Here is a 61,921-nt window from a genome sequence, read left to right as displayed (position 1 = left end):
CCAACACAGAATGAAATGAAAACATCTTTGTTTATAGCTATTACCCATGTCCTCCTATAGATTGCCAAAAACATGTTATGATACGATGATAATACATGGTAGCCATGGAAACCGTTATTGGGTGAGAGAAATAAAGAACTTGTTATCATCTTTCGGCTCCTGCAATGTTTAGATATGAAGATTTTGTAGAATCACTTTCTTATTTTGTCATTTGCCCAGTTATGCAGGGATTTATTGATATACAGTGGAAGCCGTCAAAACCGGCATTTGTCCAGTCCAGGTAGTTGTCAACATCCGCATAAAATTTCAGTACCGTCTGCTACTTGTACATTTATCTTCAGCTCTACAATCCGGCATTTTGTCTAAAGTGGATTATTTCTTCAGTCCTGATGAGGGCCGATTTAGACAGCGTTCACTGCATTCCTTCAAAATTGGTCATCTATCACCATCTGATAAATGTCTACAAAATGATAAAACGTTCTTAATTATATATAACGTTACCTTTTAATTTTGATCATAAGGAATATAAATCTCCACTGGGGAGATTCCACTGCTCTGCACAGGAATTGAAACTGTGTTGAAACTGTGTGGTACCAAGGAATTAAGAAAAAAACAAAACAATGTGCAACATAAACGAGGTCGAGCATGAATTTCAGTGTATGTGTGTTTGCCCAGCGTGTAATTTTATGTGCAATCAACTATTTGATACCTTAATGTTACCCTTAAGATTACTTTAAAATGTTATGATACTGAAACTAAATACATAATCTGAGATGTCCAAGGGATACAACACGAATTGTGGAACACCAGACAGCTTGGTTTCGAGTGCTTTAGTCCCTTTCTCCCAGACAGTGGAGTAGTCAAGTAGTGGTCACTCATCACGTTTAAGACCTGTGATGTGGCAAATCTAAGGGATGCAACACGAATTGTGAAACACCAGACAGCTTGGACTCGTGTGCTTAAGTGCCTTTTTTCCAGTCACGGACAGTGGGGTAGCCAAGTGGGTAAAGCGTTCGCTTATCACGTTTAAGATCTGGGTTGATACCCCGCATGGGTAATATGCGTGAGGCATAGTTTTTGTGTCCTTATTGTGAGAAACCTTAAAAATTGCTACAAACGGCCTAAAGCTATATTCACTCACTATTCAGTAGGCTCAATATGGTGCCATCCTATCGATGTGAAACGTCAAATTTAAACTTATTCATTCCACGATTTCATTACTTTGTGTGATAATTAATTCCACGAAGAAACCCGAGAAGAAATATACATTTTAATAAAGGTCTTAATGAAATGTGTGTTCGATTATGAAAAACAATAAGTGACATGTTTTCCCAATAATTGGCTTTGGAAATCAAAAATAACTTGTGAAAAATGCCACGTGAGCAACACTGATCATGAGAATCTGAATATTGGCTATTCTTTTTTCTAACTGACATTTATCGTAATTAAAAGTCACGGTGTATATATATATATATCCTTGTATCCCATTCTGACAATGCAGTCCACGATGACGCTGCTGAAGGTAAGTTGCTGATGGTGTTCTGGTCAATCAGGAGATGATCATGATGTTTTGTGAACATTGGTCACTCGCAGAGGTTCTGAGTTGTCATAGATTTGTGCCTTTGCTATTCCAGTATCCTCATGAAGATGGGGAGACCAGAACTGGGCTTCACATTGAACCAGTGTAGACAACCGAAGCTGGGTTTTCGATGCAACGAGTGAAAGTTTTAACCTCTAGGAAACCCCACTGACCCTAGCTGTAGACCTTAGGGGTTGTTGGAGGTTAAGGGAGAATAGGTCCCTGGGGGATACGTCAGTAGTTTCCTGACCACTGAGATGGCATAACAAGACCAAGTCGGTCTAGGAATGTTCGTTTATATCTGCCATTTAGCCATGGCCCTTATGGCAAGTGTTGTCTTGAACTGCCAGTTGCTAAAGTTATAGCTTACATTCAGCAGGGAGTTAAACTCCGGGGTAATGTGGTGTACCTAAAGTTGTTGTTGTCTAAAGTTCGGAATTTAATAGAATTTTATGGAACACAGACATGTGTATGTACTGTGTTTAGCTTTATTATCTGTTTATTTGCCTCCAGGAAATCATGTCTCGGATCCTGCTCGGGCTGTTCCTGTTTTCCTTTTGTTCCGGTCAGATGGAGGAAGAAGCCTACTCACCACATGGACAAGGCAATCAGCAACTGAAAAGTAACTGACATTTATTGGCAATAAACTTACTTTTTGTAAATCGTGAAAAATGACCATTGTATCAATCCGACATTTTCACAAATACTTTATTAATTCTATTGATGACACCAGGTGTTCGCTCAAAATATGGAAGTTACGGTAAGGCAGGCAAAAGTGAATTCGCTACTTTAAACGTTCTCACCTCAAATCACCACTTAGTTCCACCAAATGTTTAGTCGTAGGATATATATTATTTTAAGTAATGTCTAGAGTTGTCTATGTAACTGTTTCTAATTCTTTTTCGAAAGTTCTGTGTCACCACTAGTAATAGGAATCAATCACTTCCTTTCTGCTGCTAATATGTTTGTAAATGGTGAGGCTACACTAGACCTAAGACTTACTACATTAAGAGAACCTAGAATCAAATCAATTACTGAATAGTGTAGAATTCACTGAGTTAAGAAACATCGTGATGAAAATGAATAAGAGAACACGTGGGTTCCAAATGCATTCCCGTGCTTCAAATACTCAATAACACCCGGAAATTGGCCAACACATGATGTTTATCTCCTAAAAGGAAACGGGACACTCAAGTGAATATAAATGAACTACATACAATAAAACAAAGCATCGGATTTACGTACATACCTACTTGAGTTGTCAGTCGACATTTACAGAGGTCATTACGAGACGATGCCGCACACGATATACTCTGTGTGGGTGGTGAATTCATTGTGGTCAAAACATCTGGTTGATGACTAATGTTGATAACAAATAATCTATATTTTAGTACCTTCAAACAGGGTTGATGCGACATCAATTAATTGTTCCCTGAGATTGTATGTGCGTCCCATCGCTATTTTAATAGTAGAATATGTGTTTCTGATAATGCATGGCTAATTTACCCCAACAATGTCCAACAACTGAAGGACTGATACAAATCTAGCTAGGGTCCATTGTAGCATAGGTACTGAAATGCACAATGTACACGAGTGTGGTTGTCAGCCTTCAGTTGCTGTCGATCTTTTGTCAGTTGTTACATTGTATTGATTTGAAAAACGTTCTCATTTAAGTTACAGGTTAGTTTCCAATATTTAGTCGTGATGTCATACTTTATTTACTCACATTTCACGACATATCTAGCAATATAATATTATCTATTATCAACGTTTGACTTGTTTTAGACACCATATAAACCTCACTTCTCTCTATATTGACGGTATCGAACAGTATATTGTCTTTTTCTCTTTTCTCAAAAGTTTCAGATCCTTGCAGCATAGAATATACGATGTCTTTTACTGATATTGTACATCGATGGCCATACTATATAAGAAATAGGACAATTATTGACGATTCAACGAATGAAGATGCACTTTACGTGGATATCCTCAACGGTAAACTGCTCGACTACCCTCCTGGAGTTGGACGTTGTGGTGGAAAGTATTCCATCTGGCAGAAAGGTATCTTGAAACATAATTTGTTCTTCACTTACACACAGACATGTTTGATTTTTATTTATATTTCAATCACACGAACCGGTAAATGACAGCACCAAATCCAAACCGGACAATTTCTAGCAATGGAACGTTATTGTTTGGAAGTTACCTGAAATGGCACTCTTACGAAGTTTGAAAAACTGGTTTATTTGGACCTTCTCTCCCATATGCGGTTCGATTCAATTTTACATTGCTTTTCGGTGATTCTCCTTGATTCATGTCCGTTCATAAGAAGTGTTAATGAGCCTTTAGATCGCTTTGTGCTAATGGGTCTTTGAATGAGGTGTCGTTCTTGGAAGTACCTTATAACACCTTTTGAACACGTTCATTACAGAACTGAAAGAAAGCAGTTCAGTTGTCTGCGCCCAGGACGAGAGTGGCATAAGTTTCAAGTAGTTTTAGGTCCCGCAAAAATATTGCGGCTATAACTGCGTACATAAACTGAGAACTGACTCTTATTGTTGTGTTAGATAGATTGGGAAATGTTATGAATAAATTGGGAAATGTTATGAATAGATCTATTACTTTCATTGCCATGCATTTTGACGTTGCAAATTGATCCTTCAGTTTTACTCTAAAATATAACATCTCCTTTCTTTTGAGTAGTAAACATATCGCCGATTGTTGTGATGCTTTTATGCTCCACAGTTTGCGGTATTCTTGTACATAGGAAACAATAGTGGATAGACAGTGCGTGGGTTAGGAAGATTTACAGATGGTTCCCGCCAGTCATGGATATTTTACAATATACCTGGAACTTCATCTTTACAGAACTGAGAGAAGGCAGTGCAGTTGTGTGCGTCCAGAACGAGGTTGACACATGTTTCAAGGAGTTTGAGGTCAAGTACAGAGATTGTCGCGATACCTTCAAATATGGACTGGGAACTGAAGTGAAGGACAGTGTCTTCTGTTTACGTGAGTATTTTAAGTTTAAACAATTTACGTGTTATAAAATATTTTAAAACTTTTTTGCTGCTGCCCATCATGACCTCTGTCCAATCTGACCAAACCAGTTTGTCACTCCATCTCCATATCAGGCTTCGAACCCATGCTTGTTTATCCATGTGAAGATCTGGTTAGATTCAGTCTTGTGCAACCCATGCTTGTCTCAAAATGTGAATATTGTGTTAGATTTGGTCGTCATCAACACGTGATTGTCTCTCCCATTAAAGATGGGGTTTGATTTGTACTTCAATAACACATAATTGTCTCTCCATGTGAAGATCGGGTTTGATTTGATCTTCATCAACACATGCCTTCCTCTGATTGGGAAGATCCAGTTAAATTTGGTGTCCATCAACCCATGCTTGTCTCTTCCTGTAAAGATCGGGTTTCAGTTGGTTTTCATCTACACATGGCTGTCTCTCCCTGTGAAGATCGGAATATATTTGGTCTTCAGAAACACACCATTATCTCTTCATATGAAGATCGGGTTAGATTTAGCTTACAGCAATCCATGCTTGTCTCTGCATGTGAAAATCCGGTTAGATTTGGTCTTTAGCAACCCTTCATTGTCTCTCCACTTGAAGACCGGAATAAATTTGGTCTTAACAAATTCAGGCTTACCGTGTCTCCATAACGAAACCACGCTTACAATGTCTCTGTAACAAATCCACGCTTACAGTGTCTCCGTAACAAAACCATGCTTACAGTGTCTCCGTAAAAAAACAACAACACACTTATAGTGTCTCCGTGACAAACCCACGCTTACAGTGTCTCCGTGACAAACCCACGCTTACAGTGTCTCCGTGACAAACCCACGCTTACAGTGTCTCCGTGACAAACCCACGCTTACAGTGTCTCCGTGACAAATCCACGCTTACAGTGTCTCCGTGACAAACCCACGCTTACAGTGTCTCCGTGACAAACCCACGCTTACAGTGTCTCCGTGACAAAACCACGTTTACAGTGTCTCCGTGACAAACCCACGCTTACAGTGTCTCCGTGACAAAACCACGCTTACAGTGTCTCCGTTTAAAGATCCAGATTAGGATTGGTTATTAACAAAACACTGTCGTTATTTGAGGTGACCAGAGAATTGGGTGGCCAGGTCACGCCTAGCACTATTTAACAGGAATGTTGAAATACGTTTCATACTTGTGTGGCATGTGCTTTTCAGTCACATTTTGCAATATATCAATCACATTTACTTGTGATATATTGGCTGATATATTGTACCTTGTTTGTTAGGCATGGGTTGTTTTACAGAGTTGTTGTGTATCCTTGTTTGTCATGCTGAACAATGCAACAGAGTAAGTAAACAAACAACAGCAGCAGCAACAACAACAATACATCTCAAAATACTATATCTCAAAATATTTATGAAGAAAACGCAGAATAACCAACTCAAAACCTCGACTATGCAACACAGTCCCAAGTGAATGTCTATCGCCAAATACTTAGGACTAACACCTTGCCTCCTTCATAATCTACAACTTTCAGGGGCCAGAAGTCATTCTCCAATCAATCGTCACAGTTATACTGCATGCAGTAATCACTCTGGCAATATCATCACATATCTTCATATCATGTTATCATTTTTCCAGAGCCCACATTTTGTCACGCGTTTGATTATCTCTGCGAGAATGGAGGTACATGTATAGAGGAACGAGATGGCTTTTCTTGCCAATGTCCTGACGGCTACTCTGGACCAACATGTGAAGGAGGTAGGTCACCTTGACCCACATGGCCATGACCACCTTCTGGTGGGGCAATATCCAAACTGCTTTGAAATATTTTAGAGAGTGAGTGCTGCTTTTAGCAATATCCCCCAGCGCTATCACTTTCGAAAATGTCCCTAGCATGGTGATCTACCCTCGCTTGTTGGCGATCTATAGCCCGTGTTTTATAATGTGTTGTCTTCTTTAAATACAATGTTTTAGTTTTTCATGCTAGTTTTATATTTATATCTGTGATTTTCTAGTAATTTTATTGTCCATCGTTGACAGGTTTTTATAGTGTACGTATATTCCATTTCAGTGTTAAATGTTCTCGTCACGATATGGCTGAAATATTGCCGATGTGACGTTAAATATGAACTCACTCACTCACTTTCGAAAGTCTGTTCAAAACCTTGTCAGTAAAGCCACCAATGCTCTATCCTCAGTCAAACGTTTTGTTTATAAACTCAGAAATATGTCTCCAGTGGTTCTCTTTAAAGTTTTTGATGTTCAGATAAAGCCGATAATATTACATGCATCGGAAATATGAGTTGTTTTTAAAAAGTGGTCCTCAGTTAAACAATTCCATGTAGGGTTTGCAAATTTGTATTGGGTCTGAGTTATAAAAGTACTAATGTTGCTGTTTTAGAAGAATGTGGTAGATAGTATATCCATATTGATTCGATGTTGAGAGTGATTAAACATTGGTTTAAACTGCTTGAATTGCCCGTGGATAGGTACCCAAAACAGAGCTACCTTATGTTTAGATAAAGTAGGCCGTAGAATGTAGATATATCATGTTAGAACTATTTTATTTACTTACGACTTCTGTTTTGTTTGGGAGAACCAAAATGTTTGATTCAAGGAGTTATTTCTACTCAATTTTGAAACAAGGACAAATAATTACAACGTTCAATCTATAATGGCTGATATTAATGAATATTCAACATTATATGGTTTGTGGACATATTTTCAAATACTGACCGTGTTAACCGTAATTATTTGTAAAACGTACGTCGGTCGGTTGCCACAATAGAATGTTTTTTAAAGTGATATTTTCATTGTTCGCAAGCATACATCATTGAGACACCAGTTCACATTTTACAATTTGGCAGGTTTTAACATTAAGTTTCACATAAGAAATTGAGCGAATATAGAAACAAATTTCGTTGTTAAGTTGGGAATATAGATCTCCACTTTCTGTAATGACTTTGGAGACTATTATGTTTTATTGCAATGAACGTTTCTACATTAAAAACTTCTCTCAAAACAAACTTTTGAAGTTTTGGAGGGTATTGATTAATCCAACATGAATGAATACTTTTTGGCCGAAAGAATAATATTATTTAATAGTCTGTCTGTGTATAATGACCCAAACCAATAATATTTTGTTATTTTAAGTGTATTCTCAATATGATCATTCATCCAGGCTTCAGGTTCATTCCAGAATGTTTGTGTTACTCTACATTCCCAATAAACATGACAATTATTCTCATTCAGCTCATTACAAACACAGCAAACAGTATTGTCAACAAGTTTCATTTTAAATAGTTCATTTATTAGAATAGATAATACCGTGTGAAAACTTGTATTGAAACTCAAGTAGTTTAACATCTTTCAAACCATTTCTATAAGTGATAAAAATTCGATTCCAATCAAAAGTAATATTACCAAAGGATTTTTGACAGTTAAGACAGATTTTAGGTAAATCTTGATCCGAAATCAAGGTGTCATAATTTTTTTAGATCCTTTGCTTGATTTCAATAGCTATGATTAGATAAAACAACTGGGATATTTCTGGCGTTTCTAATAGTATATTTCCAAGAATCAGGAAGTATGTTGAAGACGTGCAAATAGACCAGGTATGTGCATTTAATGTTATACATTTCCTTCAGCCTGTCAAATGACAAAAAACTGGTATTGTCACATAGGTCCTTAACTGAAAGAATGCCGTTACTTGCCCAGTGTTTATTGTAGTGTGTTGGGTTTTTGAAATTATGGTTAAACCACAGTGGTTGGGCTAGGATTTCGTAAATATTACCCGAACTCACATGATTCTTTTTACAATACTTGTTTCAAAACATCCCTCCAATAAGGGTTATTGATGTGTGTTATTTGGTCCACATTTGCACCAGATTACAAAATGACATCGAAAGGAATATTACAGGGATTTTGAACTGCTGTTATTTTTACAGTAAGATCTCAAGTTAGCTGGTTTCAAAGCATCACAAAAAGTTACAGTGTCAACAATCCTTAAACCACCACTTTTGTGTACTTTTCAAATAGGTCCTTTTGATTTTATCAGGTTTGTCATTCCATATAAATTTAAAAAAGATGTTGTTCAGTGAAGTAGTGAAATCTTTAGGAGGGTTAGGCAAAGTACTGAACATATGGACACGTTTTGGCAAAGCCAAAGTTTTTATGACAGTAATTTTACCAGCCACAATAGAATCTTGATACAGCTGTGTTAGATCTCTACAGAATAGTGTCACCGTATAGACGAGTGGCTTAACGTTGTTTTCGCACAATCTGATCTTCAAACACTCACAGCTGTTTTTGTTGACCTTCCTATTGAAGATCCATGCAGTATCAGCAGACCCTTACCTCGACTGGATCTACGTCTGCCTACTAACCACGTGGCTGTGCCAAGCAAGGAGTTGTATTTCTCGGATGGGTGGAAGAGTGCACCTAAAGGAATGAAAATTCTAAATCGTTGGCCAGGCAGCACTTCATGTGGAAGCACCACGCCATCGTGGAGTCTATGTGGGTGACCAAACTATACGCATATCTCTCTGAAATATGTAGAGCGCAGGTTGCCAATGTAAACGTAGTTGTGCTGACTGTAATGTGTCAAAAGAAGGTTGGTATAAGTTCGACTATTATGTGTCAAAAAGACGTTAGTAACATGAAGGGTGAATATAATTTGTCGACAACAGGTTGGTAACATAAGGTCGACCATCATGTATCGAGAACAGTTTGGTGGAACATGAAGGTTGAATATAATTTGTAGAGAACAGTTGGTAACATGAAGGTCAACTATCATGTGTCTATTTCTAGTCACCAAGTCTCATTCAGCAAAATGTCGCCATGTCTAGAGGTTGGATATTGCAGACTTCAATCAGTCACTCATTGTATCTTGCAGTAAGATGGGGCAACAATGAATTGATGTGTCAAGTGTATGCTGATCGTCCTTGCTACATACAATACGTGATCATGACAAGAAATTGTGCAAACACGAGAGTAATGAAACTATCGTCCTATGAGGATATTTGTGTCGGTAATGCTTCCTTAAATATCACTTACATTATAACATAAGAAGAAGAGCATGTTCAAGGGTCGCAATGCACAGTTCTTTGCGTTACCCCCCAATCATACTTAATTCATGAGATGTGGTGTACGACCAACGTAACAATGATGTACAATACATGTAAAAATGATGTACAATGCATGTACCACTGGTGTACAATGCATGTAACAATGATGTACAATGCATGTAACAATGATATACAATACATGTAACACTGGTGTACAATGCATGTCACAATGGTGTACAACCAACGTAACAATGATGTACAATGCATGTAACAATGATGCACAATGCATGTAACAATGATGTACAATACATGTAACACTGGTGTATAATGCATGTAACAATGGTGTACAATGAATGTAACACTGGTGTACAGTGCATATAACGATGGCGTCAGTCCATGTAACAGAAATGTACCGTTCATGGTGCATTGGCGTATGTCCACTATAACAGTGGTGTACGGTCCATGGTAAGATGCAGAATGCCCAATATAAAAATGGTGTACGGTCCATGGTAAGATGCAGAATGCCCAATATAAGAATGGTGTACGGTCCATCGTATGGTGTGTATGCCCAGTATATCAGTGGTGTGCAGTCCTGGGTATGCCTCATGTAACAATGCCGGTGTATGCCCCATATTGGAATGATGTACTATCCAATGGTTTTGTTTCATGTAACAGTGGCCTCCTATCCATGTAACAATGGTGTATGATCCATGTAACAATGGTGTATGCTCCATCAGGGAGATGTTACAGTTATATACGCTTCAGATAAACCTTCCTGCTTGCAGAATGTCGCCCTGGTCCCCTGGATATCTTGATCATAGAGGACGTGTCTTCGTCCGTCATTAACAGCGATTACAGGAAGATGAAGGATTTCATCCTCAACATTGTCAGGCACCTCAATATCAGTCGAACGGAAACCAGTGTCGCTTTTCTGTCCTTTGCCAACACGGCCAAAGTTGGTTTTCATTTGGATACCTATAACAACACCATGGATGTCGTCGAAACCATAGCATCTGCCCATGGGGAAGGTGGAGGAACTCTCGTCTCCAGTGCTTTAGAACTCTCAGCGTCTGATGTCTTTACTTACCACAACGGTGACAGGGCTGATGCAGACAACATCGTTTTGCTCTTCACTGATGGTATCTTCAAGGACCAAACTAGCCTGAAACAAGACGTTGAAGCCTTGAAAGCAAAGGCCGAGATATATGTGGTCACAGTCGGTCCAGTTGTGAGCAACACTACAGTGGCTGAAGTGGCAACCTCGCCAGATCACATTCTGAAACTCGGTGATCATTCAACAGCGACTGTGATCACTTCTGCCCTCAATCCTGATCCTACATGCGGTGCTGAGCAGGAAACTGTGTATGAGGGACGTTGAGCAGCTAGATGACGAAAAACCCGAAAATAAAATAACAAGTTGCATTTTTCAATTTGTCTTCATCTCTTATGTTATGAGCTTTGCAGACATTGTTATCAACTACATGGAGACACTGACTTCCAGACACTGATCAGACACATGCCATTCTTGTCGACATAAGACACTGGCTGATTTACCCTGATCAAATTATACATCCTTATGAGGGACTCTGCGGTCTTGTTGACAAGCGACACTGGATCATATGCTCCAACCAGACAGAGCTACTGCCCAAAGCTAAATCGTCTCAACCCTTGTCATCAGATCAGACACAATGTGTTTTTGTAGACCATGTGTACTCATCCAACACAGGGTAATCTTGTCGACATGGATACTATACCTCATGTACACTGATCAGACTGATGATGACATATCGACACAGATACTATATCTCATATCCACTGATCAGACTGATGATGACATATCGACACAGATACTATATCTCATATCCACTGATCAGACTGATGATGACATATCGACACAGATACTATACCTCATGTACACTGATCAGACTGATGATGACATATCGACACAGATACTATACCTCATATCCACTGATCAGACTGATGATGACATATCGACACAGATACTATATCTCATGTACACTGATCAGACTGATGATGACATATCGACACAGATACTATATCTCATGTACACTGATCAGACTGATGATGACATATCGACACAGATACTATATCTCATATCCACTGATCAGACTGATGATGACATATCGACACAGATACTATATCTCATATCCACTGATCAGACTGATGATGACATATCGACACAGATACTATATCTCATATCCACTGATCAGACTGATGATGACATATCGACACAGATACTATATCTCATATCCACTGATCAGACTGATGATGACATATCGACACAGATACTATATCTCATATCCACTGATCAGACTGATGATGACATATCGACACAGATACTATATCTCATATCCACTGATCAGACTGATGATGACATATCGACACAGATACTATATCTCATATCCACTGATCAGACTGATGATGACACATCGACACAGATACTATACCTCATGTACACTGATCAGACTGATGATGACATATCGACACAGATACTATACCTCATGTACACTGATCAGACTGATGATGACATATCGACACAGATACTATACCTCATATCCACTGATCAGACTGATGATGACATATCGACACAGATACTATATCTCATATCCACTGATCAGACTGATGATGACATATCGACACAGATACTATACCTCATGTACACTGATGATGACATATCGACACAGATACTATACCTCATATCCACTGATCAGACTGATGATGACATATCGACACAGATACTATATCTCATATCCACTGATCAGACTGATGATGACATATCGACACAGATACTATATCTCATATCCACTGATCAGACTGATGATGACATATCGACACAGATACTATATCTCATATCCACTGATCAGACTGATGATGACATATCGACACAGATACTATATCTCATATCCACTGATCAGACTGATGATGACATATCGACACAGATACTATATCTCATATCCACTGATCAGACTGATGATGACATATCGACACAGATACTATATCTCATATCCACTGATCAGACTGATGATGACATATCGACACAGATACTATATCTCATATCCACTGATCAGACTGATGATGACATATCGACACAGATACTATATCTCATATCCACTGATCAGACTGATGATGACATATCGACACAGATACTATATCTCATATCCACTGATCAGACTGATGATGACATATCGACACAGATACTATATCTCATATCCACTGATCAGACTGATGATGACATATCGACACAGATACTATATCTCATATCCACTGATCAGACTGATGATGACATATCGACACAGATACTATATCTCATATCCACTGATCAGACTGATGATGACATATCGACACAGATACTATATCTCATATCCACTGATCAGACTGATGATGACACATCGACACAGATACTATATCTCATATCCACTGATCAGACTGATGATGACATATCGAAGATACTATATCTCATATCCACTGATCAGACTGATGATGACATATCGACACAGATACTATATCTCATATCCACTGATCAGACTGATGATGACATATCGACACAGATACTATATCTCATATCCACTGATCAGACTGATGATGACATATCGACACAGATACTATATCTCATATCCACTGATCAGACTGATGATGACATATCGACACAGATACTATATCTCATATCCACTGATCAGACTGATGATGACATATCGACACAGATACTATATCTCATATCCACTGATCAGACTGATGATGACATATCGACACAGATACTATATCTCATATCCACTGATCAGACTGATGATGACATATCGACACAGATACTATATCTCATATCCACTGATCAGACTGATGATGACATATCGACACAGATACTATATCTCATATCCACTGATCAGACTGATGATGACATATCGACACAGATACTATACCTCATATCCACTGATCAGACTGATGATGACATATCGACACAGATACTATATCTCATATCCACTGATCAGACTGATGATGACATATCGACACAGATACTATACCTCATATCCACTGATCAGACTGATGATGACATATCGACACAGATACTATATCTCATATCCACTGATCAGACTGATGATGACATATCGACACAGATACTATACCTCATATCCACTGATCAGACTGATGATGACATATCGACACAGATACTATATCTCATATCCACTGATCAGACTGATGATGACATATCGACACAGATACTATATCTCATATCCACTGATCAGACTGATGATGACATATCGACACAGATACTATACCTCATATCCACTGATCAGACTGATGATGACATATCGACACAGATACTATATCTCATATCCACTGATCAGACTGATGATGACATATCGACACAGATACTATACCTCATATCCACTGATCAGACTGATGATGACATATCGACACAGATACTATATCTCATATCCACTGATCAGACTGATGATGACATATCGACACAGATACTATACCTCATATCCACTGATCAGACTGATGATGACATATCGACACAGATACTATATCTCATATCCACTGATCAGACTGATGATGACATATCGACACAGATACTATACCTCATATCCACTGATCAGACTGATGATGACATATCGACACAGATACTATACCTCATATCCACTGATCAGACTGATGATGACATATCGACACAGATACTATACCTCATATCCACTGATCAGACTGATGATGACATATCGACACAGATACTATATCTCATATCCACTGATCAGACTGATGATGACATATCGACACAGATACTATACCTCATATCCACTGATCAGACTGATGATGACATATCGACACAGATACTATATCTCATATCCACTGATCAGACTGATGATGACATATCGACACAGATACTATACCTCATATCCACTGATCAGACTGATGATGACATATCGACACAGATACTATATCTCATATCCACTGATCAGACTGATGATGACATATCGACACAGATACTATACCTCATATCCACTGATCAGACTGATGATGACATATCGACACAGATACTATATCTCATATCCACTGATCAGACTGATGATGACATATCGACACAGATACTATACCTCATATCCACTGATCAGACTGATGATGACATATCGACACAGATACTATATCTCATATCCACTGATCAGACTGATGATGACATATCGACACAGATACTATACCTCATATCCACTGATCAGACTGATGATGACATATCGACACAGATACTATATCTCATATCCACTGATCAGACTGATGATGACATATCGACACAGATACTATACCTCATATCCACTGATCAGACTGATGATGACATATCGACACAGATACTATATCTCATATCCACTGATCAGACTGATGATGACATATCGACACAGATACTATATCTCATATCCACTGATCAGACTGATGATGACATATCGACACAGATACTATATCTCATATCCACTGATCAGACTGATGATGACATATCGACACAGATACTATACCTCATATCCACTGATCAGACTGATGATGACATATCGACACAGATACTATACCTCATATCCACTGATCAGACTGATGATGACATATCGACACAGATACTATACCTCATATCCACTGATCAGACTGATGATGACATATCGACACAGATACTATACCTCATATCCACTGATCAGACTGATGATGACATATCGACACAGATACTATATCTCATATCCACTGATCAGACTGATGATGACATATCGACACAGATACTATACCTCATATCCACTGATCAGACTGATGATGACATATCGACACAGATACTATACCTCATATCCACTGATCAGACTGATGATGACATATCGACACAGATACTATACCTCATATCCACTGATCAGACTGATGATGACATATCGACACAGATACTATACCTCATATCCACTGATCAGACTGATGATGACATATCGACACAGATACTATATCTCATATCCACTGATCAGACTGATGATGACATATCGACACAGATACTATATCTCATATCCACTGATCAGACTGATGATGACACATCGACACAGATACTATATCTCATATCCACTGATCAGACTGATGATGACATATCGACACAGATACTATATCTCATATCCACTGATCAGACTGATGATGACATATCGACACAGATACTATATCTCATATCCACTGATCAGACTGATGATGACATATCGACACAGATACTATATCTCATATCCACTGATCAGACTGATGATGACATATCGACACAGATACTATATCTCATATCCACTGATCAGACTGATGATGACATATCGACACAGATACTATATCTCATATCCACTGATCAGACTGATGATGACATATCGACACAGATACTATATCTCATATCCACTGATCAGACTGATGATGACATATCGACACAGATACTATATCTCATATCCACTGATCAGACTGATGATGACATATCGACACAGATACTATATCTCATATCCACTGATCAGACTGATGATGACATATCGACACAGATACTATATCTCATATCCACTGATCAGACTGATGATGACATATCGACACAGATACTATATCTCATATCCACTGATCAGACTGATGATGACATATCGACACAGATACTATATCTCATATCCACTGATCAGACTGATGATGACATATCGACACAGATACTATATCTCATATCCACTGATCAGACTGATGATGACATATCGACACAGATACTATACCTCATATCCACTGATCAGACTGATGATGACATATCGACACAGATACTATATCTCATATCCACTGATCAGACTGATGATGACATATCGACACAGATACTATATCTCATATCCACTGATCAGACTGATGATGACATATCGACACAGATACTATATCTCATATCCACTGATCAGACTGATGATGACATATCGACACAGATACTATATCTCATATCCACTGATCAGACTGATGATGACATATCGACACAGATACTATATCTCATATCCACTGATCAGACTGATGATGACATATCGACACAGATACTATATCTCATATCCACTGATCAGACTGATGATGACATATCGACACAGATACTATATCTCATATCCACTGATCAGACTGATGATGACATATCGACACAGATACTATATCTCATATCCACTGATCAGACTGATGATGACATATCGACACAGATACTATATCTCATATCCACTGATCAGACTGATGATGACATATCGACACAGATACTATATCTCATATCCACTGATCAGACTGATGATGACATATCGACACAGATACTATATCTCATATCCACTGATCAGACTGATGATGACATATCGACACAGATACTATATCTCATATCCACTGATCAGACTGATGATGACATATCGACACAGATACTATATCTCATATCCACTGATCAGACTGATGATGACATATCGACACAGATACTATATCTCATATCCACTGATCAGACTGATGATGACATATCGACACAGATACTATATCTCATATCCACTGATCAGACTGATGATGACATATCGACACAGATACTATATCTCATATCCACTGATCAGACTGATGATGACATATCGACACAGATACTATATCTCATATCCACTGATCAGACTGATGATGACATATCGACACAGATACTATATCTCATATCCACTGATCAGACTGATGATGACATATCGACACAGATACTATATCTCATATCCACTGATCAGACTGATGATGACATATCGACACAGATACTATATCTCATATCCACTGATCAGACTGATGATGACATATCGACACAGATACTATATCTCATATCCACTGATCAGACTGATGATGACATATCGACACAGATACTATATCTCATATCCACTGATCAGACTGATGATGACATATCGACACAGATACTATATCTCATATCCACTGATCAGACTGATGATGACATATCGACACAGATACTATATCTCATATCCACTGATCAGACTGATGATGACATATGGACACAGATACTATATCTCATATCCACTGATCAGACTGATGATGACATATGGACACAGATACTATATCTCATATCCACTGATCAAACTGATGATGACATATCGACACAGATACTATATCTCATATCCACTGATCAGACTGATGATGACATATCGACACAGATACTATATCTCATATCCACTGATCAGACTGATGATGACATATGGACACAGATACTATATCTCATATCCACTGATCAGACTGATGATGACATATGGACACAGATACTATACCTCATGTACACTGATCAGACTGATGATGACATATGGACACAGATACTATATCTCATATCCACTGATCAAACTGATGATGACATATCGACACAGATACTATATCTCATATCCACTGATCAGACTGATGATGACATATGGACACAGATACTATATCTCATATCCACTGATCAGACTGATGATGACATATCGACACAGATACTATATCTCATATCCACTGATCAAACTGATGATGACATATCGACACAGATACTATATCTCATATCCACTGATCAGACTGATGATGACATATGGACACAGATACTATATCTCATATCCACTGATCAGACTGATGATGACATATGGACACAGATACTATATCTCATATCCACTGATCAGACTGATGATGACATATGGACACAGATACTATATCTCATATCCACTGATCAGACTGATGATGACATATGGACACAGATACTATATCTCATATCCACTGATCAGACTGATGATGACATATGGACACAGATACTATATCTCATATCCACTGATCAGACTGATGATGACATATGGACACAGATACTATACCTCATATCCACTGATCAGACTGATGATGACATATGGACACAGATACTATATCTCATATCCACTGATCAAACTGATGATGACATATGGACACAGATACTATATCTCATATCCACTGATCAAACTGATGATGACATATCGACACAGATACTATATCTCATATCCACTGATCAGACTGATGATGACATATCGACACAGATACTATATCTCATATCCACTGATCAGACTGATGATGACATATGGACACAGATACTATATCTCATATCCACTGATCAGACTGATGATGACATATGGACACAGATACTATATCTCATATCCACTGATCAGACTGATGATGACATATGGACACAGATACTATATCTCATATCCACTGATCAGACTGATGATGACATATGGACACAGATACTATATCTCATATCCACTGATCAGACTGATGATGACATATGGACACAGATACTATATCTCATATCCACTGATCAGACTGATGATGACATATGGACACAGATACTATATCTCATATCCACTGATCAGACTGATGATGACATATGGACACAGATACTATATCTCATATCCACTGATCAGACTGATGATGACATATCGACACAGATACTATATCTCATATCCACTGATCAGACTGATGATGACATATGGACACAGATACTATATCTCATATCCACTGATCAGACTGATGATGACATATGGACACAGATACTATATCTCATATCCACTGATCAGACTGATGATGACATATGGACACAGATACTATATCTCATATCCACTGATCAGACTGATGATGACATATGGACACAGATACTATATCTCATATCCACTGATCAGACTGATGATGACATATGGACACAGATACTATATCTCATATCCACTGATCAGACTGATGATGACATATGGACACAGATACTATATCTCATATCCACTGATCAGACTGATGATGACATATGGACACAGATACTATATCTCATATCCACTGATCAGACTGATGATGACATATGGACACAGATACTATATCTCATATCCACTGATCAGACTGATGATGACATATGGACACAGATACTATATCTCATATCCACTGATCAGACTGATGATGACATATGGACACAGATACTATATCTCATATCCACTGATCAGACTGATGATGACATATCGACACAGATACTATATCTCATATCCGCTGATCAAACTGATGATGACATATCGACACAGATACTATACCTCATATCCACTGATCAAACACATGCTGTTCTTGTCTGTTGAGGACACTTGATCATGTGCACTGATCAAACACACTGAGTTCTCGTCGACAATACCTCATTGTATTGAGCAGAAACAGTGTTCTTGTCCATAACTTGGACACACTGTCTCATAAGACACACACATGCGCGCGCGAGCACGCACACACACACACACACACACACACACAATCACCTCACACAAAAATCGTGTCTTGTATGCAGCTGACATCAATTATCACTTTTCACAAATGTTACCATGAAGACTTTGAGCTTTCAAAAGTGAAAGTAATTTTCTTCAATTTCAGCAATCTCTGAAAAACCTCTGATGTGAAACGAATGATTGAATGTTACGTCCCGTCGTCAATGTCAGAGACATCCACAGACGCGGCCAAGCCTGCACACATACAAATTTCATTCACAAAGTTGAAATGAGTTTCTTGAAAATATATATTTATTCATGGCATTATTTACAGCAAAAAAATACAATAAAATAGAATAAAAAATAAGAAAGTGAAAATATGAAAAGGTTGAGTATTTTTTTTTTGTGATACACTTTGGAAACATAATCAAGGAGCGTCTTGAACAAAGTGTATGTGACATTATGATTACTTGCTATCTCGGTGCTGGCACCCATGGTGAACCACCTCCCCGTGGTGGGTACTGGGTAACGTTGAGAGCTTGTCAAATCCCCGTTGTGGACCCTGGGACATATTTGGTCCACCAACCCGTTTGCCGTGGCCCTGTGTCGGTGGAGGAAGGGATCCTGGTGGTTAAGGGCAGTAGGAGCCTGCAGCCGTGTTCCTGTTGCTCAATACTTTGGCCCTGACTTCACATAGACGGGTGCTTGAATGAGCCCGGTTCAGATATTGATTTGCCTACAGCACTATGTCAGAAAGCGGTGGCTCATGAGCCAATCTGGCATTACTGACCTCCAGGTTCTTATTGTCTTCGGAAACTGTCATGGATGGAATCAACCTGACTTTTATTCTGTTTAAGAATATTGGCTACCTGTGTCTGTATTACTCGAGTATAACATCCTTGGAACCCTGGTGTTTCATCATTGATTTCAACTTCGATGCCGTCCTTGTTGACATTCCATGGTCGGTGGGGACCAGGGATTTCGAATCTACATCCATTCATTATAGCTTCCCAACAACTCTCTGGATCTAATACCTAATACCTTGGATTATAACAAGGGTACACTGAATAACATAACAAAAGTGTTGTTTTGTGATTGGCTGAGCGCTTTTTCTATTATTTTCAGTGTGCAACCCTTACGAGCGAGTAACGTTTCTATGTACTCCGCTAATGCATTATAACAAGAGAATAATATCTTCCCTCAAACGAAAAGTGTTGTTTTCTGATTGGCCGGTTATTATTTTCAGTGTGCACCCCTTACAAGCAAGTAGCTATGTACCCCGCTGGTAATGCCGGACTCATTTGGTACTTCGTGGTAGTAATTATCCATTTCAAATAACGTTGAATCACGTACGATGCACGGAAATTATCGATGTTTTGCGAAATGCAAATCGATGGAAGGGTGATAACTCTAATTCTAAGATGCTTCGGTAAAAGATCAAAGGCGCCGACAATACTTTATCAGACGACAATCTGCACTTTTTTGCATTACGTCACAATGTGTTGACGTCACTGGCCATTCCAGTCTACCCCTCGTAATCGAACTTTTTTGCATTACGTCAAAATGTAACCGACGTCACGGTGGATGTCAGTTGCCATCGCCTCGTACAGCCTCCCACAGTAAACTGCTTCGTCGCATCCCGTTTCTAGGTTTGCAGTTGCACCACACAGCCAACATCACTGTGGAAACATTACGTTTATGTTTTCCGACGGATAGAAGGTCTCATAGTTCGACTCAAAATCTTACAGAGACACTGTAATGTCGGCAATGTTTACATTCCCACAATGCCATCGTGGAATGTCTCTTGACTTGTCAACTTCCTCTGAATGTACTGATCTAAACTTTCGTTGGTAGTAGAAATGAGACGGTCATATTGCCTTGTATGGTTTTAGAGAAACACAGTTGTAATTAAAATGATGTAGAGAAGATATTTAACCGAACATAAACCGTCACCAAACTGTTCATCATTTGTTTTTCTAGTAACGTTTGTCTTAACATAGGGGGCTGACAAGTCAAAAGAACAGCGCGTCAGTTAGCCCTGTGCGAGGATTCTTAATTTAGGTCACAGACACCGTCGTTTGTTTCCTGCCATAGATCAATCGAAATTAGGCTTAGGAATTATTAAATACGGCATCTTAGAAAAGAAATACAATTCACTCTACCACCATGTAGGGCGAAAGTGTGATTTATTACACTATACATGGTGACAGAACGAACTGTATTTCTTAAATATGTTTTCCGTGTCGTCTGCAAAATCTCATTTTTGTACCCGTGTCTCAAACAACTCAGAATTAACATTGAGCTGTTCGGTAACATAAATACGTTCATCGGCCACTCGGCGCCATTGGATTGATGTACCAGTGATGTTTGATTATGTTCCCTGAACCTGAATTTTGCTTTTTGGAGGATGGTTTACGGCCGTTGACTTGGAGGATGGTCCTGGGGGGAAGGGAGCCAGTGAAGATGGCGTCGATGCCTGCTTGTTGCTTCAGTAGTCTACTGCTTGGATAGGTCTTGCCGATGTAGGGTTAGATTCACGTTTGGTCAGACTGGGTTTGTTATGGAGAGTGGTTGATCCTCTTGACTAAGTTGGTTGGATACTCGTTGATGCTCTTGATAGGGGTCTGGGGAATAGTTGGTTGTATTTGATAGGGATTTGGAGAATAGTTGGTTGTATTTGATAGGGATTTGGGGAATATTTGGTTGTATTTGATAGGGATTCCTCAATACCTGCTTAAGAAATGGAGAATATATGTGTTTATGGGAATGAATCTGCCACAAACACAGTAGCGTGTGTCACGGTATTCACGTTTAAAAAAGGTTTAAGAGATAGCAATATGTCATCGTTACAAAATGGGTAAAACAGGTATGTGAAATGTGTATTTTGAGAAATATGATTCTAATTAAAGAACCAGGGTGTTAAATAGTGAGAAAATCCAGTTTTGTTTATTTTTGTGGATTTATCTCCACTATGTCATAACAGCTTGTTTGGGAAGGCTGAGTCGATTTCACTCCGGCCACAGATATTTACTTTGCCATCCATTGGCAGTGTGATGTTTTTATCTACTCAGCCCTTGACTCAAACATAACCCTATAAGTTCTGATGTTACGTTAGACGACACAATTGATGCCACCTTTCTCTAATGCATGTTTCAACATTTATTTGCATTACTAAAGTTTGTGCCGCAACTGTGTTTGTCCCGGACCTGCTGACCACTTCTTTAGCAAAACATAAAAGCTGAACTTTCAGTCCCCTGCATCCACGACGTTGAGCGCTCCTGAGTTGAAGTCAACTGTCAGGCAAGTCAAGTTCCTGTCTGCTCTGTTCTGTTTTGTGGCCACCTCATATGCAGGTAACTAGTAACTGTTAACCATGTAAATCTCATTAACTATAATGTGTCCTGGACACGTCTGTATATATTACCAACCAATATACATACCTCTCGTCTCTTAGTTTGGTGAGGTTGCTGCTTCTACAGACAGTCATTTTTATTGCATCTTTTGCTTGTCCTCAATCATACACATCAGATGAAGGTAGAGGCTGAACATCATTCATCTTTCTATGATCCAATGAGTATATCAAACTCCCTGGGAGGGTCTAGTTACAGCAAAACGTTTGACTCATAAGCGGAGAACCAACCAGATGTTTTGTTTCCCAGGATAACTCTTCATGGCTGTTCCCCAGGATAACTATTCATGGCGCGACGAAATGGCATAAACGAAGTGGTATGATCGTTTTGCACATTGAACCTTTCTACTAAAAACTCATTGCTCTCTAACCGCCTTCGTGGTGTAGTGGTTAGAACGAATGCCCGGAGAGCGGAAGGTCGCGGGTTCGATCCCCGGCCGCGCCCAACAAGGCACGACGACATGGTACGAGTTGGTCTCTGCCTGGTGTTCGGCATTTATGGGTACAACCACGACAGGTCGGACTCACCTCACCTCACCTCACCTCACCTCACCTCACCTCACCTCACCTCACCTCACCTCACCTCACCTCACCTCGAGTTCACCTCGAGTTCACCTCACCTCACCTCACCTCGAGTTCACCTCACCTCACCTCATTGCTTTCTTTGGAAGAGGAAGAGTAGAAGGTCTCATTTAATTAATGATCGACTTCTCGTCTCGTTAGACTGGCCCATGAATAAGTAAGTCCCGAAACATTCAAAGTAAATTTATACTTACCAGGCTTTTCAAACGTAGCATTCCTGTTGTTTTAATACTGGCTGACATTTCCCACAATCGCAAGCAGCTGAAGGGATGGTGTAAATCCAGCTAGCTACCATGCAGGTAGCAAAGGTACTGTAAGTCCCCATGGTCCCTAGTATGGTGATCTACCTTCTGGTGTTGGCGATCCATAGCCGGGTTTTATATTGTGTTGTCCAAATAGAGATATCAGTTTTAACTTTCCTTGCTAGTTGTAATTCTAATCGTGATATTCTAGTTGTTTTACTGTCCTTTGTCGACAGGTTTTTGTAATGCACATACTTTCCTCTTCAGTGTTAAATCTTCTCGTCATGATATGGCTGAAATATTGCCGATGTGACGTTTAATATTAACTTACTCACTCATTCCTAGCCATGAAGTGCAAGAGTGTTACCTTCTACAGAAGGGGTCATCCACATAGTACATACTTCACCATTAAAAATAATGACATACAAACACGCACTCACGAACTCACGTACGCATACGCACACACATACACACGAGGGGTGAAAAGACGTGACGAAGACCTTTGGTATGCAATGCCACATACTGGAGAGGAGTACCGTATTTGCGGTGCAAGTACCGATCTCTTATAGAAGCAGTCAGTAATAGTCTGGTGTATAGTCATCTGGGTGCTCTTGAAATCAGTGTCACTCCTCAGTTCATCTCACGTTCTTCGCACAAAATTTCTTAATGAACTCCGATGCCTCCAAAATTGCCCTTTAAAAAGGCATTCCCTGTGAGAGTGTCCAAAAGTAGGTTTCTGTTTGAGTTAGGTGCTGTGAGGCCAGAAATATACAAAATGCATTGATAAATTTTCCTTCCACGAAAAGGGATAGGATAAATGCAGTTTGTGAGAACTTCTCTTTTCTGTCATTCTAAATAATATGGTATGATTAACTGTAAGTATAAACACACATCGTCATATAATCGGCGATTGATGATTCTTCAGGTTTTCATAGACTCTGTTGTTGTGTTTTCATATGCCACTAAATAGAGTAGAAGATATTGAATTTACAAGATAAAATGCAAATGATGAAGTCAAGGACAAAGATGATGAAGAGAAATTAAGATAATATGTGGCAATGTATTTCATTCCTTTGGAAATATTTCATATGTATGTTTTTAAACTCTTTAAAAAAGTGGAGAATCTTCATTTTTTAAATTTACGATTAAAAATATTTACGAGATTTATCGGAGTCAATCAATAATGATATGATAATACTGAATGTTTTGAGAGTGCATCACCATTTGCACTTCCTTACAACCATAGTTATCTGAATGTAGTCGCTTCTGAGAGATGATTAGTGTATGGCATGTAATGTGCATGCATGCGATTGTAACACAACACGCTTCGTTAATCCAGGCTACTTTTATTTTAAGGAGAAAGTACAGGTTAAACTGGCTCTGTTTCTGACTCTGGCTCTGACCCTCAGTCTCGCTCGGTTGTGCCGAATCTGCTTTTTTTCATATTCGGGATTGGAATCCCGAATGTTAATTTTTGTTCACATTCGGGACTTAAATCCTGAATATGTCTGAATCCTGTATGTATGTATGTATGTATGTGTGTGTGTGTGTGTGTGTGTGTGTCCGTCCGTGTATCTATGTATGTATCTATGTATCTATTTATATATGTATCTATGTATGTATCCATGTATCTATGTGTCTATATATCTATGTACGTACGTATCTATGTATGTATCTATGCATGTATCTATGTATGTATCTGTGTATTTTATTTCTTTTATTTTTATTTATTTTTCCATATTTCAGATTCCACTTTGATTTTTCTTCATATTCGGGTTTCGGCATTTGAATCCCGAATCTGAATATTTTTTCGGATTCGGGATTCCGAATATTTTGTTCAGATTCGGAGTTATGAACAACAGTGTCAATATACATTATCTCACCCCTTCTAAGGCAGAAGAGGCCGTTAGTAAACCTGGGTGTCTTAAAATCTAACTAAACTGCAATGCGTGCGTGCGTGTGTGCGTGTGTGCGTGTGTGTGTATGTATGTATGTAGGTGTGTACAAAATTTAAACATTTAGCTTCAGAGAGATTGTAGCAGTTACAGTATGACGTCATTACACATACATTATGACGTCACAGTAGGGACAAAGTTCTAGAGTTCAAGCTTACAATGGTTTAACTTTTGTTTGGACTTATCTTTGAAGGAGTGTAATTTTAAAGCTCGTTTAAAGTTGTCTGAAATTTGAACTTGATAAAAAAGGAAATGTTATGAATTTAATATAAATTCCTTTGGCACAGACATCTAGATGCTCACTCAATGGGATACATCGAGTTTCAGGTCACTTAACTTTTTGTCTGTGGGCACGAACCCGGGCTCTCAGATCTTCTGAATGAGCATTACACCGTTCATTACAGCCTGTGCATATTGTTATATATATACTCTCCCAAAAAGAAACGCATAATGAAAATTGCAATGTCATGTAGCAATGAATGAAACGTGATTCATTTTACGAAAGCGTTTGCCCTGTTTGTGCCCTATGGTGTTTATGTCTTGAAATATCCCAACAAAACGCACCATCCGTAAAATACCCGACGGCGTATTTAACAGCATGATTTTCAATATCGGGGTGTATTTTCACAGAATACACAGTTAATATGCAATGCACATGAACGTTGGGGATCAAATAGTCTCAAAGATGGGTGTAAAAGGTCTGTCGATTATTCACTGTATTTGGAGTATTGTTGACGAACGCAACATGCCACGTCTACGTGATGCGAACCGTTATATCGCCATTGTTCTCCTTGAGGCTAACCAGTTTCAACGTGCAGTTGCCCGATGCATGAATGTTCACCAAAGCACCGTTTCACAGCTCTGGGAGAAATATCGCCGGCAAGATTCGGTTGCAGACGCCCCTCGTATTGGGCGACTTCGAGCGACCACTGTGTACATCCGGGTACATTACCTGCGTCATCGAACAGCTACGGATTGAATACCCGGATTGAGGAGACTTTCTGCACCGACCGCCAGAAACAGGTTGAGAGAGGATGGTTTACGTGCCACGTCGACATCGAGTTCAATGGTGCACCAACGTTTAGGCCTAGAACCTGTCGAACTGGCGTAGAATCTGGTTCAGAGATGAATCACGATTTCTATTGGAACGACGCGATGGCAGAATGCGGTGGTACAGACACCAACGCTTGCGTTCCCCAGGTGGGCAGATTTGTCCGGGGCAGTGTTAAGTATATCATATTTTTGGAAGAACAGTCAGAGCTCTGTTTTACATAGAAATTTCCGTGTCGCGTCAAAGTTACAGAGTGTCCTTCAACAATATGTTGATATGTTCCACAGTTATTTCTGTTACATTTAGACAGAATTCAATGGAAATTTCTTAAATGTAAATTTTGTTTTGGTTAGGATCTTTTTAAGATTCTGATTTCTCTGTTGCTACTTATTATTTTTCTTTGTCACATATTTCTAGATTTCCAAATCAATGTTGAAATATAGAAATGTACATTACACAACACCATTTTAGAAAGTGGCCAAATGTAACATGTGCTATATTTGGGGTTAAGCGGCTGACCTTGTGCAGCTATCGTGTTACCAGAAATACCTGCATGGCTGAGTAAACAACAAAAGACGATTGGCTAGTAGCAAGATCATTATATATTTCTGTAATTTCTATTAAAAGTGGATGTTTGCATGATAAGTTTATTTGTAAAAGGAACTTTTGAAATGTTTGCTTTCCACAAGGCATACACCTGATTGCACGTAATAGTCAGTGAAGCCGGATTTCGGTCCCTGTACCACTGCATTATAATTAATTAATTAATTCCGATTATTAACTGGCAAAGGGAGTGTTTCAGCCTGACAACACTACTTCACGTACAGCAAGCGTAACGGTCGATAATGCCATGTCCTTTCCGATCTATAGGTGACAACACCCATGGGATGAACTCAGTCACCATGAACGTCAATGTCAAAAACACGTCTCAGACACTTCCCGAACTGATCATCGCATTGCTGGAAGAATAGGGAAGAATTCTGCAAGATCGACTTCATCCACTTATCCTGTCTGTGCTGAGGACTTTCACACCATCTTGTGGAGTCACGTAAACAGAAACACAAAAGTATAGTTTGTTGTTTTGTTGGCGAACTCTTGTTGTATAGACGTGGGGATTTTAACATTATTTAACCAGTTTCTAAATGGCAAGGTGTATTTGTGTGAACAAGATCACTGCATTTCATTGGTGGATGTGCGTATATTCAGTGCTCAAAGTTAAATTAAATCTTATTGTTTGATTGTGTGTGGATTGTAGCATGCTTACTTTACTCCGATAATATAGCATATTGTATTTGACAACATTCTAAGGATTCAGTGGTGCGATAGCATACAGTTAATAGCTGTTGTTCAGGTTTCACTTGATACTGCGTCGGTGTCAACCAAATATCCAAACTTTATCATGTTACATCGATCCAACAACATATGTTCACACTGACATTGAAGCTCCTCACACGGAAACATAAAATGGATCATCTGTGTCGTTGGTGAAAGCTGAAATTGTACACCTAAGTGAGTCCAGTATAAATAGAGATGTGATTGTCACATCATATGTGTGGCTTAATGCAAGAATGTAAAGAGCGATATGAATGTGATGTGGCGTAAGGATGTCATTTAGTGAGAATGTAAGGAGGAATGTGGATGTCATTTAGTGAGAATGTAAGGCGAGATATAAGTGTTTAGTGGCGAGAATATAGAGTGATGTGAATGTCTTGTGGCAGGAATGTGAGGAAGAATGTCAGCGTCTTATGATGAGAATGTAAGGAGAGATGACAGTGTCTTAATACGAGAATGTAAGGATGTCAATGTCTTGTGACAAGAATGAAAGGAGGGGTGTCAAAGTCTTGTGACAGGAAGGACGTTAGTGTCTTGTGTCGAGAATGTAAGAAGGGATGTCAATGTCTTGTGGTTAGGAGGGACTTCAGTGTCTTATAATGAAAATAAAATGTAAGGAGGGATGGCAGTGTCTTGTGACGATAATGTAAGGAAGGATGTCAATGTTTTATGACGAGAATGTAAGGAGGGATGTCAATGTCATGTTGTGAGAATGCAAAGAGGGATTTCAGTGTCTTGTGAAGAGAATGTATGTAGGGATGTCAGTGCCTTGTGACGAGAATGTAAGGAAGTATATCAGTGTCTTGTAAAGAAAATGTAAGGAGGGATGGCAGTGTCTTGTGACGATTATGTAAGGACGGATGGCAGTATCTTGTGATGAGAATGTGAGGATGCCAATGTCCTGTGACGTTATGGTAAGGAGAAATGTCAATGTCTTGTGACCAGAATGTAAGGAGGGCTAGCAGTGTCTTGTGACGAGAATGTGAGGATGCCAATGTCTTGTGACGAGATTGTAAGGAAGGATGTCAATGTTTTATGACGAGAATGTAAGGAGGGATGGCAGTGTCTTGTGGCGAGAATGTGAGGATCCCAATGTTTTGTAAAGAGAATGTAAGGAGGGTTGGCAGTGTCTTGTGAAGAGAATGTGAGGATGCCAATGTATTGTGACGAGATTTAAGGAGGGATGTCAATGTCTTGTTGCGAGAATGCAAAGAGTGATTTCAGTGTCTTGTGAAGAGAATGTATGCAAGGATGTCAGTGCCCTGTGACGAGAATGTAAGGACGGATAGCAGTGTCTTATTACGAGAATGTGAGGATGCCAATGTCTTATGACAAGATTGTAAGGAAGGATGTCAATGTTTTATGACGAGAATGTAAGGAGGGATGTCAATGTCTTGTCAAAAGAATATAAGGCGTGATGTCAATGTGGAGAGAATGCAAAGACTGATTTCAGTGTTACGACGAGAATGTATGCAGGGATGTCAATGCCCTGTGACGAGAATGTAAGGAGGGATGTCAGTGTCATGCCGCGAGAATGTAAGAAAGATATAAATTTCTTTGGGTGAGAATGTAAGGAAGGAGGTCAAAGTCTCGTGGCGAGAATGTAAGGATGGATATCTAGTCTCTTGCGACGAGAATGTTAAGGAAGGATGTCACTGTGTCATGACGAGATTGTAAGGAGGGATGGCAGTGTCTTGTGGCGAGAATGTAAGGAGGGATGTCAATGTCTTGTGGCGAGAATGTAAGGAGGGATGTCAATGTCTTGTGGCGAGAATGTAAGGAGGGATGCCAATGTCTTGTGACGAGAATGTAAGGTGGGACGTCAACGTCTTGTGGCTAGAATGTAAGAAAGGATGTCAATGTCTTGTGGAAAGGATGTAAGGAAGGATGTCAGTGTCTTGTGATAGGAATGACGTCAGTGTCATGTGACGAAAATGTAAGGATGTCAATGTTTTGTGGCGAGAATGAAAGGAGGGATATCAGTGTCTTGTGACGAGAATATAAGAAGGGATGTAAGTGTCTTGTGTCGGGTAGGACGTCATTGTCATGTGACGAGAATGTAAGAAGGGATGTCAATGTCCTGTGGCGAGAATGTAAGGAGGGATGTCAGTGTCTTATGATAGGAATGACGTCGTTGTCTTGTGGAGAGAATGTAAGGATGCCAATGTCTTGTGAAGAGAACGTAAGAAGGGATGTGAATGTCTGGTAGCAGGAATGTAATGAGAGATGTCAATGCCTTGGGGCAAGAATGTAAGGAAGGATGTAAGTTTGTTGTGATAGGAATGGCGTCAGTGTCTTGTGACGAGAATGTAAGGCTGTCAATCTTTTGAGGCGAGAATGTAAGAAATGATGTCGGTGTCTAATGGCAAGAATGTAAGGAGGGATGTCAGTGTCTTGATTCCTAGAATTTAAGAAAGGATGTCAGTGTCTTGTGGCGAGAATGTAAGGAGGGATGTAAGTGTCTTGTGGCGAGAATGTATGAATGAATGTCAGTGTCTTGTGGCTAGAATGTAAGGAGGGATGTCAGTGTCATGCCGCGAGAATGTAAGAAAGGATATAAATTTCTTTGGGTGAGAATGTAAGGAAGGAGGTCAAAGTCTCGTGGCGAGAATGTAAGGATGGATATCTAGTCTCTTGCGACGAGAATTGTAAGGAAGGATGTCATTGTGTCATGACGAGATTGTAAGGAGGGATGGCAGTGTCTTGTGGCGAGAATGTAAGGAGGGATGTCAACGTCTTGTGGCGAGAATGTAAGGAGGGATGTCAGTGTCTTATGATAGGAATGACGTCGTTGTCTTGTGGAGAGAATGTAGGATGCCAATGTCTTATGAAGAGAATTTAAGAAGGGATGTGAATGTCTGGTAGCAGGAATGTAATGAGAGATGTCAATGCCTTGGGGCAAGAATGTAAGGAAGGATGTAAGTTTGTTGTGATAGGAATGGCGTCAGTGTCTTGTGACGAGAATGTAAGGCTGTCAATCTTTTGAGGCGAGAATGTAAGAAATGATGTCGGTGTCTTATGGCAAGAATGTAAGGAGGGATGTCAGTGTCTTGATTCCTAGAATTTAAGAAAGGATGTCAGTGTCTTGTGGCGAGAATGTAAGGAGGGATGTAAGTGTCTTGTGGCGAGAATGTATGAATGAATGTCAGTGTCTTGTGGCTAGAATGTAAGGAGGGATGTCAGTGTCATGCCGCGAGAATGTAAGAAAGGATATAAACATGAATTTCACCAATTATGAAATCTGCATTTGGTTAGAGAAACTGGGGTCCATGCAGGTAGCAAAGGTACTGTAAGTCCCCATGAACCCTAGCATGGTGATCTATTTTCGGTTGTTTGCGATCTATAGTCGGTTTTTTGTATAGTATTGCTCTCTTAAATTGCAATGCTTTAGCTTTCAATGCTAGTTTTATGTTCATATCTCTGATAGTCTAGTTTTTTACTGCCATTCGATGACAGGTTTTTACGTTTTCAATTTATTGATTTTAATATTGGTATGAATTAAATTGTTCTCGTCACGATATGGCAATATTGCCGATGTGACGATAAATATGAACTCAATCACTCACTGAATGAAACGTGGAGGTATTATGTGAGGCTAACAGAAGCCATGCTTGGTCAATAAACAAAGCTCCAGAAAATATTCTGAGTAACTGAATATTAAAAGTGATGCTATTTCTGTAATCCGTCACATTTTGTAATGGTACTTTTTCAGTAATCAAAACATCTTTGAATGGTAGAGTGAGTGAGTGAGTGAATGAGCCAGTAAAAGTTAGTTTTACAACACTCTTAGCAATATTCCAGTTATATGACAACAGTCTGTATATTATCTGGCAGAGAGGTAGTTGAGTTTAAAGACTGCTTGATTTACCATGTCGGTTTTGGTGAGACCATCAACATAAATTTGCCAAACACCAGCATGGTGATGTGATAAGAATCTACACACTCAGTTCTTTCCTGACGCTATCACACTGGTGGAGCACTCAGTGAGAACGCCTTTCGTTACGCATCATGAAGTCTGTTGTCCAGCTAGAAAACGGATTACATGTGTTGCGATTGTTGACACCTTCCTACAATGGATATTTCAAATGTCGTGTTAGATCCATGCATGTTTCTGTAACAGCTGACTTTGTCCCGGATCTACCAATCTCTGCACCCAGGCATAAAATCCGCGTTGTTCCTTCCCCTGTACACGGCGTTGTATGCAGCTGAGATGAAGTCAACTGTCATGCAGCTCAAACTCCTGACTGTCCTGCTGTGCTTTGTGGCCACCACGTTCGCAGGTAACTATTTTCTTGCAATTTCCGTATAAGTCTTAACCACATAAATTCTCGGTAACCAGGACATCCACGTTTAGTATATTACAATCAGTGTCAGACTATTTAGGCACCCGTAGTGAGCCACCTCCTCGTGGTGGGTGCTGCGTTACACTAAGAGCTCGCCAACACCCGCGCTGTGGACCCGGGGGAATATTTGGTCTACCAACCCGTTTGTCGTGGGTTACGGCCCTGTGTCGGCGGAGAAGGGGATCCTGGTGGTTGAACACGGTTCGAGGCCCCTGTTGCCCAATACACCACTTTGTCCGTGACTTCACTTGGACGGGTGGTAGAACTGGCCCGGTTCTATCAATCGGCTGGTCATGCCATGCCCTGTGCATTGAATATATTCTTGCACATTTAACTTATCGGGTATTGGTCCTTTTGATTTGAAATGTAAAATTCATCCATATATTAAATTACCAGAAGGAGGTAGCTCATGGGGCAATTCGGTGATGACGACCTCTAAATTCTGTATGACTCCAAGTTTTTGTTAAAGCCGTACCAGCATACCATTATATTTGGTAGACAAATATAGGTACTTCTGTCGCATTTATCGGAGTGTAACACCTCTGTATCCCTAGTGTTTGCATGCCGGATATCCGCTGCAATAAAACATTGTCCTTGTTGACACTCGGTGGCGGGTGGGGAGCAGTGGTGTTGAACTTTACTATATCCGTCATGTCTCTCACGAATTCTGGTTCAAGTAGAAATGACAAAAAGAGACGTCTAGAGGCTGATCATCTTTCAAGTCATGAAGGTGTTCCAGTTTCATAGCAAAAAGAAACTTGGTCTAAGTTTATCGTCATTGCATCTACAAATGGAGAACCACTTAAACTCAATCCGTCTGTGATATCAAAAACAATTCAGTCTATATGTGGAGACGTAAAAATGTTTCACGTCTCCGTAGGGGTTTGCTTCTTGTGGAGTGTTTGAGTCGGCAACAGTCAATTAATTTACTATAACAACACAAGTTTGCAAATATTAATGTTGTCGTCTCGCCACACAAAACGCTGAATTCTAGCAGAGGCATTGTGAGAGACAGAGCTCGGTGCTTAGCGGACATGTCTGAAGAGGAATTAGTTTATGAACTGAAACGTCAAAATGTTATTTCAGTGAAGCCCTTTTCTGTCAAGAAACAGAATGGTACTACCGAACAAAGCAGCCCCTACCTGTTTACATGTGCGTTAAGTACTGTGCCTAAATCCACAAAAGCTGTTTATTTCAATATCGGAGTGGAGGTATATATCCCGAATCCATTCCGGTGTTGTAACTGTCAAAAGTTTGGACACAGTTCTACATCCTGTCGTAATGCTCAACGTTGTCAACGGTGCTGTGAAGATCACCATGATCCTGCCTGCAATAAAGATCCTAAATGTGCAAATTGCAGTGATAACCATGTAACGTCGTCAAAATCTTGCACTGAGTGGCAGATACAACAAAAATCATCAAATTGAAACATCAGAATAATATCGTGACGAGAACGTTTAATACTGAAATGAAATATATGGATGCTATAAAAACCTGTCAACGAGGGACAGTAAAACAACTAGAATATCACAAATGGGATTAACACTAGTGTGGAAAGTTAAAAGTAATATCACTATTCGGACAATACAACATAAAACCAGGCTATAGATTGCCAACAACTGAAGGTAGAAAACCAACCTAGGGACCATGGGGACTTACAGTACCTTTGCTAACTGCATGGACCCTAGCTGGATTTACATCATCCCCTAAATTCACGCACCCCAATGTTTAAGGTGTGGAACATGATTCCAAGGCTCTAAGACGTCTGCTCATCATCTGAAACAACAAGAGAAGAATAGACTAAATTTTAACTCAGACAGCGGTGAAGACTATAATGAAGTATTTTCACTACAGCAATGGGGGCTGACGATATCTCCTATCAGCTCCTGAAACATTTGCCCAGATCATGTCTGGAAACGTGGCTAAATATTTTTCATTCAATATGGACTTCTGGGAATTTCCCACCTCCCTGGCGTAATGCCATTGTAGTCACCATTCCAAAACCTGGAAGAGATCATACTGATCCTTCGAATTGCAAAGAATCGTAAATAATATATTAACATCATATCTTGAAACCAATAACGTTTTAACAAATATTCAGTTTGGTTTCAGGAAAAATCGTAGTACCAATAATCATTTGGAACCATAAGAATCATTTGTTAAACATGCAACAGTGAATAAACAACATGCGGCATCGATATTCTTTGATCTTGAGAACGCGTATGACACCACCTTGAAGCATGGCATTTTAAAGGATTTACATGATTTTGGTTTGAGGGGTCGTTTACCTCTTTCTATATCACAATTTTTTGTCTGTCACACTTTTCAGTACCAAGATAAATAGTTTATCGAAAGTATTAAACGATTCAATTGATGGATCGTTATTTGTGGATGATTTTGATATTTTTTGTCGTGGTAAAATATGCATACTATTGAACGGCAGCCGCAGTTGTATTTAAACAAAATCAATAAAAAGTGTTTTGAAAACGGCTTTAAATGTTCTAAATCAAAAACTAATTCTAAATGGGGAGGTGATCAAGCTTCCCTTCTCCATCTATATCGAGCACTCCGTTCTAAACTTGATTATGGCTCCATCGTCTATGGTGGATCCTGTAAGAGCAACCTAAAACTATTAGATTCTGTCCACCACCAAGGTCTAAAACTTTGCCTAGAATCCTTTAGAAACTCTCCTTTACGTCGAGCCAGATGAAGCATCTCTTACACAACGCCGTATAAAATTATCTTTACAACATATCACAAAACTATACTCTAATGAATCTAACCCGCATATAACTGTGTCTTCAATCCTGTCTATGAGGATTTGTATGACAAAAAGTCTTCTCTTGTTCCGCCTCTTGGGCTCAGAATTAAGCCTTTCATTGCTGCTGCATTGACCTCGAATATAGAGCCCCTTCCAGATTTTTTCCTTATCCTCCTTGGCAGTTGGTTAGGCCACAGGCCGACCTAACATTAACTACATTTAACAAATCAGAAACTAATGAATTGCAATATGAACAAAAAAATAATCAATTATAATCTAAATATAGCAATCAGAAATCCTTATTTCCAGATGGGTCCAAGGACGGTGGTGCAGTATCTTGTGGCACTGTCATTGGATCCAGGACAATATCTACTAGAATACCAGATGTATTTTTACTGCAGAAGCAAACGTCATATCAATGGCTCTCAAATATATTCAAAGACATCCTAAACATAAACAATATATAAGATACTGAGTCAAATAGGAAATAGATAGATAGATTTCTGCCGGCTACACGAACCAGTGCTGAGATGTTTAGAGGTCGACTGTCCTCACAGACCATTGACAGATTTCTGCCGGCTACACGAACCAGGGCTGAAATGTTTAGAGGTCGACTGTCTTCACACACCATTCGAAATCGGTTGCGGGCTGTCAATCTCCATTCTCGACAGGCCATTATTGACGCCGTTTCATCAACGTCGACGTCTGCTGTGGGACCAACGTAACCTCCGATGGACTTAGAAGAGACTGGAATCTTTAGCACGAATCCAGGTTTACCCTCAGATTCGCGGACGGGAGGCATACAGTCTGAAGAGGACGTCGTGACAGTCCGCCCAATGTTGTGTACAGGAAGGTGACAGATTCGGGAGCGGAAGTTGCATGGTGTGGGGTGTTTTCTGTGGGAACAACCGTTCCCGACTTCTGGTCATCCGTGGAAACCTCACAGCTGCTGCTTACCGCGACCAGGTGCTCGCTCACCCCTGAACTCGTTCCTGTCATGGCTCAGGTCTACATGTAGTTCCAGCATAATAATGCTCGGCCGCATGTTGACACGACATTTCCTTCAAAACGCTGGAATCAACGTCATGGACTGGCCATTGAGGTCCCCTGACCTCAATCCAATAGAACACGTTTGGGATGCACTTTGGAGAGGCCTTCGTGGTCTTAAGAACCAACATCAGAATTTGCAGGAATTTGGCGCTGCCTTGCAAGAGCAATGGCGCAGAATCCCCAACCACGTGTTCACAAACATCAGGCAGTCGATGAGGAGACGGTGTTTGGAAGTGGTGATTGCGCGGCTATCCACAATACTGAACTGAGAAATTTCGAAATTGACTGGACATTCTGTATTCCCATGTTTTGGAACGGCGGAGTAGCCTCATGGTAGTGATTGTGGCACTGTCCATGTGACGAGTACATCACACAGATTACAATGTAATAATAACAATGTAACCATATTACCATCTCTTGTTCTTTTATGGCGCCCTGAAGAAAGGATGTGTAGTTCCTTTTTTTGACTCACTATATTTTCAGATTCTCCTTCTTGCCTATTAAAAATCTTTCTTGTAAACATCCACTTTTAATAGACATTGTTCAATTATATAATGATCTTGCTACTGACCAATGCGACATCGTCTTCTGTTAGTTAACCAGCCATGTAACACACTGGCTGACCTCCCAGCACTCAACAAATCCGTGACACCACTTCTTATTCCTTACACTGAATATAAAGCTACCATTAGATTTTATATCCGTGATCTGATGCAGAAGAAGTGGGACACTCAAGTAGGTATAAATATATTACTTGTGATTATAGGTACTTGGGTTGTCAGTCCAGATTTGAAGAGGTCCTCCTGCGACGATGTCGCATTGGCCACACATGATACACGCACGAATATATACTAAAAGGTGTGGATACGTCATATACTCATGTGCACATGTTAAAAGGTGAGGATCCTCCGTTTTGTATCCCTTGTGATGAAAGAATCACAGTCAAGCATATCTTGTATTTTTGTCATTTTAATTCTCTGCATAAAGCTACTTGCTGAAGGGATGGTGTAAATCCAGCTAGTGTCCATGCAGGTAGCAAAAGTATTGTAAGTCCCCATGGCCCCTTGTGTGGTGATCTATCTTCAGTTGTTGCCGATCTACAGCCCCTTTGTATGCCCACTGTATTGTTCTCGATAGTTAAACTGTCTTAGATCCAATCACTAGTTTTACATTTTTCTCTGTGGTATTCTAGTTAGTTTTACTGTACTTCGGTCACAGGTTTTTACTATATGCCATTAATTATCATGTACGTCACGATATGGCTGAAATACTGCTGATGTGACGATAAATTTTAACTCACTCACTCACTCAGACTATTAATTGTGTAACACTGTTTGCCGTGCGTTGAGACCCTGAGTCGGTGGAAGAATGGATTGTTGGTTGTTGACAACACACCAGTTTGACCCTGACTTCACCAAGACGGGTGCTGAAATGGGCCCAGTTCTATCAATCGGCTGGTCACGCCATTACCTGAGCACCGTTCAGTATAAAGGTATACTAGGTGGTTAACATGGAAATCAACGCATATTGATCATATGACAACTTTCTTTAGAGTCCTATGTGAGAAGGCAGTAGTTCATGGACCAAGCCTGCATCAGATACTAATGTATACTAATGGTTCTTGGCCACAATATGCAGTGAGTGAGTGAATGTGCTTAGTTTTACGCCAGTTATTCCAGCTATATGTCGGCGGTCTGTAAATAATCGAGTCTGGACCAGCTAATCGAGTGATCAACAGCATGAACATAGAAATCAAATCTCAATCAGTTAACTACAGGGCAAACGAAACTATCCATTTAAAGTAATTGTATCAAAATAACATAACCAAACACGTTGGTACGGGTTTAAACTCACGCAGAAACCATTCGCGTACATGGTAAAAAACGTAACATAATCCCAAAAGCAGGGATTGCAGAATCGTGGATTTTGTCAAAATGTGAAAGACGTTGCATGACTGTGTCAAAAGTACTGCAGGTATGCAGTAACCGTTAAACCACCATAAATATGCCAAGATTTAAGCAGGTGCAACGAGACAGGGCGATCAGTATGGTCAATATGTGGCCTTCACAACGTCAGCTGGTATGAGCCTGGAGCCACGCCAGCACCAAGAAGTTGATAAATCGTACATTAGCAAACGTGAAGTTAGCAAACATGCACTTGTCATCGTGACCCATTGTAGGACATGGGATGTCTTCTCCAAACGCCTCTGATCCCATCCCAAAACATAGCTGAGCATAGAGATTCAGCTTCGCTTGAATCCTTGTCTATATCATTGATATGTGCAGTCAAGACAATTTCACGGTTCATTGGAGAAAATTGATGAAACCCCAGTCTTAATTTGTGAAGCTGATACTGTTTTCAACCACATCAAACCAGTGCATGCAGAGAGCAGCTTTATGGAGACGGCTATGCCCTGGAAGAGTTGAAACATTCCTTGCATTGACGTTCTGCGACCTCTTGTGGTACATGAAGCTATGTTCTTCCGACCCCATCGAAACCGTGAAATTTGTCAGCTTCGGTTTGTCCTCTGGTCATTCAGGAAATGTGGTTAGTCCAGTCTTAATCTCTCAAAATGATGTTATCTTAAACCACATTCAAACAAAGGCATGCCACTTGCTGACCAGCATGTTGTGTGTGTATTGTGGCAACCTGGAAAATGTGAAGCTCTCTTGCATACACAAACTTGTCTTCCCATCCTGAAGTTGAACAATAGCTCACCCACGTCATTCCTTGCTGCCTTCTGGGCATTCGTCAGATCTAAAAATGGACCTTGGCCATTAATGAAGCTAACCAGATGAAAGAAACAGTGTGGAAAATATGTAAACCAAACCTCAACTGGACATTTTGCCATTATCAAGACGTGAACATCATTGATTTTTCTCCTGCAAAATATTGAAATGTGTAATACAAATAGGTTAACATGCTCAGAATTTCTTATTCAGCGCCTTCCTAAATATGATTCGGCAGCCATCTGGAAGATACGTTGAAGCTGGACTGATCCAGGACAAACAGTGTGTCCTATAAATTCCCCATGTGAAATGAACATACAAAAGGCGTTCAAAACGTAGTCGGGCTAACTATAATCTCGAAGTCCAATGTTAGAAAAGCTTCCATTTGAATCTGAAGGAATTATTAGCAAAGCCATGTCCAAACTTTCACACATGCGGGTAATGGGGGTAACGGGATATTGTTTAAGGCATTACAAATCACGGGGTATGATATTTCTTTTAAAAACTGCAGAAAGCGAAAAACGATCAGTCATTGTACCTCTTGGATAATGGTATACACTCAGACAATATCATATAAAATATGTCCAGTACACTGTTCCCATCATGGTCCACGTTGAAAAGAGTTTGACTGCTTGGTATATGTTTTGACAGGCCTGATTTTAAAGGTCACGTTCATCTTTTATAAAATATAATGTGTCCAGATATTTAACCTGGCAATGTTTACAATATGTCTACGTTTGATTCTGTAGAACTTCCGCCCATCTCAACACACACAATGCTTCTTTCATATTTTGTTTGCGATGCATTTATTGCAGGTTTCGCGTTTTGGGGGGTACCAAGGTAAAACGTCAAATAGAACGGGCGTCGTGAGACTAGAACGCGACAAAAATCAATTTGCTTTAGGCTGACAGATAATATGCAGAAAAATAAAACGTAGGAAAAGTTGCAATTGCATGATCGTCTAGCCGACTACTTTTGAGACGAGCCTCATATATTCCTCGATGTTTTACAAGTTAAGACTGGACATGATTTTGCCTGTATTTTTAACAAACCACCGTCTAAACAAGATCCCCATCACATGAAAAAAAGGTGATTTAAAAAAATTTACAGTTTGGAAATATCATATTTTCAAAAAATTCCAAACTTGGAAATATCGTATTTCCAAACATTTCCCAACTTGGAAAGATGATATTATCATGGCTTGGAAATTTAGGAAGGATTTTACGGCTGTTTACCCAAAGATACCCATAAGCGTATAGACTAGAGTACTAGTATTCAATTCGTCTTTTGTTCAGTTAGAGTTCTCACAGGCTAACGTGCATAGGTGATCATGCATTTGACATATATATTCATGAGAACTTCAGGAATAAGCCGTATTTTGACAATATGCATCTGTGACGCAGATTAATGTCCTTACATCCGCTGGTACAGAGACATACTCCCATAAACGTCACTTACCACACAAGGAAAGAGGTTTTCTGGTATATTGTTACATCAATCTGAAGTCGTGTTTCGTCTATCTCTAAAATACTTCATACTTAAAATCGGGGGAAGTAGCCGGCGATCTCCACATCTTAACACAGCCATGATTCCAGGGTTAGACTGTTTTTATTCATACCGTGTATTTGTTCAATTCAATGCACAGAGAAATCAGTATATCATCGATTGACTTGAGTTGAGTAAAATATTTTAGAAACATAGCACACCATTGTCAGCTACAGTAAACACATAGTACACCATTGTCAGCTACAGTAAACACATAGTACACCATTGTCAGCTACAGTAAACACATAGTACACCATTGTCAGTTACAGTAAACACATAGTACACCATTGTCAGTTACAGTAAACACATAGTACACCATTGTCAGTTACAGTAAACACATAGTACACCATTGTCAGCTACAGTAAACACATAGCACACCATTGTCAGTTACAGTAAACACATAGTACACCATTGTCAGTTACAGTAAACACATAGTACACCATTGTCAGTTACAGTATAAACATAGCACACCATTGTCAGTTACAGTATAAACATAGTACACCATTGTCAGTTACAGTAAACACATAGCACACCATTGTCAGTTACAGTATAAACATAGCACACCATTGTCAGTTACAGTATAAACATAGCACACCATTGTCAGTTACAGTATAAACATATAACCAATACTACATAGGTCACCGTTATCAATTACAGTCAAAACTGAATGCTTGCTAACAAGTTTCTTTACCATTACAAGGGTGGAAGAGGGTTGGGGTGGTGGGGGACGATTGTTTATTGATGTGTTATACAAGCATCCATAATTTTTGTACAGGTAACCCACCCATAGTATAACATACGGCCAACGTTAAGCTATGGGCCCTGTAAAATCCATAACACATACCCATTGTATCAGTATAAGTACACACATGGCAAGCATGAATCGCGAAATGGCAGTTCGAAGCGAGGCGGTGGAATCAGCTTATCGTTTTCTGGTCATGTTTTGTTGACGTTTTGCAGTCGGTTATTTAAGTCTGGCATTAGATGTCTCAGTACCACACATTTAAAACTGCGCAGCAGTGTATTTTCAGTGTATATGTACTTAAATCATTTTAGTATTACGGCCGAAATGACTGCATTCATGCAATCTACAACGGCGGGGAGCTGATGCGGTTCGCGAAATGTGAAACACTGAAAGTCTTTTCATGTAAATTTTATCGGGTCGTTCATGGTGGGATTAGGATTTTGGACAACACAGATATTCAGGTACAGAGGAAAGTGAGAAACAATGGTCAAGTAATCGTAAAATAACAGTAGCGGACGAATTATGTCAATCATCGCCTACATGTAGCCAACTTTGAAATGCGATAAACATGGGCATAACTAAACTCTACTTTTTATGTCTGTCACGGTTTTTGATGCATGAAATATAAATTCACTGCATAGGCAAATAATACATAAAGATATTGCAAATTTCTACAATGATTGCATTTTAATTATCATGAATTAAGGGTATAAACATGTTTTGATTTCTTAAGTTTTAATAAAGGAAATAATATTAAAATATTAATTTATAAAATATACAATTTTAGACACAGAAGAAGCAAAACTACCACTAGGTTAAGTGCATATTCAAGGGCACTTTCCAAAATCTATTGTCATTACACAACTAAACAATACATACATTCATATTGATAATAATGTTCAATATCTAACATAATACTGGTACTGGTAAGTGTTGTCAGCATCAAATGGTTTACATTTTCCCGTAGTGTCAACATAAATCTTGTCTTCACAATGATCAGATTATTATAATAGTCATGGAAAAGCTCATATTTTATTTTTAGAGCTCGCTCTTATGTTTTGTTGCATTAATTTGATTTTTCAAGTTCTAACACAAATATATAAATAAAGCCAATATTCTTTCCCACTTTACATTGTATCTGCACTGTACAATGTTGTAATTCCATCTGATTCTTTGTATGTTGGTGTGTGTGTACTTTTATATTACATTACACGTGCATGACTTTATTCAGTCATTGTCATTGTACTGTTAAATCTGTAATAATATATATAAATGCATAAACATATCTTCATCTAATAATTGTGGTGTTACGTTCGATGAGATATCATCTAAAAAATATATTTGATAATAAACACATTTTCTGTGTTAATCCCTAAGAAACAGGCAGAGCCTAAAATTTTCTTTAAGAACTGTTGAATGAAGTCTTTGAAGGGCATTTAGAAGTGAAATGCATAAGAATGAAGATTTTATGGATATCAACTTCTTATATGAGAACACAACGTTTCGGAGTTAATGCTTACTCCTTCATTGAGAATGGGGTACAGAGCTATATTTATATGTACAGGTAAAACAATAACAAAGTAACAAGTGCAATGAATTAACGAAAGCTGGAAGCCAGTATAAACAAGCGCTGATTGGAACCCGACAGTTATGATAACAATGATAGAAGCCAATGGTAATACATTACAGATGATGGGATGTGTTTACATAACACAGGTAGGGGGTAAGGACGATGTACATGATTGGGGATAAGGATGGAAGCCAATGGTGGATGATGTTTACATAACACATGATTGGGGATTAAGGATGATGTACATGACTACATGAGGGTTGATGGGCATGTTTACATGGGGGTTGAAGATGTACAAACACAAGTAGATAAGGATGTACACGGGTAGATTGGCTATACATGAATTACATAGATAGAATGTACACAGATAGATGAGACTAATTTATCAATAAGTCCCAGGCACTTGGTAGGTACACTCCTTGGTCACGGTTGATTGCTGGTTTCTGTCTCCGGATCTCGCTGGCTTCTTGCCATATCCATAAAATCGTCATTCTGTTGAATGAAAATCGGAAAGTTAGATAGTTAAAGTTAGATTGTAAATTGTCTGTCATGGGAAATATTTTGTCCACTTAATGTTACCAAAACAAGAAACATATGAAATATATTTCTATCATACACATCTGCTTGGGCAGTCAGAATTATATGTTGTTCGTTGAGAGAATTCTCTGTAAATGACTATATTAAGAGCTTTAGGTGGTGTTAAACTTTTGTAAGAAATGAACCAATAAATTCACACATATAACATGACACACAATACTGACTGGTGGACATATTTTTCAAGGAGGAAATATTTTATTTCAAGCTATGATGACTGGTGTTTCTGATGCAATCGACTAATTGCTTGAATAATAGTTGTATGGCACTTGTATATGTAAACATAAGAATATATGGTAGTGTCAGAATTTAAAAACAAAATGGATTCAGATGACTGAGGAACTGCTGCTTGAAACGTAATATATATGTTTTCAAGTAACTGTTATATTGTATACAGCATTTTGTCAATTGTCAGGGATGTGTAATAATCATAAATTCTCAATAAAGAACTTCCAGGGGATGCTCGTTCACTGGAGGTGTAGCTCCGTTTTGTTTTACATTGAGTCGGTGGTTGTATAGGAACTCTTTGTAAGATTTTAATGTCGCAATAGTTAAAGAATCACCGTTGGGAACAACATATGGGCTGATAACATATAAAAAGAATTTTCATTACTTCACCGATGCTACGACACCCGAGACTTGCTCTGTCTCGTGTTCTGTCGTAGGAAATGACGTGACAATATACCGACTTTTCATGGCGTTTTCCCTGTTATCTCTATCGTGTCAATTCGTACTGCATTTGGAAATTAAACAACGGAAGCCTTTCTGAACTAAAAATCAAAGCAAAACATGCGTCAGTTAATGGCTTTTCGTCGTAAACGATATTTTTTTCAGTTAATGTGAACACGGCAACACGCAAGCTGGGTTCTGTCTTTACATGTAGCAAGTTGTCGCTGCGCACATTGACTCGGGAACCAGACCTGAAGCGAGAAGTTGGACCGTCGCTTATATCATTTTAAAAGGAGAGTTATCGCCCCTCGCAACAAAAAGATCGACCAGTGCATATTTTGAGGAGTAACTAGCATTTTGTGTACTCCGACTAGGTTAAAGAATTGAGTACTTTTACCGAGTTTCTTATCCTTTTTTGGGTAATTAACACTATTAAATACATAAATACAAATGCTTCTCAATAGGTCTATGTTATTAGAAATTCTTGTATTGCCAAATAGTTGAAGGCCATTTTCAAACACTCAACGTGGAAGTCACTACAGTAAACTCAGAGAGTGACAATAATAGTATATGTATATATAATCATCACTTAACATTTGCTAACGTTGTTACAGATTTTGGCCGCCAGAACAAGTTATCATACGGAAGCCTGTTTAGTAACTGAGTAAACTACGCAAGGTAGTATAGAGCTATTGGGTTTTAGGTGATTCTTATGAGATTTTTGTACTCGCGTATTTGTAATTAATTGTGTAAATGTGATTTTCCTTGAGTAAACCCAATACTCAATTGCGCACTTTATCTTGAGCTCTTCATGCCACCATATATGGCCATATACACACATACACCATCAAATATATCATTAGAAATACCTACAGAAATGCACGTGCACAAGCAACCACAGGAATGTCAGCGTGTACACGCATGGATATTTGACCATTAGTTTGTGGCCAGCTTCCTGTTACACGGGTGTACTACCTCCCTCCCAGGTGATTCTATTCATACTTGACATTGTTTGTTCTCAGGGTGCCCGCTAGGATTTCATCAACACCGAAGGTCCTGCTACTGGTTCTCCACCTTCAAAGGTTCGTTTGCGGAGGCGGCTGTAAGTGTATATGCGCATTCTTCTCTCAGTATCATGAAAACTGTATCCCACTGGGCTTAAAATTATCAAACCAGCTAAGACAAGCGGTATGAATTAAGGTGAATATTCTGGCCACTTGTGAGCGAGTTCAGAATTGTAAAAATTACTGGAGTTTCTGGAATTTCTGGAGTTTACAAAATTCAGTCATTCGTATTTATGCAAAAAAAAAAAAAAAAAAAAAAAAAAAAAATATGTGCATGTAGCTGGCTCCAAAGTGTCAAACCACCTGAAGTAATTGGTTTGGAAAAATGCAAGGTGCAATGCACTGGACTGTCACGTGAAACGTGGAATGTTAAACACTTCATTTACTGACGTCATTCTTTTGATATATTTGGAAAAAATACCCCAAACAATTAAACCTACATATTCTTTTCCACGTACAGTGTCACACAAACTCCAAAATCAGAGGAACTTGATAAGGACAACCGGGTAGAGCTGTAGGTTATAAAATCCTGGGATCTGGCACACTTTCTTAAAGAAATCCCAAGGAACTCACTGCTCTCTCCTTTCTTGTGTCAAGGTTCGCTCCAAATATCTAATTCCCCAAATCTACCCTAGTAAAGTTAAAGGTTGCCCTAACCAGCACAAGCCAGCTGTCTTAACTGGTGGAGACGTTCGATCCTCGATGTCTGGAGCCAGCCCTGAAAACTACAAGAGGTGACTGCGAGGATACCATACACCAGAGTCCCCTCTCACAACATCACCACCATGGTTTGACACAACACTACGTTGACAACACCGTCACCACCTTTATCCTCATACGAGACGAGGTCAGACATCACATCACAGTGCTTTGCCAGATCGTCTGAGAACCCCCAGCAGCACTCAACAGCGATGGCTTAAGTACACCTCCCCAAGTACAATGGACAGCAGGATGCTGAAAACTGGTGGGCAGATTTTGCCAACTTCAACGTCCTCCATGGGCACTCTGACTACAGATCCTGTAGCATTCTGCCCTTCTACCTGGACGGGACTGCAAAGGCGTGGTTTCATGACCTACCTGAAACCACACAACTGGATATGCAGTTGTTGAAGGCAGAATCCGGGTAGCGGCTAAGAATTAATCTAGATCCAGCACTTGAACTGAAAAGTGCTTCAATATCGTAGGAATGCTTCAACCTAAACTCTAACACTTTTAGACGATAATTACCAAGAAATAGCAACTTTAACATAAACAAGAATAAAGTTTAAATGTTTCATTCTTCAAACAAGCTGTTCACTGGACAGACATTCGGATGCAACATTTCATTTGGGTATTAAATCTGAAAGACGTTTGTGAAAAGGATAGCTTTGCAAAGTATTCGATAGCTGTTGACATAAGAAGTTACAAATAAAGATGCATATGGATAGCTCCTTTAAAGGACGAATAGGGGAAGTACTTTGATGGCGCTATGTCACGCCACATTTCTCTAAAAATAAATTAGTACCCATACCTAAACCTGGACGTGATCATACGGATCCGTCCAATTATCGACCCATTCACTAACTAGCTGTATTTGCAAAACTACGGAACACAAGATAACTTGTTTGGTGCTTGGAAACAAATAACCTTATAACAGATATCCAATGTGGTTTCCGTTAAAACAGAAGTACTGTCTATCACTTAGTGTGTTTGGAATCATTAATAAAAAAACGCGCTAGTTAATAAATAACACACTGCGTATATTTTTTTCGATCTTGAAAAAGCATATGATACGAACCAGGGAACATGGAAATATGGCATATTAAGAGATTTACATAACTTCGGACTGCGAGGCCATTTGCCCTAATTTATAGCTAACTTGTAAAATGACAGACAATTTCAAGTCCGCGTGGGTTCTACCCTGTCTGATTATTACAGTCAGGATCAGGGTGTTCCACAGGGCAGTATTTTGTCTGTCACCTTCTTTTGTATCAAGATCAACAGTTTATCCAAGGATTTAAATGATTCAATCGAAGATTCATATTTCTTGTCGCGGTAAGAATATGCATACTATTGAACGGCAGCTGCAGTTGTGTTAAATAAAATAAATAAATGGTGTCTTGAAAACGGCTTTAAATTTTCTAAATAAAAAAATAATTGCATACATTTCTGTCGTAGGACCCAGAACTGTTTTTAAATGGCACTACCATCAAAGTTGTCAAGGAGGCCAAGTTCTTAGGTCGGATTGTCCACATGCATTTAACGTTTCTTCCGCATATCAAATCCCTATAAACTAAATGTCTGAAGGCACTTGCGGACACGGTGGGCGAGCTAGCTAAAGCGCCAGGCTAGTGATCCAGCAAGGCTGAGGTTTCGGGATCGAGCCCACCTGTAACAGGGTGTAAAAACCTTGGAGTCAGTTTTGTGTGCAGACTCTTTCAGTGTTGTCACAACCCCTAGTGTACAGTACACAACCCTGTGCACTTAAAAGAACCCACGAATCCGTTGGTATATGACCTGATGGTGGCCACATGAACACGTGCATACACCTAGCTGCGGGTACAGTAACGTGCAGTAAACTTGGACAAAGTGCTGTGACTATGTGTCCCTGTAAATCCGTGGACACGGAGCTCTCAAAAACACGACCGACCACGATGGCAGCGGGTACAAGACAGTTTATTACATGATCGGATAACAACAGGAAACTTACACAAGGAAGGTAACTCGGACTGGCTATAATTTGATTACCGCTAAAGCCCATAACTCTTACAATTATACAATCATAACAGTCCCATTCCACCCAGCTGTCAAATGGGTACCTCGTTAGGATGAGAGAGCCACAAATAAACTCGGTGCGCCTAGTGGCAGCAACGGTTGTATACTCCTCAGGGAGTTGAGATTGAACTGCGATGTGCTGTTGAGGTTGACATCCAGTGATCGAGGGAAAAATACCAGCGCCTTGAGCATGCACTAGTGCGTGGATATGTGCGCTATATAATTATCCTGTATCTATATATTGAAAGTAGTGTCTAATTCAAAGTATGGAGGTGATCAAGCTACCCTTCTACACCTGTACAGATAACTTGTCGAAGCTTGACTGGCTCATTTGTATATGGTGGTTCCTGCAAAAGCAACCTAATTATTGAATTGTATAATGATCTTGCTTCTGGCCAATACGACATCGCCTTTTGCTGGTTACCCATTCACGTAGGCATTTCTGGTAACACAATGGCCGATCTTGCAGCCAGGGCAGCACTCAACAAATCTGTGACGCCACTTCTTATTCCATACTCTGATTACAAAACTAGCATTAGATCTTATATCCGTGATCTGATGTAGAAGATGTGGGACATTCAAGTAGGTATTAATAAATGACATGCAATAAAACCTTATGTTGACTATACCCACTTGGGTTGTCAGTCCAGGCTGGAAAGGGTGGTCATGCGACGATGTCGCATTGGCCATACAAGATATACACATGAGTATTTGCTTAAAGGTGAAGTTCCTCCGTTTTGTATCCCTTCACGGTGAAGCATGTCTTCACATCTTTCTAATCACGAACAATGAAGGATCTTTCTAACAATATACTAAGTAAGTTCTCATTTAATCATTGCATCCTTAAAAGAAGTAGTTTTGTCAAATGACTTGTAAATTAACAAATGTTATATTATTGGAAGTTTATATTCATTACTGTGCTTGTTAGCGGCTGTACCCTCAAAGGGGGTTAAAGTACGGTAAAATTATTGTCCTCCTGAGAGGGTGCGTAAGTCGTCCGCAAAAATTCAAAGTAAAATTTAACTTTCGACATTTTTAATTGTAGAATTAATGTATGGATAGATTTCCTAAATTACCAACGGCTGAAGGGATGATCTTACTGCTAAATCCACCTACGGTCCATGCAAGTAGCAAATGTGCTGTAAATCCCCATATGCATGGTCCCCAGTATATGGTGATCTACCTTTAGATGTTGGTGGTATATAGCCCGTATTTTATATTGTCTTGTCCAAATAGTGATATTAGTTTTAACTTTCCACACTAGTTTTAAATTGTAACTGTGATATTCTAGTTGGTTTACTGTCATTTGACGACGGATTTTATGATGTACATAGGTTCCATTTCAATGTTAAATGTTCTCGTCACGATATGGCTGAAATATTGCCGATGGGACGTTAAATATTACCTCACTCACTAACTCTAAAAATAAATAAATAAATAAAACATTTCTCTCAGTAATAACAGCTCTCAGCCATTAGGGAACGTACAATACACTTTGTTCAAAAGAAGATTACGTATTTTGATTACAACAAAAATGGAAGAATTAATGCAAGGGCGCTCTCTTCTGGCAAACCCCATAATGCTTTAGCTCTTTTCGAATATCCCGCGACTCACCCACTCACTTATTCACTTTGGAGTCAGAGCTCAGTTCTAGACAAACTTAAGCTTGTGATTGAAATCTGTTCGGTAAACACCGACAACGGAGCAATGTGTGTAGCAAATGTTTACATTCCACACAAGGTAATCGATCTGTTTTGAACTTTTTCCCCTCGAAGTTTCAGTTATCTGTATTGGGCAAGTCGTAATTGATAATAGTGATTAAGTAGGTGACTTTCCACTCAGGAACACCGTCACGGTACACGTGGTCACACGCAGGAATACCTGCAACACATACACCAAGTGTGAACCTGCGGTTTTGTTTGCTATATTTTACGCCGCACTCAGCAATATTCCAGCTAGTATATGACGGTTGTCTGTAAATATTCCAGTTTGGACCAGACAATCCAGTGATCAACAGCATGAACATCGAAACGCGCAACTGGGAACCGGTTATACATGTCACCCGATTCCTTTAGTAGCATCTTACGACAAGCCTAGTCGCCTTTTATGGCAAGTATGGGTTGCTGAAAGCCTATTCAAACCCGGACCTTCACGGGTTCATAAAGGATAAGTGTTTTAATGAATCACTGGAGTCCTAGTGTTCAAAACCTACACGGCAACACTTATTTTGATAGTTGTGGTCGAGGCTACATTGTTGTCAGAATGGGTGTCTACCCGGTGAGCTCATCAGTAAAAGTTTTCATCGCAAGAGCATATCCATTGGGCATGACGTTTTAAATGTCAAACCCGGATGATGATATTGAGGATACTGCAGCAAAGTAGTATTTCAACTGCCGTGTACAAATCACTGATAAAGATATGTGCAATTTCGAGACTTGAGAGAATTGTATCGTTCACATATAATTAAGGATAAGGATGTAATAAGGATACTGAATGAACTTCCTCATCCGTTTTCTGTTTGGATAGAGTGTCCTTTTCAGGGCTACTGTCGTTACTTGGAAAGCCACCTTGCCACAATATCAAACAGATATGAGAATGCCTTTATCAAGGGATACGCTATGCGTCATGGTAAAGGTAAGATTCTTTTGTGACATTTTGCTTCAAATGCACTTTGACCTTCAAAGAACTTGTGTTGCAACATTTTAGTAATCCGTCACATGATTTCATATTGGACTCACCGTGTAATTATCAGAGCTCCAGATAATACAAAATCACATTTACTCAATTATTTACAAATACAGGAGTACCAAAAACTCATAAGAATCACCTAAAACCCAATAGCTCTATAATACCATACGTACTTTACTCAGTTAACTAAACAGGTTTGCGTAAACTCTATAACAACGTCAGCAAAGTGATGATTATATATACATATACTGTTGATAACAAAAAAAGTATTCTTATTCTTGATCATTAGATTGACTATAGCAAAACAAAAAGAATAAAGTCACAGAGCTACAACATCTTGACATCATATCACATACCCTAAAGTCACAGAGCTACAACATCTTGACATCATATCACATACCCTAAAGTCACAGAGCTACAACATCTTGACATCATATCACATACCCTAAAGTCACAGAGCTACAACATCTTGACATCATATCACATACCTAGGACAATGTAGATTACAGCACAAAATGTTGAACACTTTCATAAATAAATGTGCGATACCAGTAACTTAATTACATTGCATAAATGCAAGCTTAATATTTCAAACATCTTTAACGCCAACTTTAGGCCAAAAGAACACTTGTGAACAAATTCTGAAGTCAAAGCCAATTTCAATAAGTCAAGTCCAAAACAGCAATAAAACCTAAATTAAGTTAAGGTGATGCCTTTACAGACACATTTCCCCAATGAACATGTCTAATAAGTGAATAACATGTGGCTTACCACTACCTTAGACCTCACATGCGACATGTCTGGGTCCACATGTGCTTGCAGCACAAAACCACATGGTCTTTCTGCCAACCCTGTATGAAATTATCTCCCTTCCCATTTAGGTTTGACATGAAATGACCAGCACATCAACAATGAAATACAGCATTTCAGAATATGAAATGGAAATAAACTTTTAACCATTACTACTTATTAATATGATAGTAAAATGGTGCATTTGAAACAGTGAAATTGTGGAAATATTAACTAAATTCTTACTATGTTAATCAGTTCAGCTATTTAAAGTGAAATAAGTGAAAATCAATATTTTGGCCTTTACTATACTATTATGGCCGTTGTCACTCTCCAGAGTTTACTGTAGTAGTCACGTGACTTCCATGCTGAGTGTTTGAAAATGTCCTCCAACTATTTGGCAATACAAGAATTTCTAAAAACATAGACCTAAATAACATAGACCCAATAAGGATTAGAAACACTGTGTAAATGTACTCAATTCTTTAAATTAGTGGCAGTACACAAAATGCTAGTTACTCCTCAACATATGCAATTACTCATGCAAAAACAGACATGAGAGTAAATACTCAGTTGCATGAAAAATTATCTGGAGCTCTGTAATTAGTGTCTGAAGGCCTTTGTGATGACGTATATTTTATGTAATCAATTAACGACTCATAAACACAAACACTTCACTGCAGGGCTTACCTTTACCGTACACTTTGGGTAATTCTGATGGTTCTAGTACCAGTGTAATCCTGATGCATCGCCTGTATTAATTACACGTGATGGTCACGGGGTAGAATACGCCTTCAGCAAGCCATGCTTGCCATAAAAGGCGACTATGTTTGTCGAAAGAGGCGACTAACAGGATCGGGTGGTCAGGGTCGCTGACTTGGTTGACACATGTCATCAGTTCCCAATTGCGTAGATCAATGCTCATATAGTTGATCACTGGATTGTCTGGTCCCGACTCGATTATTTACAGACCGCCTCCATATAACTGGAATATTGCTGAATGCGGCGTAAAACTAAACTCATTCACTCTTCGATATTAGACAGCTGAAACAGGTGACATCATGTTTGATTTATGCTGCTTCCAGATCACTTCACCCATTTCTTGGTGTCCATGAACTGATTTCTCACCACTGTCCTGTTTCCAGCTGTCAATTACTGGCTTGGTGCATCTGACCTGAACGTAGAGGGTAAATGGCGATGGGAAGGACAACGTCGCATGACGTTCACAGCCTGGGCTCCTGGACAACCTGATAATGCCGGAAGTAATGAACACTGTCTGGAGATAAGACGGGATTTTGGAAATTATCTCTGGAATGACTTTGTCTGTCAAAGTCCATCAAACTTTATTTGTGAAAAGGAACTTTAAGATGTTTGTTTTCCACAAATCACCCCCAAGAGATTGTATGTAATCCTGGAACAGAAGATGAAGTAAAGCGTTCATTATGTTAGTCTTGTGTTGTTTTTTTCTTAGTCTTGTTCCGTCTATATTGAGGCGCTTGTGTATCTAAATGATATCTGATGAGTGACTGGGTATGATTCACACCGCATATGGAATTACCATATAAGTAGTATAATAAGCGCATATTCTGAACCATGTTCCCTCAAAGGTTCACTTTTTGAAAATAAGTCTTGCTGCAGGATGAACCTCCCAGGTAGCATGGCAGCATTGGGCCAGCATTGGGCCACTGCTGTAAAAAAAATTGGGCCAATGCTGATTATCAACGTTGGCCCAGCATTGGCCCAATGATGGCGTGCCAGTCTGTAGCCAATACTGTGTCTTCCTTTTGCCAACCATATCATCCTGGCTTTTTAATCTACATACTAGTATATGATTCTTCATTGATTAAGGCCAAGAAATCGTATCTTGGTTTTCTCTACCATCCATCATTTGTGATTGTGACAATAGGCATTTGTAAAGATGCTGTAAAACACTTTAAAACGCTGTTACCAACTGTAAGTTAAATTCAAATGTTTCTGAACAAGATTGTTTAAAAAAATAAACGTTTATGAAACGGAACATGTGTTCACATATCATTATATATCTTACAAAAAATAGAACTTTAACAAATATCTACGAATTGTCTTAAGATATGCAATTCTATAGTACTAAAATGTGTGTATGTCATAAATAGTTGAATCTATGCGGTTGAAAACAGAAAACAAAATAAATAAATGTATCTTCTTAACTTTAATTCTCTCTTTTGTAATAATATGTAATGAAATGAGATTCTATGCATCATCAAAAATCATGCTTCATTAGTTTTCAATGAAAATGTACAACTCTCAAAACTGTATTACCATTAGACTTGCAGTGCAAAGATGCCATAGCATTGTGACGTCATCAAGTTCATTGACAGGGCACTGTACAAAGTCTACTGTCAAAACGATATCTCCCAGGAGCTGACACACGATCTCATACAAGCGATATCTCCTGTGGAACACAGTTTTTGATGATGGAGTTGTTTATTGTACGTTTGTCGCAGTTTTATTAGTCTTTCCAGTTCTTTCCTTCGTGCACGCTGGGTTCTTCCGTGCTGCTTCTGAAATGGAAATTGAAATTGGACGTAAAAGTACATAAAGCTGCTGTTTCAATAATTCTCTAATTTCATTAAACATTCCAATGTATATTATTGTGCATTGTCATATATAAAGTCACAAGTTTGACAATTCTAGATCGTCTTACTTCTGAAGCTCCTTTCAATTTTGATTAATATTTAACTATATCAAGTTTGTATGTTTCAAATGCTTTCTTTTCATAATATAATTTGAAATTTTAACAATCCCAATCAGTCAAGTATGCAATTGTTACCAAATGTGGTATTGATCGAAAAGCATATGTATTTCTGATTACAGAAAACAGTGACAAGTAAAGTAGTGAAATGAAATGCTGCTGTAAATCGTGATGATGGCCACGTTTAACTCAGTGGCACTTACGTATCAAATTACAACCATTTCCAAATAACCCATTTATCCTTTAGTAACATGTTTGCATTATATTTATATAACTGTGAAAATATGGTAGACTATACCTTTCTTTAATGATCCTGGTATATAACGTGGAAAAGGGACTTGAAATCTGTAAATCCTCGGACAAGTGCAAGAGTGAACACTGGTGTAAGATACCGCTCTAAGGAGAAATTCTTCAGTTGACAGTCTGCAGCAAATGCCTGTTTCAAATGTTTCCATTGTTTGTAGTTTCTATTAAATTATAATTAGACTATAAACTTTTATCAGTTGCAAAAACACTTGTGCACTGATTGTGTGAAACTGGACAAGGGCTTTTTAGATATATTTGTAAGTTAATCTTCAAGTTTCACAACTAAAAGTAGCTCCGGGCAGATGAACTGATAAAGAGGTTAAATTTAGAACACATCCCAGGTAGCATGGCAGCATTGGGCCAACATTGGGCCACTGCTGTAAAAAAATTGGGCCAATGCTGGCATTCAGCATTGGGCCAATGCTGATTGTCAACGTTGGCCCAGCATTGGCCCAATGATGGCGTGCCAGCCTGTAGCCAATACTGTGCCCTCCTTTTGCCAGTCATATCATCCTGGCTTTTTAATCTACATATATGATTCTTCATTGACTAATGCCAAGAAATCGTATCTTGGTTTTCTCTGCCATCCATCCCTTGTGATTGTGACAATCAGCATTTGTAAAGATACTGTAAAACACTTTAAGACACTGTATTTACCAACTGTAAGTTAAATTCTAAGGTTTCTTAACAAGAATGTTTAAGAAAACATGTTTAATTAAAACGTTATGAAACGGAACATGTGTTCACATATCATTATATATCTTACAAAAAATAGAACTTTAACAAATATCTACGAATTGTCTTAAGATATGCAATTCAATAGTACTAAAATGTGTGTATGTCATAAATAGTTGAATCTATGCGGTTGAAAACAGAAAACAAAATAAATAAATGATTCTTATTAACTTTAATTCTCTCTTTTGTAATAATATGTAATGAAATGAGATTCTATGCATCATCAAAAATCATGCTTCATTAGTTTTCAGTGAAAATGTACAACTCTCAAAACTGTATTACCATTAGACTTGCAGTGCAGTGATGCCACAGCATTGTGACGTCATAAAGTTCATTGACAGGGCACTGTACAAAGTCTACTGTCAAAACGATATCTCCCAGGAGCTGACACACGATCTCATACAAGCGATATCTCCTGTGGAACACAGTTTTTGATGATGGAGTTGTTTATTGTACGTTTGTTGCAGTTTTATGAGGCTTTCCAGTTCGCAATCAGACGCCATTGTGCACACTGGGTTCTTCCGTGCTGCTTCTGAAATGGAAATTGAAATTGGACGTAAAAGTACATAAAACTGCTGTATCAATAATTCTCTAATTTCATTAAACATTTCAGTGTATATTATTGTGCATTGTCATATATAAAGCCACAAGTTTGACAATTCTAGATTGCCTTACCTCTGAAGCTCCTTTCAATTTTGATTAATATTTAACTACATCAAGTTTGTATGTTTCAAACACTTTCCTTTCATAATATAATTTGAAATTTTAACAATCCCAGTCAGTCAAGTATGCAATTGTTACCAAATGTGGTATTGATCGAAAAGCATATGTATTTCTGATTACAGAAAACAGTGACAAGTAAAGTAGTGAAATGAAATGCTGCTGTAAATCGTGATGATGGCCACGTTTAACTCAGTGGCACTTACGTATCAAATTACAACCATTTCCAAATAACCCATTTATCCTTTAGTAACATGTTTGCATTATATTTATATAACTGTGAAAATATGGTAGACTATACCTTTCTTTAATGATCCTGGTATATAACGTGGAAAAGGGACTTGAAATCTGTAAATCCTCGGACAAGTGCAAGAGTGAACACTGGTGTAAGATACCGCTCTAAGGAGAAATTCTTCAGTTGACAGTCTGCAGCAAATGCCTGTATCAAATGTTTCCATTGTTTGTAGTTTCTATTAAATTATAATTAGACTATAAACTTTTATCTTTCGCAAAAACACTTGTGCACTGATTGTGTGAAACTGGACAAGGGCTTTTTAGATATATTTGTAAGTTAATCTTCAAGTTTCACAACTAAAAGTAGCTCCGGGCAGATGAACTGATAAAGAGGTTAAATTTAGAACACATGGGTCAGTGCTGGGAATCTGCTGGTAGCAGCTGGTGGCTGAGAGACAGTGGCTCCCCGGCGGTGGCCCAGTGCTGTGCCAATGCCGTGAGCCCCGTTGCCGGCACAAGCGTAACTCGTGGCAGTAATACAGCATTGGGCCAATGCTGTCATGCTACCTGGGATGGGTCAGTGCTGGGAATCTGCTGGTACCAGCTGGTGGCTGAGAGACAGTGGCTCCCCGGCGGTGGCCCAGTGCTGTGCCAATGCCGAGAGCCCCGTTGCCGGCACAAGCGTAACTCGCAGCAGTAATACAACATTGGGCCAATGCTGTCATGCTCCCTTGGCTGCTTGTTCATCCTTTTCGGCTGTGCTCAAAGACGAGATGCTAGTTTTCCTGTCCATTGTCCCGCGCATTCCGTCTACAAACCGAAACACGGTGTATCTTTAAATAGCCTCCCAGCATAGGCACCAAGTTCTAAACACAGGGCAGTGCAATCTCAGGTTTCAAGGCTATAATCATCGAAAGTATCCATGAGATATTGAAAACGTTTGGTACCACACAGACTTAAACTATTGTGTAGGATCGTGAATTTCCCACAACAAAGCACTCGACGTAGGGCTGAGTATATATTGAATCAATCTACGTTCACCCCGATGTGTCTGAACAACCATTTCTTTCATTAGTATCTACATCAATGGTAATGGAAAAGGCTTCGAATCTTTAATAAGGGAGTAATACCATGTCGTGAGGGACTATTTGTAATTTGTAATTAGACTCTTTCAAGTAGCACAAGTTTGGCTGGTCGAATTCTCCAATGTCTTGCCGAACATCAGCTTATACAGTTGGGTTTTTTTTCAAAGTCATTGGGGGCTTGTTTTCAGAACTCAGTGTTCAACTGGATGTAATGGTCCATCATGGACTTTGATCGAATGCGTGCTGTCGTGAAATTTCGTAAGTTTCATGCCCAGTCATAAGTACAGGTGCATGATGTATTTTTCAAGTTCAGGACGAGTTTTTTATGTTTTATGTTTTTTTATGTGAGCCAGCTTTTTCTTTCCCAACAAGTGTTGCTGGTAGTCGAACATCCAGTTTCACTGTCAACTCGTCGGGAGCGATCAGATAACTTTTGTGCAACTTGTGTAATTCCTCAGGATAGTCCAAATCAATTTTGATGATGATGATGATTGCTGGAATCAGTTGCGATGCTCGTGCCTGTTGGGTAGAGACGGACTCATGGCCCATCCATAAAGATTGTTAACATCGAGGTAAAGAATGTGACTGGTGGCTTGCTGGTCATAACCTAGGATGTACTTGTTGGCTGTTGCATATTGTTTGGAGGTCATGGAAACATGTATTTTTCCTTGCTGTCAGAGATGGTGTGAGTTTGCCGTCAATCGTCATAATGGCCTGTATGATGAGGTGAGCATCGTATCCACAAAGCGTGTGAAACGGAAATTTTGATGGTTTGGGGATTGATTTTAAGCTTCAGGTTGCACGCAGCATGAATATCACCTTGGTATTGACTGGTGAAGTGACAGTGATCTTTCACATGTCCTATCTCCGCTCAGGGCTTCATAGTGCATGTGACAATGCGTCCACGTGTTGTGAGCTCGCCATTCATCGGAAGTCGTGGGACAGTGGTGCACAGCTTTTCCCTGATGGTTTTCTCATCACGTTGTAAGACGTAAGCCATCTTTGAGCTGTGTCGGTAGATAATATCATGTGGTGGCTCGAGGGCCACTGTCCTCGTATCTGCATGCCTCCAGTTGATTATCATGGACTGAAACATCCTGTCCTTTAACCTGGTCGACAGCTGCAGCATGCCATGTCAAACTCGCTGGTCATGCCGTGCACTGTGCATGGAAAGTTTATACAAAATTTGGTATTGCTCAACACTCTTGGCATGTTCAAAGTGTTTTCTTAAACCAATCAAAACCAATCACTTATGCAGAGGCATGCACAGAAGGCTGGTGATGCCGACCTCTGATTTCTGTATTCAATTGATTGTCATAGCCCCAACCATCCTGACTTCTAATCTGATAGACACCTGCAGCATTTCATGTCAAACTAGCTGGAGTATAACACCCCCGTATCCTCTTTCTTTGCAGCTTCGAGATCCGCTTCAGTACAAGATAGTCCCTGTTGACACGCCGTGGTGGGTCGGAAGAGGGTGCACAACACCCTGCTTCAAAACGAAGACACATGAACTTTGACAATTCTTCGTCTGACAAGAGTACGCGCCTTTGACCCGGCTTCCAAATCATTAGAGCTTGTAACAGGCAACCTATTCAACTGAGCCCATTTGCAAAGGTATTGCTGGTATCTACGGAGAGGTTGCAAGTGTCACCAAGCTCAGAACCGCTTCACTTGATATGGAGGTCTCTGTCTCAGTGCACGAAACACTGAACACCTGCAGAGTCATTCTGACATGACCTGAAGAACAGATTGTCCAGGAACCTATCCAGCAGTCTGCAACAGAAGTGAAGCAAATCACGATCAAATCAAGGAAGATGGGATGTTTCAACCAACAAACACCTACATCGCCCAGTCTAAGACTCCTGACTGGTTATTGTAGCATTGGACACAGCTGTTTAGGACCAGGCATCTTAGTTGATACACACAGCGTGGCTGGCTGAGTCAGGAAGGCAGAGAGAGACAAGGCAGTGCGGTTGGACTGTACATTCCTGAGCCCTGATCTAGACCGCACATGCTATATAAAACCTGCACGTGTGTTGCGGGTATTCCCTTTAGGCACTAATATACAATGGAATTTGGTCAAGGTTGTCACATACATCACTGCTATCTACTATTGTTTAAGAAATGTATGTGTGTATTGGATTTATTCAGGCAGAAAGCTGACATTCCGTACATTTTCAAAACATTATAATAAGAAGAATCTGTTCATTTTCAAATCACTTTAAGAGGTCTTTGTAGAGATTTTCCTGCAATTCAGTATATATGCACATTGAGTGTGTTATCTAATTCTACCAATACAGTCATGCAGTCATATTCAAGCAGGGTATTTGGCCTCAAAATTATAAGGAATTTGGACTCACTGTTTTGAAACTGATAAATCCATCCACTGCAGTTAATAGCACATTTTCGGCACAGTAATTCCAGTTTTTTAAAAGTGATTTTCACATATTCTTTCCATTTTGAGTACAAATTCCAACGAAAATAACACTTAAACTTGCTCCATATAGAATACACAAAATGCAGCTTCAAACCTTCTCGGAAGTGCTACTAGAATGTTCAACAACCAGCGTACTCTGTCTGCCACACTGTATGAATGAAACCTATGTTTGCGATAGATTCATGTGAAAACAAACCCTGCTTGAATAAACTGTGTTAATTTCATCTGAAAGATGGTAATTGAGGCTTTACGACAGCGTAAACAGTTTCCTGTAGAAAACCCAGATAAGATAATTGTGACACTTCAACTAAACATACTTTTCAGTTTTACAGCATTCCAGACTGGGTTTGTTTACTGTGACCTCCCTTGTCAAGATTTCTACAGTCATTAATCTTCATTTATGGTTTGCCACAAAGTAAAGTGTTAAGATAACACCAATTATGTTAATACAAACAATGTTAGAGTGGAGAAATAGTGTGAGTTAAGCTTCAGATGGAAAGGGTTGCTAACATGGCCGCCATCTGTAAATGATGATGCCAGCCATAGCAACAGTTAGTACACGCATGCGCAATCCATGACTGATTACTCTCCTCGCTCTCAGCAGAAGGCAGACTAAAGAGCCTGCCTGGGCCAGATATAAACAGCTGTGTGGAGTGGAGGTGTATATACTCAACAGGTTTGGGTGATACAACTGCCAAAAGTGTGGACATGGACAATAGTCCTGTCATGCATTTGTTGTTTGTTACTGTTGTGGTGATAAACATAAAGCAATGAATGTACTAACGAAGTGAAGTGTGCAACCTGCGTTGGTAACCATATGGCCTCTTCCAAGTCTTGCCCCATATAGCAGCGTGAATCAGAGATCAAAATAAAAAATGAACAAAATACCTCCTTATATGAAGCTATAAAGAGGGTTCTTAGTTTAACATCCGTCCTTTCAAATATATCCTTCCACTGTCACGTGTTCTGTCACCACTGCAACTACCTCTTATCAGTCTAATTTTACAAAGGTCACAACTTCTCAGTCCACATCAGCCACTCCATGTCCAGAACCAAAAATAAAAAATCACAAGCAACAGAACCAATGCCAATACTTAACACAGAAGCACAGAAACTGACTCTTTCAATGGAATTGCAGAAGACTTTAGTGGGTTGTCACATTGTGACTTAAAAAGTTGCATTTCAGAGTTTTGAGAATAATGCAAAGACACTCCAGTCATTGATTCAAGACCATTCTCGTTTTGTCTCCTGGAAAGACGGGTCAATTTGACTTCAGTACAGTTCCTACTATTCCTTTTCTCCTCAGGTGTTACTGCTGCAGCTGCAGCTACAGCTACAGAAGGCACTTCTATCCTGGTCAGGCAGGACATCTTTCAGTACAGTTCTTACCATTACGTTTCTCTTCAGGTGTTACAGCTGCAGCTACAGCTACAGCTACAGAAGGCACTTATATCCTGGTCAGGCAGGACATCCTTCACAACCCTGTTCCACTAAACACCACCCTATAAAATGTCACTGTACGCATGACTCTGAATATAGGGTTTACACTATGTTCATTCTACCTTCCCCCATCCGCAACTGTCTGTCTTTCAGATTTTTAGAACTTGTACGGTTAACTCCCGAGGCCCTGCATAATCATGGGCGACATGAAGGGTCATATCCCCCCAATAGGGAAGTACTGATACAATCAAGAAGGGGACGTCCTGGATGATTGTCTTTCAAATACTGATTTAGCTTTAACGAAGTTTCAAGCACTTATCTCCATCCTACCACTGGAACAGACCATCCTCCTTTACTTGTGCAGGTAATTGGTTCGCTCTAAATATGACAGGCTGGTCCTTTTAAAAAAATCAGAACCTAATGTATTAAAATATGAACAAGAGTATAATCAGTTAAAAACTAAATATAGCAATTACAAGTCCTTATTTACAGAT

The 61,921-nt window shown here is 39.3% G+C and overlaps 2 protein-coding genes across 2 annotated transcripts; both read left to right on the top strand.

Annotated features, from left to right (window-relative positions):
• Window positions 1-1,507: 1,507 nt before the first annotated feature.
• LOC137259620 (matrilin-2-like) lies at window positions 1,508-11,028 on the top strand. Its single transcript, XM_067797234.1, has 7 exons — window positions 1,508-1,522; window positions 2,093-2,201; window positions 3,440-3,640; window positions 4,448-4,591; window positions 6,223-6,342; window positions 8,914-9,048; window positions 10,436-11,028. The coding sequence occupies exons 1-7, from the start codon at window positions 1,508-1,510 to the stop codon at window positions 11,026-11,028; spliced, it is 1,317 nt and encodes a 438-aa protein (XP_067653335.1).
• Window positions 11,029-32,467: 21,439 nt separating this feature from the next.
• On the top strand, window positions 32,468-53,184 carry LOC137259876 (perlucin-like). Its single transcript, XM_067797508.1, has 4 exons — window positions 32,468-32,715; window positions 45,464-45,543; window positions 50,800-50,893; window positions 52,882-53,184. The coding sequence occupies exons 1-4, from the start codon at window positions 32,646-32,648 to the stop codon at window positions 53,100-53,102; spliced, it is 465 nt and encodes a 154-aa protein (XP_067653609.1). The 5' UTR covers window positions 32,468-32,645; the 3' UTR covers window positions 53,103-53,184.
• The last annotated feature ends 8,737 nt before the right edge of the window (window positions 53,185-61,921 follow it).

This window comes from Haliotis asinina, chromosome 13 (assembly GCF_037392515.1).
Source record: "Haliotis asinina isolate JCU_RB_2024 chromosome 13, JCU_Hal_asi_v2, whole genome shotgun sequence".
NCBI lineage: Eukaryota > Metazoa > Mollusca > Gastropoda > Lepetellida > Haliotidae > Haliotis > Haliotis asinina.
Note: the sequence above shows the minus strand (reverse complement) of the source record. Positions and strands in the feature narration are given on the sequence as shown.

Excerpts from the sequence above, each read along its gene's own strand:
- LOC137259876 (XM_067797508.1), top strand. The coding sequence starts at position 32,646 with ATGAAGTCAACTGTCATGCAGCTCAAACTCCTGACTGTCCTGCTGTGC. Across the intron at positions 32,716-45,463 it reads TGTGGCCACCACGTTCGCAG|GGTGCCCGCTAGGATTTCAT; the intron begins GTAACTATTTTC and ends GTTTGTTCTCAG. Across the intron at positions 50,894-52,881 it reads CGCTATGCGTCATGGTAAAG|CTGTCAATTACTGGCTTGGT; the intron begins GTAAGATTCTTT and ends TCCTGTTTCCAG.
- LOC137259620 (XM_067797234.1), top strand. Across the intron at positions 6,343-8,913 it reads TGGACCAACATGTGAAGGAG|ATCCATGCAGTATCAGCAGA; the intron begins GTAGGTCACCTT and ends TTCCTATTGAAG. Across the intron at positions 9,049-10,435 it reads AGGAATGAAAATTCTAAATC|AATGTCGCCCTGGTCCCCTG; the intron begins GTTGGCCAGGCA and ends TCCTGCTTGCAG.